The sequence below is a fragment of the Balaenoptera physalus genome (genome assembly GCF_965194825.1).
Source record: "Balaenoptera physalus genome assembly, chromosome: 4".
NCBI lineage: Eukaryota > Metazoa > Chordata > Mammalia > Artiodactyla > Balaenopteridae > Balaenoptera > Balaenoptera physalus.
The window spans coordinates 131,473,517-131,545,605 of NC_138891.1; the positions used below are offsets into that span (position 1 = coordinate 131,473,517).

At 35.8% G+C, this 72,089-nt stretch overlaps 1 protein-coding gene across 1 annotated transcript; it reads right to left on the reverse strand.

Moving 5' to 3' along the window:
* Positions 1-39,471: 39,471 nt before the first annotated feature.
* Positions 39,472-49,426, reverse strand: KRTAP24-1 (keratin associated protein 24-1). Its single transcript, XM_082459472.1, is given in 3 exon segments — positions 39,472-44,123; positions 44,127-44,203; positions 44,206-49,426. Coding segments are annotated over 3 exon segments (744 nt in total). The 5' UTR covers positions 44,597-49,426; the 3' UTR covers positions 39,472-43,847.
* Positions 49,427-72,089: the final 22,663 nt, after the last annotated feature.

Here is a 72,089-nt window from a genome sequence, read left to right on the forward strand (position 1 = left end):
AAATTGTGGGACAGTGGTTCTCCTGGGGATTGTAACGTAGATGTGCTGATATGTGTATGAGTGGGGTTATAAAGGAAAGACTTTCAGATTCTGTAGATTCTATGTTGTTTGAATTCTGTACATGAGAATATGTCCATGTAGTACAAAAAAATAAATAAAGTTTTGCATGTAACATTTATCTAAATATAAATATGGTTCTTACGGTTCCCTTGAGATTCAGATTCCATTTAAATAACATGTATTGATCATCTAACACATGCTAGAAACATTACATATACTATTGTAATTGAGTTAGTCTATTCTTTAATTTGGAGATGGTAAACCCCCTTTGGCATTTAAAAAAAAAAAAAAAAATCCCTGGTGGTACAAGTTTCATAAAGGAAGGGGCATTCTCCTTACAAAGCAATTCAGAGCTGACTCTCTGAGGTTGTGATGGGAACACCCAGAGTAGAAGAGAATAGACTTACAGTGAATAGACGTCTTCAGTGAATAGACTTATTCCTACAGTGAAAAGATCAGAAGAATAAGGCAGCAGTCCAACTGGATTTTGACATCCCCAAGCTCTACTCTCACAGACCATTTTCTCACTTTACATCTTGTCACACTTAACTCATCTACATATTTGTTATGTTCTGTGGCCACACTCTACCATCCTTGACTCTAGGTTTGAAATCCCAATTACAATGATTCCTTTGTGTCAGGCACTGGTCACCATGGAAAATGTTAAATCAGTCAACAAAGTTCGATTCTGGAAAACCTCTCAAGTCTATTTTCCATCTAAGGAGAAAATTTCCTGCTATAAACAGCCCCAGTAATTAACAGCTTGACTCAAATGTCATTTTAAGTCCTTCATTTGTTTATCCCCTCATTAATTCATCAAATATTGATTACCCAGTGGCTACAAGACCGATGTTGTTCTAAGAACTGAAGATTAACTAGGCAGAAGGCACAGTCCCTGCCTCAAGGAACTTATGGTCTAATTAGGAGAGAACACTTGCTGCAAGCATGACTCCCATTTAGAACCACCATTTCCGTTGATTGTAAAATCATAGGATTTATGACATGTTGTCCCAAACACAAATGCCTGCTGGGACCAGGATGGGGACCAAAAAAAAATGAAGCAGGGCAGGTAAGGACAGTGCATGCCCCCCTAATGCAGCAAAAGCTGCCCAAATCCAGCTGATGTTCGCCACAAGGGAGTGCACCCTTGTGTTATGAGAACTTTCCATTCTTAACAAGAAGACAGAAGTCTGGGCTTTTAAATGAAATTCTCCAATTTTTAACATTGCCAACCGTGTGATTGCTGAACAAAACATGTGGAACAACTTTGGTACAAGGTTTGTCAGTTTCTAACCACGTTTCAAGACACCATGGCCTCCAGGTATCAATTGCTATCAAGAAAGCTGACCCCACCCATGTTTCAGTTTCTTTGTCAACACCAGGAGTGCAGAACCTGCTGGCTGCCTCTGTGGAATGTTTTAAGAATTAATGGCCCTGTGAAGGACTTAGATCTCCTTAGATAAAAGTACTATACAAATAAACATTGTGATCACCAGTATTATGTTTCACCCTGAAGAGTTGCACTAGTTGTCCCAAACTATGGTAATTCAGTTCTGCATGTTACACAAACATAGTAGAGGAGAAAGTACTTAGAGCTATTTAGTATCCACCTCTAGATTTTCCCTTGAATAACACACATTTTTTTTTTTTTTTTCCTTTTTGTAAACTACCTAGAGCATTTGAAAGGCTCCCGAGGAAAATATAAATCTGCTTTCAAAATCAGTCTTTGGGGGTTTCCCAGGTGGTGCAGTGGTTAAGAATCCACCTGCCAATGCAGGGGACAGGGGTTCAAGCCCTAGTCTGGGAAGATCCCACATGCCGTGGAGCAACTAAGCCTGTGGGCCACAATTACTGAGCCTATGCTCTAGAGCCCGTGAGCCACAACTACTGAGCCCTCGTGCCACAACTACTGAAGCCTACGTGCCTAGAGCCCGTGCTCTGCAGCAAGAGAAGCCACCACAGTGAGAAGCCTGCGCACCGCAATGAAGAGTAGGCCCCGGTCGCCTCAACTAGAAAAAGCCTGCACACAGCAACGAAGACCTCACGCAGCCAAAAATAAATAAATAAATAAATAAATAAAACTAATTAATTAAAAAAATCAGTCTTCATCTTAAATGGTAAGCTCAATAGTTTACGAGCTGCTCATATTATTTGTTCCCATGTTAAAGAAACTGTGAGGACTTAACCCCAAAGTGCTAACCTCAAGAGAGATTTTTAAATCATGAAACACTTTAGAATAATTAGCTAGGATGTATAAACTAGTGAGCACTAACCACTTGTGGGAAGGAGTTTGAGACATTTGTCTTAAAAAAAGAAATGATCAAGTCATTTGTTATCAATTTGGCCCCTATGATGACAGGGGCATTTAAAAAACAGAATGTTTCAAATGTTTATTCAAGTCACAAGGAAGATTGATCTGTCTGCATTCCATTGCATTTGTCAAGAGAGATTATGACCTGACTTTTGCAAATCAGTGCCATTGATAAAATGGAGGAAGAAATCAATATGAAAAATATTCTTCATGTTTATGCCATCAAACATCAAAAGTTCATGGTTTTACCTTTCAAAACGAGCTTGCAAATGTGACTAGAAGTCCACAGTGGTACGCTGGGGGTGAGCATGGGGAGGAGGAGACAGGATATTTGTATGCTGGGAAATGACAGGAAGTATCTTCCGGAATTGTCAGCTTTCTCAGAGACTTGGGAAAAATCAAATTAAGTGACTTAACTAGTGATTTCAAATACCAGTTAATATATTGCAACAAATAGATGACATGATAGAAAATGAAAAATATTCCATTAATTAAAACATATTAACACATGAGATTTTTAAGAGATTTCATGACAGCAACTGAGGGCTTACATATGAATTCATCTTCAGTCTTTCAAAGGCATGACTTTGTATTTTTATGTTATCACTAGAGAAGCTGAGAAGCACTGATTTAGGGGGAAAAGGAGGACAATTTAAAGTAGAATATTGAGCTTTGTGAATGTGTGTGTGTGTGTGTGTGTGTGTGTGTGTGTGTGCTTTCCTAAAGAAGTTGGTGGAGCAGGGCATGGAAATTGCAGGGAGACTAATAATGTTCTCAGATAGAAACCTTTTGATGTTGCAGCGCCCTCTGAGACCCATGTTTGTAGGACTTCCAATAACTTCAAACTGTTTTGCCGTTTTAGCTAATATTATAAGAATCTGAAGACACTGCATTTAAACCTGGAAGGAAAAAAAAAAAAAAAAAGAATGCTCACCAATGATTTATTTATGAAGTTCAGATTTTCAGAACCCAACTAGTCAGAGCAGGTGGCAAATAGAGGCTTTGCTCATTTCACACTGCTCAACGTCCAAAGCTCAGTGGAGTCACGGCTTTTGAAAAGCGGCACAATTATTTTGTGGACTCAAAGCCTCAACTCCAGAAAAGATTCACAGTCTCTAACGCATACACACCTAAAACACGTCTGAATTACAAAGAATCTGTGCCACTCTATTTCTAAAGAAACCAAGCAGAGAGCCAGTTTTGACCAACGAGATGACAAGTACCATAGAATATTTGGGATATGTAAATAAAGTACAAAATTTTCCTGAAACTTAAGACAATGTTTTCTCCCCAGGTAGCTGCATAAGAGGGTGAACTAAGAATGCCACCTGCCATATCAGTAAACAAAGGAGGTTGCAGCCATCAAGCCACCACATTACAGCCGCCTCTCAAGGTGAGCCCTGAGGCAACTCATGATGGAAACAAAGAATGCCTGTCATCTAGCAGTCAACTGCTGCAGCCACCCCGAAGGTGCACCCTGAGGAGACTCAGGATGAGAAAGCACAGGATACTGGCCACAAATAGCTGAGGTGCATATCAAAGGAATTATTTCCATGAGCCCAGACATGCATCTTCCCATACATAGAAAAGTGCTAATTTCATTAACTTGAGACTACAGGTTTTCTTTTACTAACAGTAACCTTTGGACGTTTTGACTACCTGCTTTTGTGGCAAAAGCTCCTATATATCCTAGCTTTCCCTTCCTCTTCGGAGCAGTCTCTCCGAAGTATCTGAGATGCTGTGTCCCAGGCTTAAGTCCTCAGATTTGTCCATCGAATAAAAAATAACTGTCAACTTTTAGGGTGTGCATTTTGACAAGAGCACAGTAACTTTTATGAAACTGCTGGTATGGAAAATGAGAATCTCTGCCAGTGATGTACCCCTCAGCTGAAGTGATCTAGACCCTGGTTGAATTCACCTCAAGGTGCTCCATAATGACTCCAGTAAATATGAGTAGTATCTCTGACATGATCAGTAATACAAGTGAGTAAAGGAGGCTTCCAAGTTTTTATATAAATGAAGATGACTGTAGATTTGTTTTGAGGCTGACAATACTTTTAATTTTTAAAATCTCTAACTGACCAAATAAAAAGATAGTTACATGATCTATACAAACAAGATTTTCTGATCATGTGACCCACAGCTGACCTTAACATAGCTACTTTTTCATTTGGGCCCTGATGCTGTCTCTGCCAAGAATATAAGAACTAAATTATGAAGCCCCTATTGCATGGCAAACACTTTCCAAAAAACACTTTTGTTCAACTAATTACCACATCTATACTGAGAGGTAAATAGTATAATGATCACTTGAAAGGTGGGAAAACTGAGACTAAGGTTAAGTAGCCTAAGATAAAACTGTAGGAAAGAGGTGACTTCAATAGAGTCTTTTGACTCCTAACTCAGAGTCGTCTTTTTCTGTGTCTCTTCAATGAAATGGAACTCAGATCTATGGTACTTAAAATACGAGTTCAGGAACAAATCTCTCTCATTCGCAGTCCAGCATCACTTTGTTCAATCAAAACTGCAACTAATAGTTGTATTTAGTATATCATTTTGTACAACACCTACTATATGAGTGCTTAATAAATGCACCTGGTTATAAAAATTTATCATATGAAAGTATAAAATACATAGTTTATGCGTCACTTTATGTAAATTGTAGGGGTTGAAATATCCTCACATACAAATACCTAGCAGCTAACTGTTGGTGCTTAAGTATTCTCTCGAATGAAGGAAAATGAGATGTTACTATGAAGAAATTTTCACAGATGATTGCATACTATTTGAGAGAACTAATGCTTATTTTCTGTGCTCCCAATTAAGCATAATTTATCAAAGCTCCCTTAACTACAAAGATAAATACTGAAACTAACTTCCTTAATTATAACTAGTTGATTCTAAAAAAATCTTAGTTTACGTGCATATGCATACGTCTTTACTTAATATATATAAAATTTGTGCCAAGGAGTGTACGCTTATTATCTATCTTGTTGCACCTAATGAAACAATAATAACAATAATAATAATAAATGTATATAGTCAGAAGGGAGATGTCAGTTATGAAAGAACATTTTTCAAGATCACATACTAAACATGTGTTCACAAAATAGCTTCAGAGAAAATATAATGGTGGTTAAATATTCATAATCTCTTCCTGTCTACTCTAATTCCTTTCATTTTTTTCTGTAATTAAGTAGTGATGTTTACCCTGCTTAATTATTACAAAGCTTTTTCTAAATGGAAGCACTTACTTTTAAGCCACATTAAGAAGAGGTATTTTCATACTTACTATGTATTATGCAACAAATCATTAAATGTATTTTATTCCTCACCCTATTTTTTGTTCAGAACAGTAATTCATTTTCCAAACCATAACATATAAAGATGACTTTGAAGGCAAGAAAACCTAAAGGAAAATTTACAATTAAAGATTGTTATAAAAATTAATATATGTATTTTGTTTAAGTAGAATCATCAAATTTGTTATAGAGCACTGTAATGTCAATAGGAGACACTCTCAGTGAGTGTTTAAATGCTTGATAGGTATCCTACTAAGAGTTTATTCACTTGCTTTATTCTCTTAACTGCTACCTGCAGAGAAGACAAATTCATATTTTCCTTTAAGTGATTCTAGAGTCACTGGCAAAAATGTGCAAATTCACAGTTTTTTACACATTCATCTATAACAGCTCTTAATCCTGCTAGATCCTTCCAAATATGGAAAAAGTATATACATATTACCTTATGTAAATAATTTTAAACTAAAACAAGTAGACTTCAATAGTGAATTACTTAATTACGATTTTCAATTTGCTACACTTGTCCTCCACAAGTAGACTATTGCATTCGATAGAAGTATAGTGAACATTTATTGTCCTTTGTACTTTTAGGTAAAATTAAAAGTACGTAAGTAAATAAACAACATTTACTTACTTATTGAACTCATCCTTGCTCAAAAATGTGCTGTTTGCCGGCCTATTTAAAATACCGTGCTTCTTTGGGTAACCCCAAATATTTGCTTGTAAGTAAACCTATAAATTTGGGTTGGAAAATATGTGTCATCGTGGTGGCACTTTTTCTTCCTATACTCATAGTTTATTGCCAAATGATTTTACTTACTGACCCCAGATTTGGCCTTAGAATTCTTTTCAAAATAATTCTCTGGGAAGCAGTTGCTATTGTGTTCTAAAATCTAATTGCCATCACTGATCTAAACTGCACAAAGCTAAGATGGCTGAGACCTGCCTTTCACAGACAGCAAGGCCAACCACAGGATAAGTTACAGGAAGTGCCTGAGTCGTGCTCTTTGATGGGGAGCACTTGCAGACTGTGAAGCAAGTCTAAGTGGATACCAAATGAGGGATTAATTAGGGTATGTCCAAGAGTTCCAGAGGTTAGCCTTGAAATGCAAATTGAATTACATTTAACGAAGAAATAAAGCGATTTATTTTTTAATTTTAACACTGCCCTCAGCATCCTCAACACCGCCATCCCCACAAGTCCTGGGTACCAGTATTTCTCGTCACAATTGTTGTTTATGTAAAAAAGCCTATTCTCTTTTTAGCATACTGACCATTTTGCATTCATGAATTATCAAAAATATTACCAAGGAATAGCTATCATTTACCTCTAGTTATTTGGATGGTTTTTATCTTTAACCTATGTCTAGTCTGATCTATTTCCTCATATTTGTATTTTAGAAGATATTGTGCTTAGTGTACAGAGAACCACAACTCTCACCTCCCAGGGTTAAAGGATCCATCTGTTCACAGAAAGTTCTCTCTTCAAACACAGGGCAGGGACTGGCCCACGCAGACTAAACCGATCTTAAGGAACAGTGTGTTTATAAGTTTAGGTCACCTGGTCCTGTTTCCTTTGCCATATTTAAGCATACTAAAACCAAATAAAGAAGAAGGCAAGAGCATGGATCCATTTTTAATTAATAGTTGCTAAAAATTAAGTTAGCCAAGTTATGCTTCTATCAGCTTGTTTCCAGAGCCCATTATGATAAATCACATCTTTAAAATCATAAATTACACTCTGAAGTTGTGTAAGAAGTAAAGTAGGATAGTTGGATTCTAAAAATGATTCTAACTTATCATCTATGACTATTTTACTTGGTTTCTCATAATACCCACTTTAAAAATTAAAATAAAACTTCAGTTTGCCCCTTGCTAAAACATTTCATTTTGAAGGATTAGGGGGTGTATGGACATCAGTTCATGAGCGAGGGCACTTTGTTTTTCTACTTAACACTGAAGTCTCCCACAGGAATGTCTCTTTTTTCCTTTTTTTAAGCCAGGTACTTAATTATGTCCTCTTAATTATTTATCCTTGTCGATTCATTTCAAAACAACATAGCTGCAAGGATGTTTCCTTGATTTGAGAGCATGATTAAATAGAGTCAATTCATGAGTCACCAGCCTGTCGAGTGGCCTTTCACATCCTGACACCTAATTAATGTCAAACAACTGTTTCTGATCTGGAATGTGATTTTGGTGCATTGAATCAACCAACTTTGCTCCAGGGAAACAAATGCACAACGTTACTGAAAAACGAATCAGCCTTCTGGTCCTTTGCATGGGTGTGTTTTTCTGAGCACATTCATTTTGCCAGGTCAGAGGCCAAAGTTAATAACCGGGTGTTGTGGAAAGAGCATACATCTGCAAAACAAGCCTGAGCTCTTGCCTTATTTCTCATTTAATAAAAACTTACTATGTTCCAAGCTCTGTCTGGATTGAGCACTGATGGCACAAGGTGACCTGGAGGAAACACATGAGCATCCACTTAGTGTTTCAAATGAGATTATTTTATATCCTTTATTATCTCAGTAAACCTATGATGTAATGGGATGCCCTGGTTTACACTGGATCCCAGTTATACTGACATTTTCATGTCCAGCAGTGGGAAAATTGCCTTTTTAAATTTACTAGGATGGGAGTCGTGTTTTAAATATTAAAAAATGTTTTCCTGAAAGTGGAGTCTTGAATTTACCTTTGAGAGTAGACTGCTCCTTTGTTTTGGAGGTGGGAGGAGGCAATAAAACTTTAATGGGAATTTAAGTTTACGTAAAAACTCTATTGTCAAGTTGAGATTCCAGAAACAGAGGAGTGAAACTGCTCAGCATAATAATGAAAAAGTTATCTTTTTAACGCATGAGGTTGTGTTTTCCAACACTGTGTTTCTTCTGTGGAAAACTGTTTTGTTTATGTCTACATTGTTGAAGATCTAACTTGGAATAGAAGATGAATGCTCAGGGTGAACACCTGTGGGAAGCAGAACTGGAAGATTCCTGGAGGGCAGGCCATGTGGATTCTGGGACCTGCTATTTTGTTTATTGCTTTGCGATTCCTATGTGATATCCAGACACACACATTCACACACACCCTGTTCTTACTTGTTTAGAGGGGATATGAAATACTACGTATGTATGTCTGTACTTAGAGGTGTGTGTGTGTATGTGTGTGTGTGTGAGTATTATGGGCCTGCTTCTTTTTGAAGGAAGTTGACTAGAGATTATGGAGAAAAGCTGAACTCCATTCTGAAGCTACCCAAGGATGGAGAGATATTTGGTACGCACTAGAATTTCTAGAGTCCAATAGGGCTCCCAGATCATTAAAATTTAGGCTTGAAAGAGATATATGACTGCCTAATGCGTTATGAAACCTTATAAATGTAGAAATTAAGTTTTAGAGGCAAGAACATAGCTAGTAAGTGACACAGAAATAATGTTCTTATTTCAAATCCCAATTGTTAATTCTGATTTGGGTTATGATGGGCTAGCTTGCAGCAGAACAATCTTCCCATTAAAAACAACTTGATCAACTGGGTAAAGAAAAAAAAAAAAATCAGTTTAAAGATATCTGAGAGCTACCGAGACAGCCAGGACTTGATTGGCCGATATTCCAGAGAGAAGACGTCTTCATTAGAGTGAGCCAAATATTCTACATCGTGTTTCCCTCAAGATATTTGTCAGTTCATAAGAGGAGTGGAAAGGCTGAGAAGTACAAGCTGAAGCTAGTACTAAAAGGTGAAAATACTGAGTAGAGCTTTTGATAGTCTTTGGGATTGGAGACTCCAAATGGTATTCAGTGCTACTAAACTGCCAGTGATTGGGAACCCAAGATCCTGGAGGGAAGCAAAGCACAGAAAAGTGAGCCTAATAGTTGACCATCCATTAAGAAGTGGCTCAGGCCAAGGAATGGAGAAGCTTAGCAAAACAGCTGCTCCTAAGGGGTTGAAAAGCTATGCAGAGATGTTGAGAGTTCTCAACACTGGATAGCTAAAAGTTGAATTTCAGTGTGGACAGTTCCTGGTAAACAAGCCAGGCTTTCAGTTGGTACCCCTAAAGGATTACATTCTGGAAGATAGAACATACATATATCAGACCCTAGAAAGACTACAACCAACCTGAAATCAGCTAGAACACTGAGAGTACTAACGTTATCAAGTGTCCATTTACCTGCCTACCAGAAACTAAAAGAGGTCATCTAGAGAAAATAACATCAATGCAAGGCCTCTGCAAAGTCTCGTATTCAATTACAAATACCACAGATCCAAGAAATGTGACCAAAAAAAGAGACAATGGAAAGATCCACCGGTGGTCCAGATAGTGACATGAAAACTGGACAATTACATTGCAAAAATGTAGTAGGCCATTCTCTCATATGAATTTAGGTGTAAAAATGTTAAACCAAATATTAACAAATTAAATTTTGCAATGTTTTAAAAAGATAACATATCATAGAAAAAAATGTGTTTATTCTAGAAAGAAAAATATTGTTTAACATTAAAAAATAATCCCCTAAATTATCCATATGCAGAAAAAAAAGAGGCAGCCTAGGATATTCTTAATAGATATGGTAAAAGCATGCTACTAGACTCAGTCTTCATTTATAAACAAACAAACATTGCAAACTGTAAATAAAAAGGGATTTTCTTAATTTGATAGAGTGTATCTACAAAAGTAGCTACAACAAACCTTTTTTTCAGTAATGACATATAGAAATCCTTCTCCCTCAAGACTGAGAATGGATCAAAGAAATTAGAGTCAGCTCTGTTATTTAATTTTGTACTTGAGGTCCTATCCACAACAATAATTCAAGGAGAAAAAAGAAGTATGAGAACTGAGCAGAAATAAATAACACAAATTTTATTCAAAGTAATATGACTATATGCAAAGGTAATCCAAAAATCCTATAGATAAACTATTGCAATGAATATACATGAACTCAGCAAGGTCACTGAATACAAGGAATAGAAAATCAATGTATTTCTTTATACCAGAAATGAAGTTTTAAGAAATTAATACAGAAATAGAGTTCACAGTTGCATTTAAACAAATATCTGGCTATAAATTAAAGTAAAGAAGATTTGAATAAATGGCGGTGTTCACCACATGTGTTGATTGGAAGATGCAATACTTTTAAAAAGCCAGTTCTTCCTAAATGATTTATAGATACAGTACCATCTCAATCAAAATCTCATCAATATTTTTAAAGAAATTACCAAGCTGATTCTAAAATTTGTAATGGAAATGCAAAGGCAAAAACTAAATAAGACAGCATAAAGAAGAACGAAGCCACAGAACTTACAAAATAAGATACCAATACCTTTTAAAGAGTTATAGTACTTAGAGTAGTGTGGGCATTGTTGCAAAAGTAGATAAACTGACCAGTGGAAAAGTAAAGAATACAGAAATAGACTTGAATGTGTGGACATTTGATTTATGACAAATATTTTACTGTAGAGTAGTGGAGAAAGAATAATCTTTCAGTAAATTGTTAATACAATTGGATATTCATAAGGAAAAAAATTGGAACTTGACTGCCAACAGCACACAATGCACAGAAGTAAAGCACAAATATGCTCTAGGTTTAGGTGCAGAAGTTAAAACATTAAAACTTCTAGAATACAAGAGACAGAATACATTCATGACTTTAGAGGTAAGCAACAATTCTTAAGCAGATCCGAGTAAGCACTAACATCAAGAAAGAAAATGAAAAATGGACCATATTATAAATAAGAACTCAAAAAATACTAGTAAATTGGTGAAAGTACAAACCTCAGAGCATAGGAGAAGGTATTTGCAATATATTCAAAAGCATATGTGAAATATATATATATATATATATGATATAGTGGGAGATAATTTGAAGAATCAGAAAAATTTTTTTTTTAAATTTTTATGGAGTATAGTTGATTTACAATGTTGTGTTAGTTTCAGGTGTGCAGCAAAGTGAATCAGTTATACATATATATATATTCACTCTTTTTTAGATTCTTTTCCCATATAGGCCATTACAGAATATTGAGTAGAGTTCCCTGTGCTATACACTAGGTCCTTATTAGTTATCTATTGTTTTTATAATTATTATTGGGGTATAGTTGTTTAAAAATGTTGTGTTAGTTTCTATTGTACAGTGAAGTGGAGTTCCCTGTGCTATACAGCGGGTTCTCATTAGTTATCTGTTTTATACATATTAGTGTGTATATGTCAGTCCCAATTTCCCATTTCATCCCACCCTCCCCTTTCCCCCCTTGGTGTCCATACGTTTGTTCTCTACATCTGTGTCTCTATTTCTGCCTTGCAAACTGGTTCATCTGTACCACTTTTCTAGATTCCATATATATGGGTTAATATTTAATATTTGTTTTTCTCTTTCTGACTTACTTCCCTCAGTATGACAGTCTCTAGGTCCATCCACATCTCTACAAATGACCCAATTTCATTCCTTTTTATGGCTGAGTAATATTCCATTGTATATATGTATCACATCTTTATCCATTCGTCTGTCGATGGACATTTAGGTTGCTTCCCTGACCTGGCTATTGTAAATAGTGCTGCAATGAACATTGGGGTGCATGTGTCTTTTTGAATTATGGTTTTCTCAGGGTGTATGCCCAGTAGTGGGATTGCTGGGTCATATGGTAGTTCTATTTTTAGTTTTTTAAGGAACTGCCATACTGTTCTGCATAGTGGCTGTATCAATTTACATTCCCACCAACGGTGCAGGAGGGTTCCCTTTTCTCCACACCCTCTCCAGCATTTATTGTTTGCAGATTTTCTGATGATGTACATTCTAACTGGTGTGAGGTGATACCTCATTGTAGTTTTGATTTGCATTTCTCTAATAATTAGTGATGTTGAGCAGCTTTTCATGTGCTTCTTGGCCATTTGTATGTCTTCTTTGGAGAAATGTCTATTTAGGTCTTCTGCCCATTTTTTGATTGAGTTTTTTTCTTTTTGATATTGAGCTGCATGAGCTGTTTATATATTTTGGAGAGTAATCCTTTGCCTGCTGATTCTTTTGCAAATATTTTCTCCTTTTCTGAGGGTTGTCTTTTTGTCTCATTTATAGTTTCCTTTACTGTGCAAAAGCTTTTAAGTTTCATTAGGTCCCATTTTTTTTTTCTGTTTTTATTTCCATTACTCTAGGGGGTGGGCCACAAAAGATCTTGCTGTGACTTATGTTAAAGAGAAGAATCAGCAAAATCTTGAACAGACACTTTGCAAAAGAGAATGTATAAAATGGCCAATATACATAAGAAAAAGCTACTCAACCTCGTTAATGTGCACAGAAATGCAAAGTAAAAATCACACACCTATACCACTTCATGCATACACAGAAGGATGGCTAAAATTAAAAGAAGAAAATCAAGTATTGCTGAGCATGTTATGTGGACAAGTAGAAATTTCATATACTGCTGGGCACGTGTAAATTAACACTGCAAAAGCATATTACAGTATCTACTAAAGCATGCCTGATATCTCAGAAATTCTACTCATAAATGTATACCACACAGAGGTGTGGACGTATATGCACCTAAAAATTTGTACAGTAATGTTCATAACAGCACTATTTGCCATAGTCAAAAATATTAAGACAATGTAAATGCCCACAAAACTAGAAACACAAATAAATTCGTTGTACAATCAGTGGTATACTACTCAGCAATGAAAAAATCAAACCAGATGCATGAATCTTGCAAACATAATTTTGAGCAAAAGATAGTTAGACATGGAAGAGTTCATACTTTATATAAAGCTCAAAAATAGGCAAAACTAATTCAGGGCTGTGTTGCCTTTGAGAAGGACAGGTAGTTAGTGACTGGAGGAATCTCTGGGTTGCTAACAATGTCCCGTTTGCTAATACAAGTGCTGGTTGCACAAGTGTGTCCACTTTTTGAAGATTCATCAATCTGCAATGTTAAGATTCTTCATTTTCTCTTTTTATATAGTGCTTAAGTAAAGATATTTACTAAAAAAAATTAAACCACAATGTGGTGAGTGCTATAATGCCTTCCAAGAAGAGGGCAATCAATACATTCTTGTCAAATGGAAACCTACACAAGGAACACAGACACACTGGGTCCTGTGGGATTAACTCGGCACTACGTGTCTGGGAGACACTCAGCTAATGCCTTAGATAGGACTGTGGCGCCGATAAATAGGTATTTTCCAGGCTCTAAGAAAAAAGGACTGTAAGTGAAAAGAACAGCATGCCCTTAGAAATTTTCCAAGGCTAAAAACTCTGAAAATGTAGCAACTTTCTGCAAATGCTGAATTAATTGCTAAAGTTTTGCTACTTGAAGTCCTTTATTCCATTTTGACCAGACTATGAAAGAGAAATGCAGTGAAAGAATATCTGCTCTTCATGGGGCTGATTACCCATTCCCTCCCTCCCACTGCTTACCTATTAGGCATGTGGTTGCTCATTAGCCCCAGCTAGAGGGCTCCGGAAAAGAAAGGGGGAAAAGTCAAATAAGTTAATTAGGCAGCCATGGCCAGAGGTTTAGCAGGAGAAGGGGGTTGAAACTAATGGCTAAAATGAGTCTGTTAGATTTAATGAAACTTAATGTTGGCTTCCTCATGACTATATGGAGAAATGAGAATTCACTTTAATTTGCTTTTTAATGGTGTCCCATCTGATACAAGCTCTTTTGCACTTAATGCAACAACTAAAAGTTTTAATATATAGAAGATGCTCAGGAAAATAGCACCCATTTAACCTTTCAGTATTGATTCTCCGAATAAACACAAAATATGAAAACAAAAACTACCTTAAGAAGTCCATTTTTTTAACAACCAACTCTGTGCTGTTACAAAAGGGCAATGGAAAAACGACAGGTGCTTTCTGAGATGTATGTAGCAAATGACATTACAGTTTTTTTTAAACTAAATGTTACTGATTTTTATTTTCAAATTACAGGACAGGTAACAGTTTCGAAATAACAATATCTTCACTCATTAGATTTGTTCACTGGATCATTCAACTTTAAGCAATGCCTTCCAGAATAGAGAAGATTTCATTAGATTGCAATATGGTTCAAGGATACCCCAAAATATATTTACTACATTTGAAAGCAAATTTATTGGCAAGAGACTTACTCAGCACTGAATATTTTATTTTAATAAATCTTCAGAAAACAACCATATAATTAAATAGTGCACCTCTCATGCCAACTTGGTCTGCTAACTCATCTTCAGTGAATGTACTTTTCACTGACCATTTGGGGCCTCTGGCATGTTGCAACCCACATATGAATAGGTAAAACATGGTGAAATGGTTAAACAGCAACTTTCCAATGAGGCACAATTGGGAAATATTCACAATAGAAAGGTGGCAGAGGAGGGACGAGAGGGTGTATGAGTGAGCTAAGAGAAAGTAACAACAGAAAAAAATAGCACCATTAAATAAAAGTCATCCATTTCTAGAATCTAACAATATCTGTAAGAAGCCTGTAGGAAAAAGTCATATTGTGGTTGACACATTTGCAAAGCATGCACAAAAATAGATAGTATCCATACGTATCTATGAAGTAGTAAACTGTCATAGTAACATGATGTTTATGTATAGCTGATGGGAAGTCTGAAGTCAGAGCTTTAAGCAAATTATGACTTAGACCTGAGTCTGAAATATCATTCAGTCTCTGAACCTAGGAGGTTACTGGTTTATTTTGATTCGTTACCAGCAAGTTTCCAAGTGTTCTGTATAGCTTATCAATGGACAGTCATAAAAAAGTGAGGCTTAATTATTTGCTTAATTATTTCTTGCAAAATGAATTTTCAGGTATGGGATGCATGGTTAATGAATACCACTATTATCTAGGTGTGGAGCTATTTGATCTAACAGAGCAATCATTACATTGATTTCTACCTTAGTAATAAGAACAGAGTGGCACAGGGAGAACATGTTGTATATACCTCATCTGTAATTACTCCAGTGATGCTATGCTTCCAAAACTACTTTATTATTGCATTACAGATAGGAAGGGTATAGTTTTAGTTGACCTGCTCTCAAGTGATCCACCCTAGCTGCATTTGTCAAGGTTATCCAGAGAAACAACCAGCAGTAGATAGTATAGATATAATCTATATATAGATATATAGAGAGAGCTTTCTTTTGAGGAATTGGTGGCTTACATGATAGTGGGGGCTGGCAAGTCCAAAATCTACAGAACAGGCAGGCAAGCTGGAGACCCAGGGAAAAGTTGATGCTGCAGCTCAAGTCCGAAACAGTCTGGATGAAGAATTCCCTCTTCCTCAGGAGACCTTCGTCTTTCTTCTCTTCTGGTCTTCAACTGATTGGATGAGGCTCACCCACATTAAGGAGAGTAATCTGCTTACTCAAAGTCCACTGATTGAAATGTTAATCTCATCTAAAACGTATGTTCACAGAGACATTTAGACTGGTGTTTGACCAAATAACTTGGTACCATGGCCTAGCCAAGTTGACACATAAAATTAACCATCACACTAGCATTCATCCTTCTCAGTAAGAAGAATCTGATTTGGTCAGATATCACTTTCCAATATGGATCACTTCCCTGGGAAAAGTATTTTTCCTAGTTTTTTTTAAAGTGTTAGAGGCTGTTGGCATCTTTCTCACTCAGTATATATTATTTATCTTTGTTTCTTGCACTGATCCCTGTTACCTTTGATTGTGGGCAAAGAATTAGGTATGGTTTTACTAGATGCTCATGAATCATGACCAATCATGCAGAGAGAATTGCTGAAGGCTGCTTTTCTTAGAAATACTCCAAGTAAGGCAGGCACCTAGAGTTCCAGCAATTCCTCTTCATCATACACCTAAAATATGTGTGTTGATTTACAAGCTATCAGCAATGCATATGCTCTAAAGAGAAATTTTGGATATTATCACTCCCCTTTAAATGTCCTTATTTCTCTCCTAGGTATACAATGACATTCCACATTGTTTTAATTTTCATTTATTTGAAAACAAGTGAAAAAAAATCTCTGCAAGTGTTTGTATCCTTTTCACCTTGAGCAAATTTTTTATTCATATGATTTATCCATTCATCTGCTGAAATCTCACAGTTTTCCTTATACATTTGAGTAAGCTTTTTATGTAGTGAAAATATTAACCTCTTTATGCCTTTACTATATCAAATATAAGCATTTCATGTTTAGATATTTTCCTTTTATTTTAGTAATATTTATTTTAATCACATGGACATATAAAATTGCTTATTTTCAAATCTCTCACTTTTTCTTGAATGATTTCTTCTGTTATTTCAAAACATTCCTTTACACATCTAATAAATATTTTCTTTTATTTTTGGTTACTGTGATTATACTTTAAAAAAAATTAAGTTTTAAGACTCTTTGGTCTATTTTAGAGAATGGTATCTAGTATGGATCTAACAGTTGTTTTTTTTTTTCTCCAGTTACTTCAAGGCAGTTTACTAAATACTTTTTTTATACATTTTTGTAAAAATTTATTTAATTTATTTAAAAAAACATATAAGTATATGCATGTACAAATATAAGTATATATGTGTGTATGTGTGGGTGTCTATCAACTTACATATATGTATATATAGATAGATATGTACTATAATCTACCTATATCTATTTGTCTATCTGTCTATTGAGAAAAAGAGAGAAGGAAAGATATTTCTAGTTGTCTACTCAATGCCAGTTTTCAAGGTGTATGTTAAGGTTGGAAGCATACTAATTTTTAAACTTATGTAATTCCTATTTTGTTCTGGGAAACAATATGTTTAGTTATAAATAGTCATCTCCCCATACTTCCTTGCAATAAGAATAGAAATGTCACCAAGTTCTGGCCGGCAAGATGTAAATAGAAGGCAAGGGATAGGGAACCTGAAACTGCAATTTAAATTGGACTGTACTTGGCTGGCATCTCTCTGGCTGTTTAACCTTCTCCTTTTCCCCTTCATCCTGTCTAGAATACAGATCTGGTATCTGGAGGTAGAATTGCTTTTCCTACAGGGGTAGGAAAGCCACATATTGAAGCTGGTGGAACAGACAGCTGGAAGCACCTGAGTTTTTAATGACATCTTGAAGCAGTTTTACCAGCTCTGGCTTGCCTATCTCTCTTCCATCCTTGGGATGTGAGGTGTTAACTGCTAGTTCAACCTGAAGTCATGTTTCTGTTATCTGTAGCTGAATGCAGGCCTAATGAATGCATTTAGCTCTATTTAGGATTTGTAGCTTTCTCTATACTGAAAATGACAAATTAGTCAAACTTCTAAAACGTAATCAGTTTTGTTTTTAAAAATACCATAAAATAATATAATATTTTATAAAGATGCTTTAGTTTTAAAGATAAAGGGCATTTAAATAAAACCATGCATAATTTAAAGCCTGATATAGAAAATTTATTGACCCAAACAATGGGCCTATAATATGATTAAGCTATGGCCTTGACACAAAGAGTTCATGTTCTAGTGGGTTAAACAAGCGTTTATGAGTAATTAGGATGACCTCTGAGAAGTGTAGTAGATGTAAGTTTACCAAAGTTCAACCCAAGGTCTCCTCAAAATCTGTTTTTCCGTATTTCTTGTTTCATTATAGGCAGACCATTAACTCATCCAAGATTCATATTTCAGAGTCTTCTTTCTTCCTTTCCTTCACAATCGATCCAATTTCTAGACTGCTCTGATTTGTGTCTGTCTCCATTTATAATACCAGAGTTTGTATGTGGCAAACCATAAGGTTTATTGCACTACCCTAAAGCTGGTTTGCCTACCATTTGTCTTTCTCTACTCCTTTCTATTTTTGTGCCTGCTACCAAAGTCATCTTTCTAAAAGTTTTTGACGATGTCAGTTTTCAGCTTAAAAATATTTTTAAGTTTCACATCATCTACCAGATACAACCTAACTCTTTAACGTGGCCAGTCAGACCCATCACCCAACCTGTGTACTCACAAGTTCCAGCCACCAAGGACAGCTGGAAGTTTTCTAAAAGTGTCTTGTTCTTTCTGGCCCTCTCCCTATGCCATAGAAAGCCTTCTATTCCTTTCTCTGTCTAAATTATAACTTCCCAACTACTCAAGATAACATGCTTTGTGAAAGCTTTCCTTATCTTCCCTGGTGATGTTAGTTGCTTTGCCTTCTCCTGGCTCACAGGGTTTTCTTCCTTTATTCCCTCCCTCTCTCCCTCTCTAGCCACTCTCTTCCCCCTCCTCCTTCTTCCCTCTCTCTTTGCTTGCCCGTTCCATTCTTCCCTTCTTGCTTCCTTTCTTTCTTTTTCTCCCCTCTCATTTCTTTAATTATATTTACTCATTATACTGTAATATTTGTTATTATATTTGTACTTCCAAAAAGTCTGTATTACCTGCAGCAGGAGAATCTGTGTTACAAGGGTGCTTTTCTACTGCAGAGGATAGGATCTCATTTCATAACATAAGGAATTACTCTTAAAAGTCTCTTAAATCCTCCATAAAATATTATTATTATTAAGAATAGTAATAAGTAATATCTATAGTAGCATCATTATGTGACAGGCTTTATGTACAAGTAACTACTCAATAGGCATTGGTTTGAGTGTATACAACTTGGACAGTGACATGTATTTATAAGTATGTAATGTATATGGTAATACACCTTATATAGTAGAACATTCAAAAATGGATAGTTTTTTCAATTTTTATACTTATTTTGCGGAAGTCTGAGTGTTGAATCTCTGTAAATTAAATACACATATGTGGTAACTCAATTGTATTCTATTTCCTTTATTGTTGAAAACGTGATTAAAATTTATTCTTTAATTTTCCTGAAAATGAGTTTAGTGCACAAAATTAGGGTACATCAAATAAAGCTATTCAGGCCTCACCAACATTTCCCTAATAGGTCCCCACCTCCAACGGCTCAAAACCAGGCCTAGATCTCCACATTCTGAACATCTGAAAATTGTGCCCTTTCTAATCTCTGGGTAATCACAATGGGGCAGAAAACCTTCTCCTTTTTAGTTATCAGCTCCTTCATCCCCATTTTGCAGCTTCATACAGGCCTTGATCAAACAATAGATTTTTTCTACCCACGGTCTCCTGGATCTAACTCTTGGAAACAGAAACACTTGCTTATGAGCTATTTTCAGGGCTGTCCTGCTCAAACTCAGAAGGCTAATAACTGCCCCCTGGTGGTAAAATTTATATAACTTTAGGAAAGCAAAGGCTTGGCTACCTTCCTTGGGAGGTGAAAAATAACTTTTTATTCCTTCCTAAAGAGATCATGGTCACAAAAACAAAGTATAATGCAATTTCTCAGTAGGTCACCCTGATATTTTAACCTTTATTTTACTCTCTCTGTTCTATATTTCAACTTTAAATTCTGATTCAGTTATTCTGATTACCTGCTCAAACAGCTCTTGGGCCAAGCCATTCAGCTGGAACAGGTTTAGTAGCAAATATGCTTGGGGAAAGGGCAATTCTAAAGGCATGTCGGACAGATTGGGTACAAAACTTTATGATCAAATCCTTTTTTTCCTGAATCACAAACTCCCAAGTGATACAGAATTAAAAAGTATGGACAAAAGTTAATTAGGTGTTTCCAATAAAACCCAAGCTGCGTTCAGTGTCCTGCCATCTAAAACTTCCAGGGACCACCTGAAACATCTTTTAAATGGCATCTATCTTCCCTTCTCAGGTGATGCATTAGTTGGGAACAGTATAGTGTCAAGTAGCGGTTCTCAACCAGAGTCATTTGGCCATGGCTAGAGACATTTTTTTAAATTTATTTTATTGAAGGATAGTTGGAGACATTTTTTTATTTTCATATCTTGCATGGGGTAAGGGGTTGCTAGAGTCCCTGGTATCTAGTCGGCAGAGGCCAGGACGGTTGCTAAGCATCTTACAACACACAGGAAATCCCCTCCCATAAACAAATGAGTGAGTCTGAAATACCATTAGTTCCAGGTTTGAGAGAACTTGGTAGACAAGATCAGAGGTCCTGGAGTCAATCAGACTTGCTTCATAACCTAAATCTGCTATTAGATTCTCTAAAGCCTAAGAGTCTTCACATATAAAAGAATAATGACTTCTTATCTTAGAGTAGTGTGATAGCTAAACAAGATAATCCATACAAAGCCCTTATCATGGTGTTCCCAGAATAAGCATTCAACATATGTTATTATCATCCTTATTTTTATTACAATTTCCAATTCAAGAGGAATAAGAACTTTTCAAGTTAAAATAAGAGAAAAATATATTTAGGAATATTAATAAAGATATAAGCTCTATACACAAAAAGTTTGTATGCAGTTATAACCATCCTGCATGAGAAGCGAGATCTTTCTTGCATTGCCACTCATGGGTACAATTATTTGCTTCAGAACTCTCACAATGGAAAATAGCCCTCCAAGTACTTCTTTCTTTCTTTCTTTTTTTTAACATATGGCTACTTATTTATTTATTTTAATTTTTTATTGGAGTATAGTTGCTTTACAATGTTGTATTAGTTTCTGCTGTACAGCAAAGTGAATCTGTTATACACGTACATATATCCACTCATTTCTAAGTTATACCAAAGCAGTGGCTCAATGTATTTGAAAACTAGTCACTTTAAAGTAGGTACCCAGTATCAGCAAACATTGTTCCTCTTTGGGTCAAGAGTCATTATTCTTTCTTTTTTTTTTTGCCATTTCCATTTTATCTTATTAATTTTTTAAATAGATCTTTACTGGACTATAACTGTTTCACAATACTGTGTTAGTTTCTGTTGCACAACAAAGCGAAGCAGCCATATGCATACACGATGTCCCCATATCCCCTCTCTCTTGAGCTTCCCTCCCATCCTCCCTATCCCACCCCTCTAGGTGATCGCAAAGCATGGAGCCAATTCCCCTGTGCTATGCTGCTGCTTCCCACCAGCCAACTATTTTACTTACATTCAGTAGTGAATTATGTCAATGCTACTCTCACTTGGCCCCAGCTTCGCCTTCCCACCCCATATCCGCAAGTCCATTTCCTATGTCTACCTCTTTATTCCTGCCCTGCAACTAGGTTCATCAGTACCATTTTTTTTTTTTTTTTTTTTAGATTCCATATATATGCGTTAGCATACGGTAATTGTTTTTCTCTTTCTGACTTAACTTCACTCTGTATGACAGACTCTAGGTCCATCCACCTCACTACAGATAACTCAGTTTGGTTTCTTTTTATGGCTGAATAATATTCCATTGTATATAAGTGCCACATCTTCTTTATCCATTCATCTGTCGATAGACATTCAGGTTGGTTCCATGTCCTGGCTATTGTAAATAGTGCTGCGCTGAACATTGTGGTACATGTCTCTGTTTGAATTATGGTTTTCTCAGGGTATATGCCCAGTAGTGGGATTGCTGGGTCATATGGTAATTCTATTTTTAGTTTTTTAAGGAACACCACATTAACAAATTAAGGAATAAAAACCATATGATCATCTCAATAGATGCAGAAAAATCTTTTGACAAAATTCAATACCAATTTTCGATAAAAACTCTCCAGAATATGGGCATAAAGGGAACCTACCTCAACATAATAAAGGCCATATATGACAAACCCACAGCAAGCATCATACTTAATGGTGAAAAACTGAAAGCATTTCCACTAAGATCCGGAACAAGACAAGGATGTCCACTCTTGCCACTCTTATTCAACATAGTTTTGGAAGTCCTAGCCACAGCAATCAGAGAAGAAAAAGAAATAAAAGGAATACAAATTGGAAAAGAAGAAGTAAAACTGTCACTGTTTGCAGATGACAAGATACTATACGTAGAAAATCCTAAAGATGCCACCAGAAAACTACTAGAACTAATCAATGAATTTGGTAAGGTTGCAGGATACAAAATTAATGCACAGAAATCTCTGGCATTCCTATACACCAGGAACGAAAAATCAGAAAGAGAAATTAAGGAAGCACTTCCATTTACCACTGCAACAAAAATAATAAAATACCTAGGAATAAACCTGCCTAAGGAGGCGAAAGACTTGTACTCAGAAAACTATAAAACACTGATGAAAGAAATCAAAGATGACATAAACAGATGGAGAAATATACCATGTTCTTGGATTGGAAGAATCAATATTGTGAAAATGACTATACTACCCAAAGCAATCTACAGATTCAATGCAACCTCTATCAAACTACGAATGGCATTCTTCACAGAATTAGAACAAAAAATCTCATGATTCGTATGGAAACACAAAAGACCCTGAATAGCCAAAGCAATCTTGAGAAAGAAAAACGGAGTTGGAGGAATCAGCCTCCCTGACTTCAAACTATACCACATAGCTACAGTAATCAAGACAGTATGCTACTGGTGCAAAAACTGAAATATAGATCAATGGAATGCCCAGAGATAAACCCACGCACATATAGTCACCTAATTTGTGACAAAGGAGGCAAGAACATACAGTGGAGAAATGATAGCCTCTTCAATAAGTGGTGCTGGGAAAACTGGACAGCTACATGTAAAAGAATGAAATTAGAACACTACCTAACACCGTACACAAAAATAAACTCAAAATGGATTAAAGACTTAAATGTAAGACCAGACATTGTAAAACTCTTAGAGGAAAACATAGGAAAAACACTCTTTGACATAAACCACAGCAAGATATTTTTTGACCCACCTCCTAGAGTAACAGAAGTAAAAACAAAAATAAACAAATGGGACTTAAATAAACTTAAGAGTTAGTACTTTTGAAGCTGTTCGGAACAACTTTCTCCATTGCCACAGTAGACATTGTCTCTTTTGAGGTATCTTATGTCTGTGCCAAGCTTATAATCCTTAGGTACTCATCAGTGGCTAAGGGTCCTTTCCTCAATACTGGGCCATCTTTTGTCAAGGGCACCCAGGCATATCACAAAGCCTATCAAGAAGTAGTTCCTTTAATGTCTTTTTTTTTTTTTTTCCTAGTCCTCATTTCTTACAAGAAACTTCTTGTGTGCTTTAAAGAAAGTTCCTCTTCACAGTAAGAAAAAATCACTCAGAGAGAGTTCTGTGTCTACACCCCTTTAAAAAAATCTCTCTCCTCTGGAACTTCATTCTAATAAAAACTTCCAAATAAAACAATAACTCTAGAGATAATGTTTGATTAAACATAATAATTTACATTCTCAATAACCAAAGAACTTTATATTTTCACTATGAACTACTAATAAGGTATTAGAAACTTGCTTTGTGTTTGTATAGCTAAAGTTCTTATTCTGGTGATTTATAGAATACAAAGGCACAAACTTCCCTTAAAGCATATTACAGTGTCTGTGTCTGAGGATAGGAAATAGATTACTGTTTCTCTCCTCTCTCTCTACCCTTCCCCAACCCCACCCAATGTCAGAATCTGATTAGCTAGAAGATCTTATTGGGTACAGCATTCATTTAGAACACACTCTTATAGATTTTTTGTGTTGTCTTCACTGTTGACAGGGTGGCAGCAATATCCTACTTCGTATTAGTTTATAACTCCTGCAGGTGGAAGTCATGAGATCAGAGAATTCTTCATTGGAATGAGCCTTGTAGATGAAAGAACACTGAATTAGAATGTGTCTTGTAGGCTATTGAGTTCTAAATTTAGATATAAGGAAAGTGAAGGAAAAGAAATGAGGTGACATAAACAGGCCCCACAGCAAGTTGGTGATAAGTTGAGATAACTCCATCCCAAGTCTCAGACCCAAGCAGAGAGGAGAGAGGTATGACTAACTGAGGAAACACACACACACACAAAAAAAAAAAAAAAAAAAAAAAAGAAAGAAGGAAAAAAAAGAAAACTATACTATAAACTGGCTTACTTAAGAAAGAGGTCTAATACACACTACCATATATATAATAGATAAATAACAAGGTCCTACTGTATAACACAGGGAACTATAGTCAATATATTATAATAACCGATATTGGAAAAAATCTACAAAAGAATATCTATCTATGAAACTGAATCACTTTTCTTTATACCTGAAACATTGTAAATCAACTATAGTTCAATTAAAAACAAGAGGTCTAAGAGATGGACCTTGAACAAAGAAGTACAGAGACTGAATCACAAACACATACCTTCTGGGTTATTGACCTAAGTACTTACTTGCTCATTTAAGTTTAAAAAAAGACCTTAAAGGTTATATCCTCTACTCTCTGTCATCCAGTGGTTGGATGTTCTCTACTACATAAAGAAAGAATATTCAGCCACTATATTGAATCACTCTGGGAAAGATACATTTGGTCAAATATCTAAAAGTCACCAACCCCCCACCTTCTATCTGCTGGCGGAGTTTTCATTTTCAAATGATCTCTTCCCCAGATCTAGTAGATTAATTAGAGATGTCTTCAATATGTAATATAAATACAGAAACTGATCAAAGGTGCTAGAAAGAAAAACAGGACATGCATTTACCTAGTGAATATGCTTAAATATATTTTTATTTAAAAGTAGCAAGTTTCCATTTATCTTCTGCAGTTGTCATCTTCATAAGATTTAGATGCGTCAATAATGTTTAAGTGTCATTCTATTTCTCTGTTGTCTTAAGTCATAAATACAATTTACAAATATTTTATGTAGAGTTATGCATTAAATGCCCATCAATTTCAAGAACATAAATAATTATTTGTTTTAGTTTTTAGAAGGTAACATTGGAAAATATAATTCTCTATCCTCTGATATAATTGGGGATCTTATGTTTTAAAATACTAAAACAGTATATATATATATGTATATATATACTATACATATAATACAATGTATATATAGTATATATGTACATATATATGTGTGTGTATATAATATATATACATAGTACATTGACTGGCTTCCTAGTCCTTTCCCCTCTTAAGTTCAAGTTCTTTCTTAATTAACTAACACTTTGCAACAATTTGACATTCATTATTCAGAGAGTGGTGGTCAAGTTGCCTGCTTCATTGGTTTAGCTTTGGGGTGCAAGCCTGGGAAAAAGATCTATGAGAATAATGAATTACCTGTTACCACTTTACTGTGGTGAGGGGCAAGAATGGGGAACATATTTTTAAATTTTAAGTATTCAAATGATTACAAATAAATGGTAAATATGAATAAGTGGTTTAAAGTCATCTTTTTAAAACCAAGTATCTTGCTTGCCTGAAAGAAAATATTTCCAGGTTCACGTCATCTGAGTAAAGCAGATTTTTGACACATAGTACTAAGCAAATTATTCTTAAGTCTGTCCAAATGTGCCATTGAATCATACTTGTTCAGGCATAAATTGTTTTTTTCACCATGAGTTAAAAAATCAAATGTGGAAATTGATGGCAGATTTCTAACATAAAGAGCTTATGTAAAGCTAAGATTTTTGGAAAGAGATATAAAAGTATGTGGTTAATTTATTTCATTTACAGGTATTATTCACTGTTTTAAAGCAACTGAGACTATCCCATTCTTCAGTATTCCTTACCAATGGCACCTGTCATGGCTGAATGAATACTGGTCTTCTTATTGCTTTGGTATCTTGTCCTGATCATATCTCTAAACATTACTAGTATATCCAGTTGAACCCAATGGAGAGAGTTCCCATATCCTAAATAACTAAGTCCTCAACTATACTTTATTGCTGAGGAATATATGAAGGCAGCACAAGTGAAAAATAATAATAAAATAAGTTAAACTCCAAACTCACATTTAGAATCCTTATGGCCTAGGTTGTTGACTGAATATCCAGAGGCTATGAGAACTCCTCTGACCTGGGTCAGCCTGGTGTAAAAAACCCAGAGAACAGGTAGACACCCAAGTCTTCTTAGGTCCCTTTTCTCTAAGTCTTCATTCTATCCTTGGTCTATAAAACTTCATCACACTGCCACTGAAAAGAATATGACATTAAGCAATTAATTTCAACTTCCTTATTTACAAAATTGTGATCATGGTACAAACCTCATAGGATTATGTTGTGGAATTAATTAGATATTAAATAAGATATGACAGCATACAGTACTTAATTTATGGTGGTTCTAGTATTTGCCATAAGCAGATATTTACTAAGTATTTATCTCTTTATTTATTTTAATTTTAGTTACCTAAATTTTCTAACTTGGATTAACATTTTTCTCTTTTTCACTCCAGTACTTTCACTCCAGTTCCTTTACCACAGCATGTATCACTTTCTTTTATTGGAATAATCTATACAAGTGTCTTGATCTTTCTAATTCTGACTCAGAATACATATATATGGCCCATATCTGATTTAGTTATATATCCTGATAATACTTTTAGATGTGCTTTGAAGATAGTGCAAATTCAAAAAAAGTTTGAAAATTTAATCTCTAATGAAATTTTCTTATTTCTATGTTTGTTACTTAGTCTTTCTAGTTAAAGATTAAATTTGATGATAATTGTCACAACTCATCAACAAGTATTTTTGAAGGTACAAAATACAGATATTGGTTACTATGAAGATTAAACAAGTGAAAAAAATAATCCCTAATCTCAAGGATGTTTTAGTAGTGATGGGGATTGAGGGCCTGCAAAGAACGAGAACACAAGGCAGAATGATATAAGTGCAGATAAAAACCCAGGCAAAAGTAACTACTGATTTTTAAAAACCTAATTTGCCTTGGACGTTCAATTTCTAACTCTTATAGGAACACTTCCTGGGGTATTATTAACTATACTTTACATTAAACAAAAATGAAAGCAAAAACAAAAACAAACAAAAAACACCTAAAGCTTAGAGAGGTCAGGGAACATGCTGAAACTCACATCAATAACAGGACCAGTATTTTGACCTGGATATTTCTTATTTCAATGCCTCCATAACCACCCATTGTCTTTTTGATAAGGGAGCATATAGAAAGAATTTATTCTGATTGTCTTTGGACAGATATGTCCAACAGATGGCATTTAAAAGATGCCATTGAAATAACTTGGAGTGAGGACAAGTAGAAAGGAAAAACCATTCTGAAAAAGCTCCACGAATACACAGAGCAGAGAGATGTGACAATGGAAGATATGTTTTCATGATGTTCTAACTTGTTTTCTATTTTAATTCAAATTCTAGACACCTCACAAAAACTCTCAAGGAATTTCTAACAGTGATACTTAGGGAAAAGACAGTATATTCTATAAGATTCTTAGGAAAGGACCATGACGCAGGGCAAAGAATTCCTGAAAGGTTCATACCCCCCCAAATAAGTGGTTTTCTGTGCTTTGCATAGAATAAAACATGCATGTCAGTTGGCTCTGGCTGCTCCTAGAAAGCCAAGATCAGATCCAAATAATCTTTTCGCCTCCATAGACTCTTGTGCAAGGTAGATCCTTAACAGATATATGTTGAATGAATTATCAAACCCAAAGAATAGTTTTTCTGTGTTTGTGTGTGTGTGTGTGTGTGTGTGTGTATGTGTGTGTTAAAAAAGGTCTGCATCTCTGTCTATAAAATATCTGAGAGAAGGTTAGCATTTTGGAGGCTTTCATATCATAAAAGTTTGATTTTTTAAAATAATTTTTATTGGAGTATAGTTGATTTACAATGTTGTGTTAGTTTCAGGTGTACAGCAAAGTGAATTAGTTATACATGTACATGTATCCACTCTTTTTTAGATTATTTTCCCATATAGGTCATTACAGACTATTGAGTAGAGTTCCCTGTGCTATACAGTAGGTTCTTATTGGTGATCTATTTTACATATAGTAATATGTATATCTAATCCTAATCTCCCAATTTATTCTTCCCTCCCCATTCCCCCCTGGTAACCATAAGTTTCTTTTCTACATCTGTAACTCTATTTCTGTTTTGTAAATAAGTTCATTGTACCATTTAAAAAAAAAAATAAAACAAAGGTGAAAAAAGAAATTGTATCTTACAAAGGCAAATGAAATAGACTTATTTAACAACTAAAAAAAAAAACACAAAAGTTTGACTTTTGTCTATATTATTTTTATGTCTATATTGAACTAACAGAATGACCGTAATACTGTTTTCTTATTGTCTACTGTGACCATTGGGTGTCATAGGGAGAGATGATCTGAAATATATTATCGGTTATAATATCCTTTTTCTTTTTCACCTCACATACTACTGGGCCTGATACAACGTATACATATCATATATATATACATATAAAACAAATATTTGTTAATTGAATCAACAAAGAGCCAGGGACAGATGAAAGTAAGGCTTTGAGATGTCAGGAAGAAGTTGTCTAAAGCAAATTTTTTTTCCTGAATTCCGAAGTGAGCATGCAAACAACAGATAATTTCTCATGTTTTGCAGCCTCAGGTTTAATCTGAGCATTACTGGGCATATAGAGTAAGTCTCCTCATTTCCCTCCTCTGCATCTGATGCTCACCTACTTCTTCCATCTTCCAATTATTCCTTTGCGATCGTGCTTAAGACACAACCATGAAAAACTTTTAGGTACGTTATGGAATTATTTATTGAGTTTTAAAAAGATAATTCTACCCTATTAGCTTCTGCAGTGAAAACTTGAGAGTCTATAGTCTCTTTAAAAGGCAAATAATTTAGCAGGGAAAAGACTGATCAATCTCCTTCCTGTCACTTGACAGAAAAAAAAAAACTTTGAATAATTTATTACCAAAGTTTCATAGCAGTATATCAATACACAGATTAAATAAATGGCTTTTTGTAGCTATAGTTGCCCTTCTCATTAGAAATAAGTAACAAAGAACTTTTAAACTTGGCCTAAAACTAGTGTTGTCCCAGATACTTTAACTTCTTAAATAAAGTTAGGTGTCTACTGGCTCTGCTTTAGATACTCTGTCTTAGGTATTGAACATAGGCAGAGGGGGAAAAGTATTATTAGCGATTAAATGACCCCAGAGATCTCAGGCAATGAAGATCTAGGATAGCCAGAATATAGGAAGCATTTTGAGATATTAGATATTGGGTCAGGTATGTCAATGAAGGCATTGTCCACTTTAGGACAGGATACGTAATAGTCTATCTGCTCTGCTTACTGCATGTGCTTAGTAAAGATAGAGGGATGAAAAGTTGAGTGGGTGAATGAATTAAATTTTAGATGATAGGTTTTTCTTCAGAAAGATCACTGTCATGGCAGTTCTACATAGATTTAACACAGACTAACACGATTCACAACTTCTTTCAGGTTTTATTTAATACTTTATAAGAATGGTGTTAGAATCCCTATTCACAATTTGAACATTTAAGAGACAATATATTTTTTTAAAGATCACGTTCCTGGGGCCTTGGGCAGAATGTGACCTATTTGCACAATCAGTGGAAGCTTGCAGTGGCTCAAGGAAATTTCTTAATGAAATCAACTCCCTCATCAACTAAAAGTGTAAAAGGAGAATTAACAGATCAACTTAAATTCAATTCCATGGACAGATGGAATTTTTATTTAAAATTATTCCTTAAAATGTTTTTATTATATACATAATTCAAGAAAGCATTTGCACTGAAATAAATTCACACCCACTGATAAAGACAGATAAATTAATATCCCTACCTTCCCATCTCCCACTACACTTACTTCTCTTCAAATCCCTCACTTCCCAGAAGTAAACAGTCTTTTGGTTTGCTGTGTATCCTTCCAGAACTTTTTCTGTGCATTTTCATATATTTATGAATATTTTACAAATTATAAATATTTGGGGTTTTCTTCTCTACCTCCTCCTTTTTCACATGCAATGTGTATTGTCTACACTCTTCTACCACTTTTTAAAAATTAACAGTATCTCCTGAAGATCATTCCTTGTCAATATGCATGGACCTCACACATTCTCATCATGGAAGTCTGTTATTGTATAGTATGGCTGTATTTTAAATTAATTAGTGTATGTCTTTATTCTTTTATGGAGTAGTGGGTTGACAAATTATCTTTTCTAGTTTATGGTATATTATCATCTCTGCAACCCCTCCCTAGTTGAGTTTTGATGTATCTTCCTCCTGTCCTGATTTCCAAGATTGTCCTGGGCTAGTGTTGCTGGATCTTTTCTGTCATGGGGGAAGTGATGATCCTTCCAGGACATTTAGAAATAAGAACAGTGAACACATAAATCAATGTTCCCTGACCTTTCCCTCTCTCTGTTTTTGGCACCAAAAATTCTGCTCTAAGTTGTCATTTTCCTAGTTATGGACAGAATCATCTTATTCTGAAGGTGTTTCTCAGAGTTTCTACATAACTTCTTCAATGGCATCCCCATCCCTTTATTTTCCTAGTTACATCCACATGGTTGGTTTTGAGAGAGTTAACAACACATATTTGTTATCTATCTTCTCTCATCTTGCTCTCTTAATTCCACCATCAATGATAAATTAGCTGCCTTATTATTTGCCTAAAAGGCACTGTTGAATGAAAACCCTTAAAAATGTATTCTGTAAACATGTTCTTATATTCATCAATAGTAGTAATAACAATAATAATAGTAATAGTAATAATAATAATAGCTAACATTTATTAAGTGGCTACTTTATGTCTGCTACATTTATAACTTCTTTAAGACATGTATATTGACTCATTAAGCCTTTTCAACCATTCAGTGGAGTGTATATGATTGTAATCCCTGTTTTATAGATAAAGAAATTGTCCACTGAGAGGCTAAATGAATTGTCCATGGCCATATGGTAGAAGATCTACAATCCAAGCCCAGCCATTTCAGTTCCAGAGACCATGCTTTAACCACTACTCTATACTACACCAAGGTGTAAGGGCTCTGATTCAAAGGGTCTGAATTTTCAAAATTTTAACAGCTAATGTCAAATTGTCCTTAAAATGGCTCTCTATAAATTTAGCTCCTAGTAAAACCTAACAAGTGGTACTTTTAATCTTTTATTTTTGTCTATCCAATTTAGAAAAAAAGTGTTCAGGATTTAAAATTTGTGTTTCTGCTGGCAAATCTTCAGCTATTCAAATATATTGAATTCTTTAGAGGATTAGCCTGAATTGTTGAATGTTTGACTTGAAAGATAATATAGAGATATACTCTAGCCTCTTACTTTATTAATGAAAAACCTGAGTGTCTGAGAGTTTATATGACTTCCATCAATTCCCACTGAGAGTTGGTTACAAGGTTTGAGGGGAGCTCAGATGTCTGTCTCTCTTTTTTTATGCTATTTCTGCTAATCCGCACTGCCTGCTATAACAGCTTCCCTTGGTAATCACACTTACTTATAGGATCCCATGTTAATTACCATATAGCTGTACCAAGACACTGCACTAGGCTTCCAATATTGTACTAAAGCACAAAGAAGACACCTGGAAGGCAGGTTCTAGGGTAATAGTACTGTTTTCTAACCTTTAGTGCAATCTTCCTAAAGCATAAAATACTAAGAGAATGGAGAATGGAGGACAACCCTATACATAGAATCAGCCCACATGTTTCTGTCTATCCCTTAAATGTGTTTAACATTTGTGTGTGCTACAGGCTCCGTGATTACAAAATCAGTCATAGATTATCTGTAGCATTAACGACAGAGAAGATTCATAAAACTGTGGAACTGGAATGGATCTCTGAATTTATTTAGGGTTAGGCTTATAACTCCATATGACAGATGAGTCTTTGAGGTCTAGAGATGTCAAATGACTTGTCAAAAGTTACACTGCTAGTTAGTATCAGACCACAATTTGAATTTAAGTTTTCTAATTATAAATTTCCATCCAACTAAAATTACTCCCTTCAACTCACTCAACAAAGGTTTATTAAAGTATTATTCATTGCCGAACATTGACCTAGGCACTGAAGATTTGATGGCACTGAAGCCCCTCAACTCATTCAGATGTGGTCAATGTCTCGACAGAATTGATTATCTGGTGGGATAAGGTGATGTGGAAAATGACTTTCACTCAGCTCTTGCTGTTTACTTCCGTGTTGCAGGAGTTCCTTTAAGGTAACCCTCTTGGCCTCCCTTTGCCCATCAGGCAGGTAGAGGGAGATTTTCTCATCTGATTGGTGAGTTTAGATAGGAATCTGGCATGCCTTGTTCAGTACCTTCTCTCCTTCCTGTCAGGGGACTTATGTTCTTCCCTGCTCCTCTCCTAAATGTAATGAAACCACCAGTTCAATCACTGCTTATTTCTGGAATGAATATTAGGATGCCACTTACCTTCAGATAGAAGCCCCTTTCTCCAAGAGTAATTATTTTAGTAGTAAAAGTGATAGTTTACTCTCATTTGCTGACCCTTTTTTCTTAGTTTTCTAACAGAAGTTGCTAAGGGACAGGGATGCTATATTTTGGGTCATCATTAAACCCAAACAAATAAATTCAGATCAACTTCCATGACAGCAAAAGTCTGAGGCCCTATCGAAACATGTAGGAGAGGTTCAGAAGATATGGAAGTTGCACTTATAACTAATTTTAGGTCATTCTATTGCTGCCTATGATTTATTTGTTTGTTTTTAATAATGGGTCAGTCTTGCATTAGAATCAGTCCTCTTTTACATTAAAATAGTATTATGAGTCAATAGAGAAGGATTTTTTAATAATATACATCTATCCTGAAACTCACCAAAGAAATTCTTTGCTGACATAGGTATGGGGTGCTGATCCAGAGCGTGAGACTTTGCAGCAGAGTTACAACAAAGGCCTAAAGTATTTTCTTCTTTAGGAAAAAAACCAAAATCTTCTGCCAGACATACACTATTACATGCACTTATGATTTTATAGATGAAATCTAAAATGACTAATATACAGGAGAGACACAGAGGTCATGTAGACGGGTGCAGAGTCAGTCTGTGATGATTACAAAGCTCTTGTCTCTTAGTTTTAAATGTACCGTTCTATACTTTGTTTTGGAATGCTCTGGCTGAGAATCTGAAAACCACACTTCTCCTCTGTCAACTGTTCCGTGCCAAGTTCTGTCGATATTGGGCACTAGAGGGCAACTGGAAAGTTGGAGGAGGAAGAGGCATGCTTCTCCCTGATTTGGTTTTCTGTTCCTGTTAACATCACCCTGGCAATGGCAATTGTTCCAGTCTCCCCATTGAGCCCCACCTCCCCGTTCCTCCAGAGAGACAAGCACTGCTGAGCAGCAGTGCTCCCTCCTCAGCGGTCTCGTTCCCAACTCCACAGGGCTCTCCAAGCTCTACCAGGGACCAGTGCCCCCTTCAGAGGTCTGAGTCTCACTCACCTGGATCTACTAGGCTCTAACAACTACAACCTCTCTTGGTCCCCCAGTGCTACGTCGGGAGCTGCTTGCTCTTGTTACTAACCCTGTCAGCTTGACATTTCTCTTTGCCTCTTCTGTCCTCTAACACTTGTTTAACCACTTCTCTGTATTAAATTGGCATGGTTTCTGCTTTTCTGCATGGACCCCCAAGCAGCTGCCAAAATGCCAGTCACACCTTGTACATTCAGGACAAGTTGAACTCCCAAAGGGTCAATCCTCAACCTTTCTAGGTCCACAGTTTTGGAAGATGAAAATAAATTCAATATCCAAGTAAAATCTAGAACATGTCAGCATTCCCCTTCATGGGATCAGTTAATCCTGTGAACAGAGTGGTGCTTGGTATCACTTCTAGAAGGAAAATGCTTAAAAAACAACTTGACAAGCATACCCACCACATGATGTTTGTAACTGCAGTCAGAGCCAGGGAAAAAAGCAGAGATCTCAGTAACTGACCTGGTTGCTGAGAGATTAGCTTACAGTAATCATGCACTCTTAAAAATTGTTTCTCAGATACATTATTTTACAAACTAATATTGCCTCCAGAGCTGAATAAATCTACAGAGAGAGAGAGAGAAAGAGAGAGGAAAAACCCTACAGTCAGCTCACCAAATCTACAGGTTCCATATCCATGGATTCAATCAACGGAGGACTGAAAATATTAAAAAAAAAAAAAAAATCCAGAAAGTTCTAAAAAGCAAAACTTGAATTTGTCTCATTCCAGCAACTGACAACTACTTACATAGCATTTATATTGCATTTACAACTCATTTCATAGCATTTACTTTGTAATGGTAAGCTATATATAGTAAATTATTATAAGCAATCAAGAGATGATTTAAAGTATACAGGAAGAAGTTCATAGATTATATGCAAATACTATTACATTTTATATAAGGGACTTCAGCATTCTTGGATTTTGCTATCCACGGGGGTCCTGGAACCAATCCCCTGGAGATACTGAGGAATGATTGTACTTGGTCCTGCTTTACATGGAAATATCATGACTTGGAGTGATTTTAGCAACCAAAACTAGGCAGGAGTTTTAGAACCTAAGTAAAAATTCTTCACATTGCTTTTTAGCCTGTAAAAGATTGCACTATTTGAAGGTAATCTACTCCTGGAGACTTCCTCTGCTATCTTCCCCTATCTGCCCCTGCAATCAGGTTATATTCTGGTGCCTGGTTAAAATAAATGTTTCATTTTTGGAATTCTTTGAGTTTCTAAGTAAGCTGATTGCATCCATCAGTATGCCCGTCTTTTCTTTGTATTTTCCTTTTATTTTTTGCTTTTAAAGATAAACAGATGACATCTCTGGATCTTCACATGAGGAAGGAATATATGAATTAGTAATCCTTTTCACCAACTGTTGGAAGGAGTCCAGATCCCAGCCCAAGTGAAACCGAGTTAATATGTTGCTTGAAAAAATATGTCAGACTTTTGTTATTTTACTCTTTTAAAAGGTTAATAAGTTATAGAGATTAAATGGCCAACATTAGCTTGTACCTTATTATTACCTTATTATAACATTAATGTCTTCAGTTGTGAAATACAATCCATCAGACATCAGGGGCTGGTGTCTAGTGAAAAGTTTAACAAGCTGGCCTGAGGGCCAGGCAGGTTTTACTAGTGTACTTAGGTGTACATGTTTTACGCAAAGGGTGGAGTCTCAGTTAAAATGACTGCACTTTGCAGCTTCTTCTCAGAAAATTAACTCAGAGGAAATTCAGATCTTTTATGGACACTTCTTTTTTTTTCCTTCCCTTCAAACATAAACGAGCATTAGCCAAAATGCAGTGTCTTGCGGTAATATGTAAGTTAGGTATAAAGCTTTTATTACTAACTCTTGGCAATTTAATAATTAGGGTGTACCAGAGCTAAGTGCATCTCTTGTGATTAAATGGCTTATTGGCCACATGTAATTAAAAGCTGCCTGTATCATTAGAAGATATTGGCTGGGCTTGGGTGGATCCCAATAAGCACTTTGGGAGGGGAACATAGGGAATGAAGGCATAGTCAAACACCATAAAATATTTTAACACAGGTTTTATCTAGAATGTTTGAATCACCCTATTTTAGAGGTGTAAGGGTGCATTAAATTCAACCTTCTCATTTTACTGGTTAGGGAAATTGGGGTCCAGAGAGAATATGTGTTTATATTAGTCACACAACTATATGGTGGCAAAATCAGGAGTACAGAATGGTCTTCTGACTCCACGGCAAGTTCCCTTGTATGATCATGCACTACTACCCTTGTTCCTAACCATCTGTCTGCCCTCGCTTCAGTGACAGGCCACACTGTAATTATTCCCATGAACATGCATGCTTTCCCAGAGGTCATCAGATAACCATCCAAATGGCCTTTAGGTTTTGTTTGTTTATTTGTTTGTTGTTAAATTTTTATTTTATGTTGGAGCATAATTGATTAACAATGTTGTGTTAGTTTCAAGTGTACAGCAAAGTGAGTCAGTTTATACATATACAGTATCTATTCTTTTTCAAATTCCTTTCCCATTTAGGTTATTACAGAATACTGAGCAGAGTTCCCTGTGCTATACGGTAGGACCTTGTTGGTTATCTATTTTAAATAGAGTAGTATGTACTCTAATTTTCATACAGGAGAGTTGAAGGACTATTCACTTAAAAAATTCATTGGTTTTGCATATTAAAGACATGGGCATAAATGGCTTTTCTAGAATTGTTTTTTGGTTCCATGTTCTCTTGCAGGATGGCAAAATGGTTAGAGGCCTCTAAGGAATGAGACACAGGGACAGACCTCCACGTGATCAGACACAGACGTTTTAAAATCAACACATTGCCTCTAAAAGTCTTGTTCATTGACATTCCCTCCTGTTTGGGCAGTGATCACAAAAACCATGATCTTAGCAGCTTATTTGAGAACATGTTGCATTGACATTTCTAACATTTCTTACAAGGAAATAATGGCAAATATCTGCAAATTTTCAGGTGTAGAATAAATTTACTAAACAGGTGTTGATGGCATGAAATGTTGTTTTGCAACCACTGGAAACAAGAGATCTTCAGGGCTTGGGGCTCTGGAGTTGAGGTATGCTTATGCTCTTGATAGAACATGGATTACATTGGAATCAAAAGAATGAAATAGTGTCCTGTATTTAGATTAGAGATGAAGGATTAGGGCTGCTTTTGTGTTTGGTTTAACTGTCATCACCTAAAAATCCTAAATAACATAAAATCCTTGTTTCAGTGTGTGCTTCCCAGGAGTACTTCTCCCAGGAATTGTATATATGAGTTTCTCTTCCATCGTTTACCTGTGGTTGAGGCTTCGCCTTCAATGCACCTTCACCTTCAGGTTGTTTAGGATCTTTTCAGACTAATGAGTTCATGCTTCTTCAGGAATAAACAGAAACGACTTCCTTAAAAGCCACCACAACTCTTTCTGTCAAATAGACCTGTCAGACCAGGTCAGTGGAATACTTGTGTTTTATATTATGTTTTTATTAATATTTTATAACAGCATTAGATTTTGCCTGAAAACAACAAGAAATGTAGATGTTCTATGCCTCAGGCTGGATTGTACTATTATGTTTAACATCTCCATTACCTATATTTCAAGAGAGACAAGAAAAAAAGGAAAAAAATATTCTAGCTAAATTCTTTCTATCAAGTTTTCTAAGTTATGGAGATGCCATATTTATTTTTATTAGCATGTCCAAGTGTTAGACAGATAATTAAAGCAGAGCAAGTGGTAAATACGTATTTTCAAAAGCACTAGAACTATGACTTCGAGATATATACGCAAGATTAAGAACCACGATAAAAAGAAATATATGTATATGTACATACACGTAACAAGCACACATATTTATTCACAATTACTCATAAAGTTGGCATAGTTATTGCCTTTATCTAGTTCCAGGATAATTGTTAAAGAAGCCATTAGCTTTAGTAGAAAATCAAACTTTATTTGGGACCCACATTTATAAATTTGCAGGAGATGGATTTCTGGGAGTCAGATGTTGTCCACCATGGCAAGGAGGTCCAGAGCAGGAGGAGATTGGTTTCCAGTTTGAGGGTCTCTCTAGTTTATTGGGATACCCAGGTTAATGATTCTCATATTGGGGTAGGAAGGGTTTTTTTTTGGGGGGGGAAGAAAAGATTATACTATCCTCTTCCATTTCCTTCTCTTTCTTTCCCTATTCTTTCCCATTTCTTCTTTTTTCCACCCTCCCCCCACCATTTCTACCCCGCCCCGCTCCCTCTCCCTCCTTCTCTCTCTCTCTCTTCTCTACTGACTCCCCTCTAATCCTCCCTCCTCTCTCCATCCCTGTCTCCCTCACCCTCTTCTTTCATTGTTGATGGAGGTAATATATGCTGTGTGTTCCAAGCCAGAAATAAGAGCTTTATTGACTCAAGTTAAGTCTTCTTTTTTTTATTATGTAATTTGAAATGATCACTTTTTCAAAAATATTTATTTATTTATTTATTTATGGCTATGTTGGGTCTTAGTTGCAGCACACAGGATCTTTCATCCTTCATTGCAGTGTACGCTCTTCTCTCTAGTTGCAGCGCTCAGGTTCTCTAGTTGGGGCATGTGGGCTCCAGAGCACGTGGGCTCCATAGTTGTGGCACGCGGGCTTAGTTGCCCTATGGCACATGGCACGTGGGATCTTAGTTCCCTGACCAGGGATCAAACCCGCATCCTCTGCATTTGAAGGCGGATTCTTAATAACTGGACCACCAGGGAAGTCCCAAGTTAAGTCTTTTTCTTTGAAAAAATTGTTTATTCTCAGCCTACGGTATTATTTCCCTCAAATTTATACAAGATCAGGAGCACAAGTTCTAAGTTCTATATGGTTCTATCCAAAGATTTTACTTCTGTCTGGGATCAAAGTTTTAAATATTTTTCTTCTGTAGGTATAACACCATTTGATTCATTTCCATATACTGTCTCACTCTGTGTTGCAGAATGTAGATTCTATACAGAATATAGCCTGTAGTGTTGGTGAATTTGAGCATCTTTTTTCTTCTTAACATGATAATGTTGCTGCCATTTGTTGTGCACCATTCCCAGGCACTGTGTCAGGGCGTTTTATATACTATCTCACTTAATTCTCAGAAAGTCCCTCATTTTATAGAGGCTCAAAGGATTAAGGCGCAGCTTAAGCTATACAACTTCTGAGTGGCAGATTCAAGATTAAAATTCAAGTTCTTCTTCAAATCACTCTGCTACACTCATGATATGTGAATCATGGTGTCACACACAGTAAATAGCACTTAGTATCTCTCTTTGAGTCTGTAGGCTGAAAAGTGACTCATGATTCACATAACACCCAGTTCTTGTAGTACAAAGAAGAGATACAATGTGTTCCCCGATCCAAGAGAACAGAGTTCAAAAAAGTCTACTGCTTATTAAAGATGACTGAGAACACATGCAGATTGATAAGAAAGAGCAGATTCTGTGTTAGTATAATTTGTAATCCCCTGTTCTCAGTGTCCACACCCCAGATGAGAAATGTTTCACAGTAAAAAGTAATGATGACAATAGTAATTATTTTTATCATAATTACTTTTGAAAGAAAGGATTCTGGACTTAAAATCTTTATTCTTTCTTTTTGAAAAGAATAATTCTGGATTTAGAATATTCTTTAGATAAAGAAACTTTAACATCATTCTTTTAAATAACAGTATCTAAATGTAAATTTGGAAGTCACATATATATTTGTTAATTAAGAGAATTACTTGTTTTTTTGAATTTTTGAAATTTATCTTTTTTATTTTTTTATACAGCAGGTTCTTATTAGTTATCCATTTTATACATATTAGTGTATACATGTCAATCCCAATCTCCCAATTCATCACACCACCAACCCCCCCGCCACTTTCCCCCCTTGGTGTCGATACCTTTGTTCTCTACATCTGTGTCTCTATTTCTGCCCTGCAAATTACTTTGTATTTTTGAATAATATTCCCTTTAAGTGTGTGAGAACCTGGAATGAGGGCAGTCAACAATAGTATCATCTACAGTTTTCAGGACTCCAGACAACAAGGCACAGAAAACAAAGGTATGATCTGAGCTTCTGTTTACTTTTGATCTGTCAGTGACCTGATTATAGATCCACAGCTCTGTGATTTACTAAATCTCAACTGTCAGTCACATTAAAATAACAGACAAAAAGAACAAGCACAGGGAGTGTAGAGAGTAGTTGAAGAAATAATTTCATTAGGTCTGAGACAACATCTGATCAAGGATTCACTTTCCTTCTGATTCACTTCTGAAGTGAATCTCAGAACTGTGATTTTAGCAGGCACTGGTGTAGGTGGAAATTTTAGCATGGAGAGTGCAGTGTTGGTGCTTATGAATAATTATAGAGTTACATGGTTTTGAAATAGTCTTTCGTGATATTGGGAATGACAATATCGTTAATTGAACTGTCAGTTGAGCTCGCTATTCATCAAGGGCCTCCTGGAAGATTGGATCCATTTTCCTAAAGTGAGTCATAGGTAGCACAGTAGCTCTATACTGAGAACTCTGATAGGCATTTTGACCAGAATTCAAAGAAAAAGATACAATTAAGAAACTCAGTGGACAAAGTTTTAAAAATCTATCAATGTTTGCATTGGGCTTAGAAATTATGGAGATTTATTTCTTATCCATCAGAAAATAAGATACATGAAAGAAAGATTCCAAAAGATACTGGCTAAAAATTATAGTTTTAAGATAGCAGACAGAAACAAACATGAAGATCATACAGTTATGAATAGAGCATACCTTTGATAGCATACCAATTGTAGTAGCTTTATTAACTCATCAAAACTTTATTATAAAGCAAATTGTTAGTCATCTAAATATAAACTTTTAAGAATATGAATTAAAACAGAAACTTTAATCGGCCTTTAAGTAGATTGTGTGTTAAGTAAATTTTGGGGTAGTTTTGTTTGATTTATAGCCCTTAGGATAATAGATGTACATGTGAATTTGTTGTATTCCTTTCTCTGCTTTGTATAAAGGAAGGAGATAAGATAAGCATAAAGACTTGAATGCTTATATTTAGATTGATAAAATTTTTACAGCTGTAAAAATTAATATTCTAAACCTATACCTAATTTTTTAATAAAAAAATAAATGATCTTCTTTTATTTGAGAGGCAGAAAGTGTTGGTCAGCTATGCAGTGAAAAGTAAGGGAAAAGAAGTGATTCATTTGGTATTTATAAGTACAAATATAAAAAGACCTCTGCTGGGTTCTACAAATTAGCTGCCATTGGAGTTATGGACACACTGCATAATTTATTAATCATATTTTGTGGCTAACTGAAATTGAACAGGACAGACATGTGAATCTTCACATTCTATGATGTTCTAGAAGGCAATGTGCTACAGAGGACTGATGACTGTTTTGCTTTGCTATTCAACATTTTTATTGAATAGCAGCATAGAAGAGGTTGTTGATTATACACTCTACAAAGTCAGAGGGTGGGATCAACTTTATTTCTCAGTACTGTCTTATTATTTTGCTTTTAATTTTTTAAATTACTTACGGAATCAAAGCAGAACTGTTTAGTCGAAAAATCACTCTGAGAATCACCAACTACCATTCCTAAAACTCCTGTAAGGCTAGCACAACTTAGATTGTGTTTTTCTAGCATTTTTATTCTATTCATATGTATATAGATAGATTGATAACGTGGAGAAATGTTTGTTGATACATGTGTGGTTATATGTGAAATATGTCACACTTTATGTGGACCTATTAAGTAGAAAAGTACAGAGATTTCTCATTTGCCCCCTAACTACCCCGCACACACTCATGCTTTATTTTTAATGCCTTTATGAGATCCATATCAGGAGCTTTTGACTTTGCTGTAGTCCATATTTACAAATCTTTTATTTTATAACTATTGCTTATTTGTTTATCTTTAATTAAGGAAGTCTTTCCTCTCCAATATGTTTAATCTAATTTTCTGTATTTTCTCCCAATTTTTTCTCATGGGGGAGCTTATGTTTGCTTTTCTTGGGGCAAAGTAAACTATACCTTTTTTTCAAATTTATCTCTTACCCCCATTCTGTTTTTCCCCTTTCATTGCATTCTCATATCCTAGTCTCCTCACAGTTCAGGCATTATTCCAATGCCAGTTCTTCCACCAAATATGCTTTCATTCTTCCATTTAGAGTCCTTCCTCTGATTTATTTTATATTGTACTTAAAATGGTTGAGGCAGTATTATGTTTGTTTCAGTATATGACTTCTCTGAATAGTTCTTGAGAGCAGGATCTATAAATCTTGATATCCCCAAAGAGTCTCATTCAACACCTCAAAGAATAGGTTTTCTATTAAAGTTTGTAAAGAGAAAGAATGTGTGCTTAGTCTAGACAACTGAATACTCAGCTGGGACATAGTAATTATTTTCAAATACTTGAACACCTGTCCTATGTTAAAGGACTTAAACTGGTCCTACATGGTTAATGGATGGTTGCTAAGGACAATTAGATTTTTCTCAATATAAAGAAGAAATTTTCAACAAATAGAATTCTCTGAAAATAGAATGAATTCACAAAGGAGTGATTTGACTGTCCCCAAACATGTTTGCACAGGAGCAATACATTAATATTCTTTCTATAAGCCTTTTCTATACATACTAGGCCTCCTGCATGAATAAATAAAATGGTAGCCCCATTCGTACACTTCATGAGTTTTAATCTTATTCATTGACTATTGATATTGATGGTCCTTCCCCATCTTTCCACTCTCCAGTTACACCCATCTCCAGGGGCCATTTTATTTGACTTTAAATATAATTTGCTTTTTATATACAAAAAAATCTTAGGATGGATTTTTTTTTTTCTTTGTCACCAAGATGGATGATTTTATTTTCAATTTTTAGAAAACGTTTTAGGAGTTAAATCACTTCTCAGAGTTCAAGATTAAATTTATTCCAAAGTCCAAATCTTATCAACAAAATTAAATACACATATTTTCAGGGAAATATACATACATTTAATATTTTAGATAATTTTTGTTAAATTGATTTATTTTATAATTTCTCCCCAAATTTCCCTATGTAAATATCAATCACAGACACTCTAAGAGAAATACCACTTAAGGTGTTAAAAATAGAACAACACAAAACAAATAAAAGTACTGGGAATTCATAGTCTATTTTCTTTATATTTTTAATTAAGCTACAAACTAAGCAGCAGGAAACTACTGTTTCAAAAATATTATGCATTTTTCCCAGAACACTGACAAAACTTTAGTGAATATGAAATAAAGCAAAATGAAAATCATTATTTCCCAATAGAAATTTGCTTATTAACTATGTACCAGGACTGTTTTGGCAATCAGAAAGCAATAACGCAACAGGGGAGAATTTTAGCAGAATCGTGAACATAGATTATTACTACTCATGAAGCATCTATAAGAGTATTTTGTCATTCTTTCAACAATGTTTGTGTTTCTGCTACTTCTGAGGCTCTCTCCTAGGCATTGAGAACAAAAGCCAAGTGCCAGCCAATCCAATGTGTTATGTCTTCTTTGGAAGAGAATATTTGCTGAAAGTCTTCTGATTTTGAACTCTAGTTGGACATTTCTGCTTGCACATCCTTATATTCAGGCAGTAGGGGAAGCATGAAATAGCTCAACTCAGAATGTTTAAGATGATGTTATCTCATAGCTTATTAGCAAGATGCTAGTTAGGCAATCGGCAAAACTATTGATAAAAAGCAGAACAATCTTGAAAGAATGTACTGGAATCACCAGTCAGACCAAGGAGACTTTATCAGGAAAGATTGGGGATAGTTGCATTGGCAGATAAGTGACAGTGACAGCCCAAATAAGAAAGCTGTATTGCATTGTATTTCATATGGAATCTCTTCAGTGAGTCTGTCATATTCAATGTCAGAAACAATAATGCTACCTTCAGGATCTGCCTTCAACACAAAGCGCATTAAGAAAGCAACAGAAATAAAGCGAGCAAGTGATAATGGTTATTGTTAACAAGTCCTGGAGTTATATTTACGGTTAATGGAACATGATTCTTAAGATATATGAAGTAATTCAGCAGAATATTTGAGAGGGTGACAGCGCAGGAGAATCTGCCCCGTTGAACAATTTCTAACAGCTATAAATGCAGTAAGTTGATCAATAGCAATTCAGAGATCTGCAGCCACTACATAAATACCTCGCAGGAGGAAAGGTACTTGGTATACAGCTCAGAGACCGGAAGTTTCTTGAAAAATAGCTTAGTGGTTGGCAGCTCCTGGGCCAGTAATACAGGTATTGGCAATTCCTTATTAAATAGCTTTGGGATTGGCAGCTGTTGGTAATATAACATGATGGTGGGAAGCCACTGTGTATGAAGCCAAGATTTTTGTAGCTTCTATACCCCAAACTACCCAGTCTGTAGCTGTTTAGGGGTCAGAAACTCTTGGATAAACAGTTAAGTTGCCCAAAGCGTTTGAAGCCATTGCTGAGGCTTTGGAAGGCTTTGGATGTACATAGCTGGGTGTGCAGCAATCGGATACACACCCCTTGGTCTGAGTGCACGGGTTGCAGCTGGGGCTGGGTCCCGTGTTGGTAGTTTCACAGGCACTGCATATTATGCCCACTGTTGGAGAGCTGGAGGGCACAGATGAGTTTGATTGGTCACAACTTGTGGTGCAGCTCTTGGTCTCACAGTTGGGAGAGTCACAGCTTGGTGCTTCATCATGGGTTTCTTGGCAGTTATCCAGGAGCCAGAGATTTCCTTGGTAGCTACTAGGTAAGGCAAGCCCAAAGGTAGGGCTTACATCACTGGAGCAAAGAGCAACAGAAATATAACAGTGAGTTCTGTAGGATGTGCCACTGCAATTCCCAGGATAGCCCAGAAGAGACATGGAGCCTGAGTGCATGCTCAGTGATGGCCGTGAGGGTATGGTGAGCCTGTGGCTTGATGACCTTTTATATCTTCCCTGGTGATTTTCTGCATCCTCTCCAGACTGTCTTCCTTCTCACTGCCTGGGATAATAATTACATAGCAACATTTCATTAGTGTGTTGTTTAGCTACAGCTGCTGATGCCTTCACACTCATATAAAAATAAGTTTATTTTGATTCTTCAAAGTATCTATAATCACCATTTTGACCATCACCCATCACTCATCATCTGTAGACCATAGTTTTGGTGAATTGTGATTTCAGTGTTAATAGGTAAACTCTCATCTGTCGATCAGTGGTAAACAAGAGATCATGTGTCTATGGGCTTCTGCAGCATGGTTGTCAAAATGTTAATAAGAATCCACGTAAAACAAAGAACCTGGACTTTTCCACTCCTTTGACTACTGCAAAATATTGCAGGACTTGATCCTATACTCTAAAATAAGCTGAATACTTTGACTGTCTCCACACTGTTGCTCAAAAGAGAGGGTAAGGCATTTAAATATTAAGAGAAAGAATTGCTTCCCCCAAATATGTGCTATCCTCTTAACTGTGCCAGGCCATGTACTGGTGACAATTTCTCATCTGTTTGGAAAATTCCATCTGTAAGACTCACAGCATTCCCAGTAAGACTTAGTAACCTACACAAGGCCAAAAATGAACTTGTTCCCAGGGGTCAGTGGTTGCTAAGTAACCAAGCCTTCTATGAGATTCCTTTCTTAAAGAGTTTCTACAATATGTAATATCAAAGACTGTCAGTTTCTCAAGACTGTACCTTCCTGATTGACTAAAATTACACATTATACATTCCATTGTCTCTGTTGTGAAACTCAGCTGCTGTCAGATGTATAATATTTTTCTACATTTCTGCCCAAACAAGTTTTATTCATTCCTGATTTGCTTTTTTTTCTTCACATGGACTTCATTCCTCTGTTGAAGAATATAGTTATTTTTAGTCTATGCCCACCAAAGGGAATGGTTATGTTCAAAATTTTTATTTGAATAACCTGTATAGTTTTTATAGGCACTGTACATATTAAAAAACACTTTTCACTCCTTATGGTGAAGGCTGAAGGAAATTTTTTTAAAGAATTTAATTTAAACTAAAGAACTGGCATTTTGTTCTTAAAAACACAAACTATAATTCACACTTACAGCCTCCATTGAACTGGAAATGGCAATGCATTTACTAACAGTGAGGAGTTCAGACAGAGGACAGTAGCAGCTTCTTCAGGTAGGATAAGCTATAGGGTTAGTTTTTAAAATACATTGTCTTCACAGAAGACAATTTGATTTCCCTTCCTTCTTTCTGCTTCTCAGCTAGATTTTTAAAATGCACACCAATTTAAAGTGACAGTATTCTCCAAATTTTTTTTTTAATCTGAGTTTTCTCAGAGTTCCTCTCAGTATTTATTCAATAAAGGGATGAATTTATTCTCTGAGTAACTTTTTATTAAACAGTGTTTGTGAAGTGTGTCCCAGGTGAAAAAGGTCAGGATCAGGGAGCCATATTTTAAGCAAATTGCTCAGCTATAGACTGTCCTGGAGTTTTGCACAGAAATTTTCAGTCCTGAGGCAGGCATATAGGAACTAAAATACATAAGGCAGTTGATGGCCTCCATATAAACGCTGGAGAGGGGGTAGAGAAAAAGGAAACCTCTGCACTGTTGGAGGGAATGTAAATTGGAGTGGCCACTACTGAGAATAGCAAAGAGGTTCCTTAAAAAACTAAAAATACAGTTACTATATGATTGAGCAATCCCAGTCCTGGACATATATCTGGAGAAAATTCTAATTTGAAAAGATACATTCACCCCAATATCCATAGCAGCACTATTTACAATAGCCGAGACATGGAAGCAACCTAAATGTCCATTGATGGATGAACGGATAAAGAAGATGTGGTTTATATATACAATGGGATATTACTCAGTAATAAAAAAAAAATGAAATAATGCCACTTGCAGCAACATGGATGGACCTAGTGATTATCATACTAAGTGAAGTAAGCCAGACAGAGAAAGACAAATATCATGATATCACTTAGGTGTGGGATCTAAAAAAGATACAAATGAATTTATTTACAAAACAGAAATAAACCCACAGACAAAGAAAACAAATTTATCATTACCAAAGGGAAAGGGGTGGGAGGGATAAACTAGAAGTTTGGGATTAACATATACACACTACTACATATAAAATAGGTAAACAACAAGGACTTCCTGCTGTATAGCACAGGGAACTATACTCAATATCTTGTAATAACCTATTATGGAAAAGAATCTGAAAAAAAATATGTAAAAAAAAATAAAGTCTCCTTGGCTTGAAAAAATACACAAGGCAGTTGGTGGCCAACTTTCCACGAAATTACTGGCTTCAAGTGATATATAGAAGAGTCCAGGGGTTGATGGAGGTGTATTGCTGCATCCCTTTATCATACCATGGTTACCTCTAGTCCTATTTTAGGCTTTCTTATAGCAAACTTGAGGGAAAACAAACAAAAAACAGAATGAGTAGTCAGTCAGTTGTAAAACCCACATACTCCCTTTCCAACTTTGCATTAAATGGCAGAGCATTTTAAATTAATATCATTCACTCTAGTGTGAAGTCTAACAAATAATGTAGAACATCACATAGTGTAATCAGTGTTCACAGCATAAGAGTTTACAACATATTTAAATTTATTTTGGTACAATAATATTCTAAACAATCAAACACTGAGGTTTGCAAAGGCAGAGTTAGCTCAAACCTTCTCATTTGCTTTTATGTTTTACCTTCTTATCCACTCATCACACTGATAGATAACCATCACTCCTTATTCACCCATCACCTTCTGTGAATGATACCTCTACAGAACTATGTCCTGCTTTCGTCCCCATCTTGGCAAGAGATGGAGCAGACAACATCAGTAACACAGCAAATATCAAGTTCATATCAGTGGTCGTTTTTAGCAGAAAGTAAGGACCATTGTTATTTGGGTGACATTGTCCTGGAAGGCTTTGGAGAAGCATATGCATTACTCTGTTTTTACTTAACTACTAAATAATCTTTCCTTCCATTAATTCCCTTATTCATAAATATTTTCTATGTGTGGCAAGCTGAATAAAATACAATGCCCACTTCCTAACCACCAGAACCTGTGAATATTACCTAATATGACAAAAGAGATTTTGTAGATGTGGTTAAGCTGAGTGTCTTGAGATGGATTGTCTTAGTGAGCCTGATGTGATCACAGGAGTTCTTATAAGAAGGAGGCAGTAGATTAGAGAGAGAGAAAGCAATGTGATGACAAGAGCTGGAGTGATTCTGCCATAAGGAAGGGAATGCCAGCAAACTCTAGAAGCTGGAAGAAGCAGGAGATGGATTTTCTTCCAGAGACTTTAGGAGGAATCAGCCCTGTTGATGCCTCGACTTTAGTTCAGTGAAACTGATTTTGGACTTCTGGCCTCCAGAATTGTAAGAGAATATTATGTCAGAAAAATACAGGTATCGGGTTGGCCAGGAAGTTCATTAGGGTTTTTCCATAACATCTTACAGAAAAACCCGAACTTTTTGGCCAGCCCAATAACTCTAATAGATAGTCTTTATGTAGTTTGAGGAGTTTGTGCTCTGTATCCAAGGCAAGTTTAAGATGCAAGGAATGAACTTTCTACCCATCAGATAATTCAGAGAAATTCCCATGCCTTCTGAAAAAGAAGAAACAAACTCCATTTATCTAATGAGGTAGCAGATTTTTTACAACTCATTAAAAAAGAGTAATGGAACTGTTTCCCAATTTTTCCAAGGTTAAAAATCCTTTATGGTAAACACAGAAGATCAAAGAAAGCTACATTTTCCAGTAAATGGCCCTTAAACAAAATAATGGAGGTCACCTTCTAGCTTTTCAGGTCATGATAAAATTTTATCTCCCTTTTCCCCACCACATATATATATAACTGTGTTCTAATTCCACTTGCCGGAGCATTCTTAAATGATGCAAAAGTGATCCCGTGATCTGAAAAAGCAAAATGTATGCAAACCCATACTTACATAGCAATTAAATTGTAAATATTGAGTCAAAATTATTCTTAAATTTAGCAGTGGTAAACTAAAATGGTGTAACCCAGCTACATTTACATTGTTGGCTTCATAAATCTGAACGGTAGATGAACAAAAGTTAAAAAAATAGGAAACAGGAGTAAGGGAAGATAAAGCATTTTGGGTTTTTTTTTTTTTTGCTTTCAAGGGTCTTGAAACATATTTAGTAGACAAGACTAATACATACGGAAAAGAGGATGGGAGACAGAATACTGCCAAGTGTTCAGTGTGTGGTCCAGATAGTTATATTTTCTTTTGTTTTTATTTCTTTATTGAAGTATAGTAGATTTAGAATATCATGTTAGTTTCAGGTGTACAGCAAAGTGACTCAGTTATACATACATATGCATATATATCCTTTTTCAGATTCTTCTCCAGTGTAGGTTATTACAGATATTGAATATAGTTTCTGTGCTATACAGTAAATCCTTGTTGTTTACTTATTTTATATACAGTAGTGTGTATTTGTTAATCCCATACTCCTAATCTATCCCTCCTTCCCACCTTTCCCCTTCGGTAACAAAAATTTCATTTTCTATGTCTGTAAGTCTGCTTTTGTTTTGTAAATAAGTTCATTTGTAATGTTTTTTAGATTCCACATATAAGTGATATCATAGGGTATTTGTCTTTTTCTTTCTATGTTACTTCACTTAACATGATATTCTCTAGGTCCATCCAAGTTGCTGCAAATGGCAATATTTCATTCTCTTTATCACTGAGTACTATTTCATTATATATATATATATGTATATATATATATATAAATTTATATATATAAATTAAATATATATATAAATTTATATATATTTATATAAATATATTTATATAAATATATTTATATATATGTAATTCAATATGGAGGAATTAAATAAGTTGAAGGTATTTCCTACCATCTACATGGGAAGTAAGGCTCCTAGAGAAGACAAAAGTGTATATACCATTAAAATCAATCAACCCAGAGAGAAGGACGGTCTGTGAGGCAGAAGAGAAATGTGTTTTTTTCTTAAATTTTTTTTTAACTTTTTTTTTTTTGGCTGCACTGGGTCTTCGTTGTTGCAGTGAGTGGGGACTACTCTCATTGCAGTGCGCAGGCTTCTTATTGTGGTGGCTTCTCTTTTTGTGGAGCATGGGCTCTAGGCTCAGAGGCTTCAGTAGCTGCAGCACATGGACTCAGTAGTTTTGGCACGTGGGCTCAGTAGTTGTGGCTCGGGGGCTTTAGAGCACAGGCTCAGTAGTTGTGGTGCATGGGCTTAGTTGCCCTGTGGCATGTGGGATCTTCCCAGGCCAGGGATCAAACCTGTGTCCCCTGCATTGGCAGGTGGATTCTTAACCACTGGACCATCAGAGAAGTCCAAGACATTGTTTTATTTGCAGTTTAGATTTGGCAGTTCTAGAGTTGAAGATCATGGTCACCAAATTATTGACAACTTCCAAGTGGCTTCCAGATTAGTCATTACTTAAACAAAGAAGACTATAGGTAATATGGAAGATAAAGAGAAGTCTTTGGAATCCAACTTAAGTGGGTCTTTGAGCAGGTAGCTTGCCCTGTTTGAGCTTTCCTATCTGTAAAAGTAGGGAGAATAATATTTTTATAGGTATGTTCATAGGAGATTATCAAATAGCTAGTGGTGTGTTGGCACATTGAAGGGGATCAGCATGGTGATATGAGAAGTTGCTTGTCAGAAGAACCCGTTCCCACTGGGTATGTGAAAGTACTGAATTACTTAGTTACATATGTACATGAAAGAGGGAAATAAGTTCAAAGTAATAGCGATGTTCTCCATGCAAGGATCCGTGAAGGGGTGGGAGGGAGTACTTCTTAAGTTTGACTCAAGTGGAAAAAACAATCCTGCACTTTCCATTGTTCAGAACTAAAATTTATGTAACTCATTTGTGATTAATCTCATAAGGTAGGGTGGACATTGTGACTTGCCCTGTTCAATGATATATTAGAAGACGTACCTAGACTTGGTGGTTGCTTCTCTTTTTATCTTCCTACATATCAAACTTACTGGATTTGCCAGATGGAAAATCTCATACTAGTCTCTGTTTTTAATACTCAGCTGAGAATCTAATTGTGTGATGCTGTTCTCTGTATATTTGTTCTGACAGGTGATTTAATGCAAGCATCTTAGAATATATTTTAAAGAGTTTTACCCTGACCACTTGATATTTTTCATATTTAAAAGTTGAGTTTGATTTCCAAAGACTTGAGGAAATGTATGTAATATTTCTACATGGTAACATTGATGACATATACTTGCTTTTATTGTAAAAGTGGCATACATTTGTAATAGTGACATTCAACTAAAAGTATAAACATATCAAAAGCCATCAGCTTGTGCACTAGCATACCAGAATTGATAGATGTCTTCACCTGAGTTAATTTACTAAGACACTTTGTTCTTCAGGCAGTTAAAGTGAGCAAGAATTAAGAAAAATTATAATATCACATGAAGAAAAATATCTGAAAAGTTCTTACTTGGACACCATGGAATGAATGATCTCTGTGCCTTATTTCAGATTCTCCCCCAAAGATATGAGTTAATCTTTACAGACATCTATTTCCTGGAGTCAGTAGTCTAACAGAAGCAGAAATATCTCTTGTCAAGCTCTTTCACAGATGGTCAAAGACGATGTTGGGAATGAATGGAGGACAGTAAAGATTCCAAGCGGCCACCTGGCATCTGAGAGTATCATTGATGATTCTTTTGGTGGATGCTTTCCTATTGTACAACAGTCCCAGTTTCTTTGGGGAACATGGCTTGAGGGAGCCATGGTGACATCAGTTGCCATGAAGTCACTTCCTCTCTGCAGAATCCTTTTTTCCCATCCATGCCCATTGTCCCTGTATTGCTAATTGATAAAAGGCTGATTGTATTTTTTCTGAGGAAAGATATTGAAAAATGCTTATAGAGCTTTTCAAGTAAGAATGAGGAGATCTCATACAGCCATATAAGCATGCACAAAGGCAAGAAAGGAAAAAAGGAGCAAGGATGGTGGTGCAAGCACACTTACAATTTTTTTAAATATAATATTTATTTATTTTTAAACATCACAAAAACACGGTATTTGTTGCAGGTGGCATGTAAGGTTTCTCTCTTCTGAATTTCACTTTTTTTGTTTCAGGTAGTGGAAGAAAAAAAAATGGTTGACATCTCACATGAGGAATTTTCAAAGTCAATGTACTACATTCTCCCTCAAAGAAAGTGTCAGATCCCATTGGTGTGAGGCCTATTAATGGTAGAAAATAGCAGAAGAGATTGGAATCTTCAAGAGTTGAGAGTTTGAGAATCTTCTTGACAATTTTCACATTTTCTCTAAGAACTTTAAACCCTCCAGATAAATAAAATACTCAAACTCTTATATGCTTCCAGAGAAGACTCCTTCTCTTACATTGATAAGCCCCAAGTAAAATATTTTGTTGTTGTTGTTTTTAGTTTTTTGAATTCCTCATGTTTTAGTTTAAGATTCTCTTCACTTCTTTAGTTCTTTGTAAAGTTCAAAAACAAATGATAGAGATTGGTTCAAGATGGCAGAGTAGAAAGATGTGCACTCATTCCCTCTTGCTAGATCACTGGAATCACAACTAACTGCTGAACAATCATTGACAGGAAGACCCTGGAACTCACCAGAAAAGATACCCCACATTCAAAAACAAAGGAGGAGCTGCAATGAGACAGTAGGAGGGGCACATTCAATAAAATCAAATCCTATAGCCGCTGGGTACATGACTCACAAACTGGAGAAAATTATACCACAGAAGTCCACTCACTGGCATGAGGTTCTGAGCCCCAAATCAGGCTTCGCAACCTGGGGGTTTGGCAATGGGAGGAGGAATTCCCAGAGAGTCAGACTTTGAAGCCTAGTGGGATTTGATTGCAGGACTTTGACAGGACTGGGGGAAACAGAGACTCCACTCTTGGAGGGCACACACAAAGTAGTGTGTGCATAAGGACCCAGGGGCAAGGAGAAGTGACCCCATAGGATACTGAACCAGACCTACCTGCTAGTGTTAGAGGGTCTCCTGCAGAGGTGGGGGGGAGCTGTGGCTCTCTGTGGGGACAAGAACACTAGCAGCAGAAGTTCTAAGAAGGACTCTTTGGCATGAGCCCTCCCAGAGTCCACCACTAGCCCCATCAAAGAGCCTGTAGCCTCCAGTGCTGGGTCACCTCAGATCAAACAACCAACAGGGAGGGAGCTCAGACTCACCCATCAGCAGAAAAGCAGATTAAAGTTTTACTGAGCTTCCCACCAGAGCAACACCCAGCTCTATTCACCACCTAGAAGAATTAAAGAACAAACAAACAGAGATGAACAATACAATAACTGAAATGAAAAATGCACTAGAAGGAATCAATAGCAGAATAACTGAGGCAGAAGAATGGATAAGTGACCTGGAAGACAGAATGGTGGAATTCACTGCTGGGGAACTGAATAAAGAAAAAAGAATGAAAAAAAAATGAAGAGCGCCTAAGAGACCTCTGGGACAACATTAAATGCACCAACATTCACATTACAAGGGCCCCAGAAGGAGAAGAGAGAGAGAAAGGACGCAAGAAAATATTTGAAGAGATTATAATTGAAAACTTCCCTAACATGGGAAAGGAAATAGCCACCCAAGTCCAGGAAGTGCAGAGAGTCCCAGGCAGGATAAACCCAAGGAGAAACACGCCAAGACACATAGTAATCAAATTGACAAAAATCAAAGACAAATTATTAAAAGCAACAAGGGAAAAATGACAAATAACATACAAGGGAACTCCCATAAGGTTAATAGCTGATTTCTCAGCAGAAACTCTACAAGCCAGAAGGGAGTGGCATGATATACTTAAAGTGATGAAAGGGAAGAACCTACAACCAAGATTACTCTACCCGGCAAGGATCTCATTGTTTCAATGGAGAAATCAAAAGCTTTACAGACAAGCAAAAGCTAAGAAATTCAGCACCACAAAACCAGCTCTACAACAAATGCTAAAAGAACTTCTCTAAGTGAGAAACACAAGAGAAGAAGAGGACCTACAAAAATAAACTCCAAAAAATTAAAAAATGGTAATAGGAACATACATATAGATAATTACCTTATATGTGAATGAATCAAAGATCCAAACAAAGGACACAGGCTCGCTGAATGGATACAAAAACAAGATTCATATTTATGCTGTCCACAGGAGACCTATTTCAGACCTAGGGACACATAAAGACTGAAAGTGAGGGAATGGAAAAAAAGATATTCCATGCAAATGGAAATCAAAAGAAAGCTGGAGTAGCAATACTAATATCAGATAAAATAGACTTTAAAATAAAGAATGTTACAAGAGACAAAGAAGGACATGACATAATGGTCAGGGGATCAATACAAGAAGAAGATATAACAATTATAAATATATATGCACCCAACATAGGAGCACCTCAATACATAAGGTAAATGCTAACAGCTATAAAAGAGGAAATCGACAGTAACACAATAATAGTGGGAGACTTTAACATCTCACTTACACCAATGGACAGATCATCCAGACAGAAAATTAATAAGGAAACACAAGCTTTAAATGACACAATAGTCCTGATAGATTTAATTGATATTTATAGAACATTCCATCTGAAAACAGCAGACTACACTTTCTTCTCAAGTGCACATAGAACATTCTCCAGGACAGATCACGCCTTGTGTCACAAATCGAACTTCGGTAAATTTAAGAAAATTGAAATCATATGAAGCAACTTTTCCAAACACAATGTTATGAGATTAGAAATAAATTACAGGGAATAAAACATAAAAAACACAAACACATGGAGGCTTAACAATACATTGCTAAATAACCAAGAGATCACTGAAGAAATCAAAGAGGAAATCAAAAATACCTAGAGACAAATGACAAGGAAAACACGATGATCCAAAACCTATTGGATGTAGGAAAAACAGTTCTAAGAAGGAAGTTTATAGCAATACAATCCTACCTTAAGAAACAAGAAAAATCTCAAATAAACAATCTAACTTTACACCTAAAGGAACTAGAGAAAGAAGAACGAACAAAACCTAAAGTTAGTAGAAGGAAAGAAATCATAAAGTTCAGAGAAGAAATAAATGAAGTAGAAACAAGAAAACAATAGCAAAGATCAATAAAACTAAAAGCTGTTTCTGTGAGAAGATATATAAAATTGATAAACCTTTAGGCAGACTCATCAGGAAAAAGAGGGAGAGGGCACAAATCAATAAAATTAGAAATTAAAAAAAATGAAATGAAAATCAAAAAAATTAGAAATGAGAAGTTACAACAGACACCACAAAAATACAAAGCATCATAAGAGACTACTACAATCAACTCTATGTCAATCAAATGGACAACCTGGAAGAAATGGGCAAATTCTTAGAAAGGTATAACCTTAAGACTGAACCAGGAAGAAAGAAAAAATATGAACAGACCAATCACAAGTAATGAAATTGAAACTGTGATTAAAAATCTTCAAAGAAACAAAAGCCCAGGACCAGATGGCTTTGCAGGTGAATTCTATCAAATATTTAGAGAAGAGCTAACACCCATCCTTCTCAAACTCTTACAAAAAATTTCAGAGTAAGGAACACTCCTAAACTCATTTTACTAGGCTACCATCACCCTGATACCAAAACCAGATAAAGATAATACAAGAAAAGAAAATTATAGACCAATATCACTGATGAATTTAGATGCAAAAATCCTCAACAAAATACTAGAAAACAGAATGCAACAGCACATTAAAAGGATCATACACCATGATCAAGTGGGATTTATCCCAGGGATGCAAGGATTCTTCAATATATGCAAATCAGTCAATATGATACACCATATTAACAAATTGAAGAATAAAAACCATATGATCATCTTAATAGATTCAGAAAAAGTCTCTGACAAAATTCAACACCCATATAAAATAAAAACTTTCCAAAAAGTGGGCATAGAGAGAACCTACCTCAACATAATAAAGGTCATATATGACAAACCCACAGCAAACATCATTCTCAATGGTGAAAATCTGAAATCATTTCCTCTAAAATCCAGAACAAGACAAAGGTCCCCACTCTCATCACTATTATTCATCATAGTTTTGGAAGTCCTAGCTATCAGAGAAGCAAAAGAAGTAAAAAGAATACAAATTGGAAAAGAAGAAGTAAAACTGTCACTGTTTGCAGATGACATGATACTATACACAGAGAATCCTATAAAGATGCCACCAGAAATCTACAAGAGCTAATCAATGAATTTGGCAAAGTTGCAGGATACAAAATTAATGCACAGAAATCTCTTGCATTCCTACACACTAACAATGAAAGATCAGAAAGAGGAATTAAGGAAACAATCCCATTCACCATTGCAACAAAAATAATAAAATACCTAGGAATAAACCTACCTAGGAGGTAAAAGACCTGTAGTCAGAAAACTGTAAGAGACGGATGAAAGAAATCAAAGATGACACAAACAGATGGAAAGATATACCATGTTCTTGGATTGGAAGAATCAATATTGTGACAATGGCTATACTACCCAAAGCAATCTACAGATTCAATGCAATCCCTATCATATTACCAATGGCATTTTTTACAGAACTAGAACAAAAAATCTGAAAATTTGTATGGAGACACAAAAGACCCCAAATAGCCAAAGCAATATTGAGGGAAAAAAATGGAACTGGAAGAATCAGACTCCCTGACTTCAGACTATACTACCAAGCTACAGTAATCAAGACAATATGGTACTGGCCCAAAAACAGAAATATAGATCAATGGAACAGGATAGAAAGCCCAGAGATAAACCCACACACCTATGGTCAACTAATCTATGACAAAGGAGGCAAGGATATACAATAGAGAAAAGACAATCTCTTCAATAAATGGTACCGGGAAAACTGGACAGCTGCATGTAAAAGAATGAAATTAGAACAATCCCTAACACCATACATAAAAATAAACTCAAAATGGATTAAAGACCTAAATGTAAGACCAGACACTATAAAACTCTTAAGGGAAAACATAGGAAGAACACTCTTTGACATAAATCACAGCAAGATCTTTTTTAACCCACCTCCTAGTGTAATGGAAATAAAAACAAAAATAATCAAATGTGACCTAATGAAATTTAAAAGCTTTTGCACAGTAAAGGAAAGTATAAACTAGATGAAAAGACAACCCTTGGAATGGGAGAAAAGATTTGCAAACGAATCAATGGACAAAGGATTAATCTCCAAAATATATAAACAGCTCATTCAGCTCAATATTAAAAAAACAAACAACCTAGTCAAAAATGGGCAGAAGACCTAAATAGACATTTCTTCAAAGAAGACATACAGATGGCCAAGAGGAACATGAAAAGCTGCTCAACATCACTAATTATTAGAGAAATGCATATCAAAACTACAATGAGCTATCAGCTCACACCATTTAGAATGGGCATCATCAGAAAATCTTCAAACAGCAAATGCTGGAGAGGGTGTGGAGAATAGGGAACCCTCTTGCATTGTTGGTGGGAATGTTAATTGACACAGCCATTATGGAGAACAGTATGGATGTTCCTAAAAAACTAAAAATAGAATTACCATATGACCCAGCAATCCCACTACTGGGCATATACCCAGAGAAAACCATAATGCAAAAAGACCCATGCACCCCAATGTTCATTGCAGCACTATTTACAATAGCCAGGTCTTGGAAGCAACCTAAATGCCCACTGACAGATGAATGATAAAGAAGATGTGGTACATATATACAATGGAATATTACTCAGCCCTAAAAAGGAACTAAATTGGGTCATTTGTAGAGACATGGATGGACCTAGCTACTGTCATACAGAGTGAAGTAAGTCAGAACGAGAAAAACAAATATCGTATATTAATGCATATATGTGGAATCTAGAAAAATGGTACAGATGAACCTGTTTGCAAGGCAGAAATAGAGACACAGATGTAGAGAACAATCGTATGGACACCAGGGGGGGAAAGTGAGGGGTAGGGGTGGTGGTGTGATGAACTGGGAGACTGGGATTGACATATATACACTAATATGTATAAAAGAGATAACTAATAAGAACCACCTGTATAAAAAAATAAAAGAAAAATTCAAAAATAAAAGAAAACAAATGATAACCAACTAGTCTGTAAAATCTCTTCCTCAGCACATAGGCATGCTACGTATGAGTTTTATAGAGAAAACAAAATCTTTCTTTTGGTCCATGGTGAAAATAGATTTCTCTTCATAGAACTTCTATTAAAATGTATCTGATAACTGGACACCATTGAGGCTCGGCTAGTTATTGAGCTAAATATGATCTCATCAATAACCATCAGTAATTAAAATGTAAGTTAGATGCAGGACATGTAACTGAGAGAAGCCTGGAATCATCAATTATTTATCATATCTTTATGCCAAATTCAGGAGAGGCCCAATATACATACCTAGCTGACATGTGTCCTAATTCATTATTGTGATTTCATCTGTAATTCCTCCTAATACAGAGACTTTCTTTACGTTTATTACATGTCCATGTAGTTGCCTGGCTCAGTAGCCTGAGACAAAAACAAACACAAACAAAAACCTGATGAGAAGTTATATCTTTTGGTAGAGATGATTGCTTGAGGATATGATAAAATTAACACAAAATAATAAAAAATACATCTGAGAGCTTGTGATATTTCATTCTCACATAGTTTTGAGTTCAAATTTTGACTCTCTCACTTATTAGTAACAAGAGCTTAGGCAAGAAGTTTAATCTCACTGAATCTGTTCCTTCATCACTAAGACAGGTAAGACCTCTCAAGTTGTGAGAAAGATTAGGGTTAATATCTATAAAATGTCTGTCACTTGAAATGTAGAATAAATGATATATCTTTTTTTCTATAATTTTTCTTCAGGAACTGGTATACAGAAGACCTGAAATATTTGAAAATCAAGTAAATTATTGTAAAATGGGACATAAGTTCTAAAACATACAGATGTGGATTTGAATTTCAACTATTCCCTGAAGTAATTTAAAAACATAATAATAATTTTGGTACAGGAGAGTGGTGATGAGCATTAACGTGGTAATTTAAAGAAGCAACAGACGTGGTAGTTTGCCTTATTCCTCATCCAATAGTAAATACTTATGTCAGCAGTGATTGATCAAAATCAAGCCCTAGTGCCTAGTTATAAACATCAAATAGTTTTGGCAAAGGGTCATATTAGTGAGATATGGCAGTTTTAAGTTGAGATGAATTTTAAGTTACGATGAGTTTTAAGTTGAGAAAAACTGGAATTTAAAAAATTGTAATTTTAGGAAATAGGTCTATAGTCCTGTAATCACAGTGCAAGTTAAAAACAACACAGAACACAAACAGATTTGGTAAACTGAAGCAAGAGCATCGAATATCTGAATTCTGCAAAAAAAGTTAATTTTTTCCATTATAAGTTGGAACTTAGATATAATGTGGCAATAGGTGAGGATTTTCTTTCTCTACCCAAATTTATCTCAAATGAATCCTTGTTCCAGAGACTACTAGAAGACTTACCAATTATATGTTCCCCTCTTCTCCCTGGACACATGATTGTTTTGGATCTAACAGCCTTTCTTGTGGTTATATAAGGCCAAGGGACTGAGTTCTATGCATAGCTAAAATGGAATGCAACTCCTATGGCCATCTTGGAAGTCACATCCTAAAGAGTAAGGTCTCTGTCAGCTAATTTCTAAATGACTGCATGAAGGAAGGTTTCCCTGCTGACCTCTTCCCCTGCCCAGTATTGTTGGAAAAGCAAGGATGTGTTTAGACCATTACATATTTGGGGTCTTATTTGTTACACCAAAAACCTACTCTAAATAGTAGAGTCCTTCTGAGGCTAAATTTACTATTACCTGAAGGATCCTAATATGAAACCCCAAATGTAGCCATATACTGCATTGACACTGTGAGAGTCACCAAGTCACATTGCTCCATATACTTTAGTATTTTTTCATAGATGCTTTCTAATGAATCATTTTTTTTAACCTGTGGACAATTTCAATATTCTCCATAATTAATCCAGAATACAAAAATTGTCAATGTTGCATAAAACAGTTGACATAACCCAGAGGAATAACTAGACATAAAATAAGGTACATATAATAACACATGAAAAGCATAATCTGTATGCCAAGCCATACTTTAATTAGCAAGTAAATAGAGGAAATTCATTACATCCAGGTCAAGAACAACAAACTTTTTTTTTTAATGAAAGTAATTGATAAGAACTTCTAAAGCCAAGAAAAGTCTTGTTAAGGAGATTTAGTATAGAATCACAAGAGATAACATAACCCAAGTAGAATAAGAAGAACCATTGATATGAAGCTGAATGAGCTCTCAAAGATAGTAGGCATGAAGTGTTCCCAGCTATTCATGTTGATCTTTAATAAGGATACTGACAGTCTATCAAGGAAGAGGACTATGGTTAAAATCACTGTATGTATAGTTTATGGGTCTGTAGTAGACAGGCATGTATCTAAGAGGTTGGCATCTATAGGGCAGGTATCTCAAGGGTTGACAATCATAGGAAAGGTAGTTCCTGGGTTGACGGCCATAGGTCAGATAGGTCAGGGGTTGGAGGCCATAGGTCGGGTAGCTCAGTGGTTGAGAGCCAAAGGACTGGTAACTTAGAAGATGGCAGCTCAAAGGTTGCCTACAAGATGCTGGCTGACAGGAATTGGAAACATGGGCTGTGATAGGAAAAAAGCTAGTTTCTTGATGGGATCTGGACACATCAGAAACAATTGGAGAACATCCAGGAGGGCTACAGGCACTGCTCTCACAGCTGGTTGGTAGGCAGATCATGGGTTTGCCCCAAGGCTCATGGCAGTTGTCATGGAGTGTGTTGCTGCCAGACTGCTATGAGGAGAGGAGGGGGCATCTCCACAACTCACCTCAGCGGAGCAGAGAGCACTGCGTGAGGCAACAGGAATATGGCAGGAATTCCCAAGGAAGTGAGAGCTGTAGTTTCTGGAGCACCCATTGTTGTGAGACATAGTGGAGTTAGAAGATCAGGCCTTACTTAAATTGCAAAGAACAGGTTGCTGAAGTGTGGTTGTTTGTTGGACCTATTGTTTATCTTGGCTGCTGGGTGTTTTTTCCTTCTATAGCCCATCCTCCTGCTCATATTTCAGAACCATTTCTATGGAATCTCATTAGAGTATTTTTTAATGTCTACCAAGCAGTCCTCCCACGAACTTATAAAATATGTTTTACCTATATCACATCCTTCAGATTCCTTATCATTCCAAAATCAATCTGTCTTCCTTGCCCAATCTCTCTTGTAGTATAGGTCAATTGCTTCTTTAGGAATCGTATTTGCTCATAAGTCTTGACAATTCCTTGAAGTTGCTGTTAAAACCCCACAAATGGAGCTGCATAATGGGGAAAAATCATTTATGGCCACTTTTTTTTTCATAAAATGAAAATATATACATCTAAATGCTTAATAAGATTAATAATGTATTTTTAGAAGTGATACATGTTGAAAATTCTTCATTTGGGAATTGAAACTTACTTTGCATTCTTTGGAGACACAATCTAAATTCAAAATCTAATTCATTTTTCTGAGAAACTTGGCATGAATGTCATATTCAGGTGTATCTTTCCCAGTGAAGAATGGTGACCAGGGAAGCTTCGACTCTCTTTGTTAAGATCCACACCTAAAGAGACTATATGTCACTGTTCTTTCATTATCATAAAATTGAAGGTGTTAGCACACATATTTTTATAGTTGTTATACAAAAAAAAAGCACATATATCTCTTGGATGTTTAAGTGAATTTCAGCATATTATTGCACATATAGAGTGTTTATATTTGTAACCTCTTTCCATATTACTATTTTTCAGTGACTATCTTCCACATATATATAATTCATGTTTTTGAAATAATTAATATTTTGGAAATAATTCATAGTTTCTTATTACTTAACTATGAAAGAGAATCTAAATTATGATTGAGTTGTTTTCTAAAGCTTTATTCATCTATTGATTATTTGGAATCAGAATGTATTTATATGTGGAAAGAAAATGGAAATTTCTACACTAGTCTGCTAAAAAGAAAAATGTTTCACTAATAATAAATAACTCAATCCAGACCACGTTACTTAGATAAGTGGACTTTTATGAGTTCCTTGAAGAGTTTCATTTAGGGAGACTACTTATATCATTGTGTCTCTGGAAACATGTTTTGGTGGGAAAGTAATAGATCTTTCTTGCTCTGAGTTGTATTCTTGCTCTGAGTTGTCAATACGGGGATCGTCATTCTGAATGGCGAAGCAACAAGAGCTGGCATGTGTAGTCGGAGTGAACAGAGCCAGACTCGTGACCGACACTATCTAGTTATAATAGTGTAGCATGTAACTTTCCTGAGCTTTACTTTTCTCAAATGCAAAATGGACCTATTAAACACCATCTCACTAGTATCTTTCAGGATTTAATGAAAAAAAAAGGAGTATGTGAAAGACCCCGAGCATTGTCCACCTCACACAACCTGAATGAAGTGGGTTTGAAGTTACTCTGACTGAGTCGTGAGGCACAGCAGTCATGGTCAAGGTGGATTTGACTGAGGCAACTTCTTAGATTGCTGACCAATGCTGGCTTTTTAAGCTACAGCTTGTGGAGAAGGCACACTTTTTCCTTAAGAAGAGAGGCATTCCTCAGTCAAGAACACACAAATAGCTGAACTTTCCTACTAGAAGCTCTAAAATCTCTGATGGCTCATTTATGCGAATTTAGTAATTAGATGAGTCATTTCCCCATTTACGACATGAAGAAACTTCCACACTGGCATTGAGTACACAGTTACTCCTGTGTAGGTATATTCAAAGTCACATTTATATGGAATCCCTATAATATTGGTGGCACTATAAACATATTTTATGATCTTTGGATAAACTGAAAATGGAGTAAGTCAGGCTGTAATTCTCTCTGCTGAGTAAGGGAGTATCTGCCATAACTAACATCATACCCCACCTTCCTTGCGTTTATGTTTAAGGAATTTTTTTTTTTTTTTAAAGATAAGCCAACTGACCATTTAATCTATAAATGGGTACCACAGGGAACATATCTTTTCTAATTCTGGAACATGATGTTCTTTAATGATATGTGACCCTCAAACCAGTTAAGTTCCCAGATACACACAAAAGTTTGAGTGTTTCCATGATGAATGCCGCATCGTGGATTTATCCTTTAAATATATCAACAGCCAACAATGGAATTGTGCTGTTGGGTTATTGGATTGAGGATATTCTGAATTATTATTCTCCACCATCAAATACCCCTGGCACAACTAATTGGACTTCATTGTATATAAGGAAAATCTTTTCTTTTTGTTATTCAGTTAGTGCACAAGTCTATATTTAGTGAGGTAAATAGCGCTGACTTATCTCCAATATAATATATTTACAAGTTCCTAATGTAGATAAAATGTCACAAGTAACAAAGAAATCAGAAATATTGTTATCTCTCCCCTGAGGCCAAATATAACAAAATAAAACAAAACAAAAAACACTATTCATAATCTATTCAACTGCCTTCTAAAATGGATTTACGTACAAGGAGGTCAATTTGTTATTTTGAGCACATTGATTAGCCTAGATGTGTAAGTTTGGGAATAAGATTCGGAGGGGGTGGAACTTGTTTTCATTGGAGATTAAAATTTTGTAGTTCTCAGAATCAATTCAAATAAGAATGAAATGGGGAAACGAGAGCAGAGGAACTGGTATGGGAAGGGGATATGATGTATATAACGTTAAATGACCCACCATTTGACCTATTTTCCCATTAATATTATTCATTTATTTCTTTTGGAAAGTAGAGAAAGGCTGTGTATAGTTTCTGGGTGGATAATTAGTGAACTAGTGACAACAGAAGCAGTAAGCAGCAGGGCTACAATCCCCAGGGAATTGTAGAAATAGCAGGATGGTACAGGATTTTCATAGGTTATGGAAATGGCAAGGATTAGAGTCAATTATAGCCACATGTGAGAGATGACAAAATTCTGTACTTTACTATGGCTCTATCTGTATTTCATGTTATGAATTTGTAAAGGTAAGAGAGACCCTGATAAATCACCCTGTTTGTTCATTTTATTCAGTATTTTTTCTCTGTGTTTCATTCTGGATAGTTTCTACTGCCATGTCTTGAAATATATTAATGGTTTCTTTGATAGTGTCTAATCTGTTAATGTATTTTCTACCTCAGGTATTATAGTTTTCATCTCCATTTTATTTCTATCTTTCATTTCTCTATTTAATAAGAACGATCTTTCCTCTAGCTTCTGAAATATATGGAATACAGGTATACCACCCATTTTTAATGTCCTTGTCTAAAAATTCTAGCATCTGGATCATGTGTGGGTTAGTTTTGATTGATTGATTTTTCTCCTTTACTATAGGTCTTATTTTACTGCTTCTTTGAATGCCTGGTAATTTTTGATTGCATGCCAGATATTACGATTTCACTTTCTGTGAGTTGCATATTTTTGTATTATTATAAATACACTTGAGCTTTGTTCTGGGCCAGAGTTAAGTTATATGGAAACAATTTCATCTTTTTGGATCTTGCTTTTAAGCATGTGGGACTAAAGCATGGTTTAATGTAAGGCTACTTTTGTCCTAGCACCACGGGAAAACCCCTCTGAGATCTTCACCAGTTTTCTACTATGTCTGGTATGAGGACAAACTATTCACAGCCCTCTGTGAGCTCTGAATATTTCTCCATTAGTTCTTTCAGGTGGAAGAGTTTGGCAATTTAGTGCAGTTTTCTCACGTGCATGTACTGTTGAGTAAGATTCTGAGTAAGGCTTTGGTGGACCTGGTGCCGATCTCTGGAAATCTCTTTCTGTTCAACTCTCTCCTCTCTATCATTCATTCTTTCCTCATGCACTTCTTTGCCTATCTTCCAGTGTCCTGAAAATCCATGTTTCAAATATGTTGCCCAGTACTATGATTACTTCAAGTGGAAGAATAAATCCTGTCCCTGTTATTACATCTTGGTTGGTAGCAAAAGTCCAAACCACCTCTTTTGAACCTCTGCTTTCATATAGATAAACATCTAATAAACACACTAAAAAAAAAAATCAGTTTACCTTCTTTTTGAATATATTTACATATAGATCTCATACTTGTAACCTATTATAGTTATATTCTATTTCTGTAAAAATCTTATTTATGTCTAACAATCACCATTCCTGTTTAATCTTAAGCCATTCTTTTCCCACATATGGTCATTTTGAGCATAAAGAACAATTTCTCAGGATACCTTTCATGAAAAAAAAAACTAACTCAGGTTCCCCTTTAGACTAAGGTCCCACTTCTTTAACTTTTATCCACGGAATGGAGATTATACACACACACACACACATACACACACACACACATATTCACTCTTAAGCAGTTTCTTTTCTTTTGTTTTTCAAGTAAAACAAGTAGCAATACTCTGTCAAGTGTCCCTTGAATCTGAAAGGAATGTAGCTTTTCAGCTAACAAATATTTAATTCCCTGTTAATACAAAACAGAATGATATTGCCATTGTAAGTATCTATATATGCATTATGTGATCATTTATGTTCTTGAAATTTTTTTCTCTTCTTTTTCATAACAGTTTCTATTTAATATATCAAACATGATATAATATCAGGCATCAAAAACTGGTAAGCAGTTTGATATAAGCATAAGTTTATTCTTAGGAGTACCTTGATGAAGCTTACCTAAGCAACACCTTTCTAAGACCAAATACCCAATGAGTCTGCAAAGTTAAAACATAACATGCTCATGTGGAATGTACATATATCCCCCAAAGGTAATATACAAGATGGACCTGGTGCATTTTCTCATGCCAGGAAGTAAAAAATTCTCAAAAACAAAGGTAAAAACTAAACAATTATGAGGATATGTCAAAGAGACACAGGAGCCAACTGAAAGAACTCTTAATAATCAATACTGGAACAATTCAAACAACAAACTAAATAATATAATATTAGATTATATTCCAAAGTATAAAATACATAGCCATGTGTCCACACTGATATAAATAAATCATTACAAATAGGGAAGAGTTAAGAAATCTCCTATGTGGAGGGATTCCAAATAATGTATGTAAATGTTTCTCCCTTGAAGAAGTGGAGCATTACGTCCACTTAAGTAAGAACTACACACAGTGACTTCCTTTCAAAGAGCACAGTTATGGACAAAGAGGAAAAACAAATACTTTACAGCAGAGCATCCTGACAAACACTCCCTCTGCCAAGCAATCAAGGCTGATATCAATAATGATGTCATGTTGATTGTATGTACTCTTGATACGGAACTTGACTTCTGTGGTGTTTCTCCTTAAAACCCATAAACCCAGTCTAATCCTGAGAAAAGTATCAGGCAAATTCAAATTGAGGACATTCTACAACGTTCTGAGCAGTCCTCCTCAGAATTCTCAAAGGAATCAAAAACAAGAAAAATTTGAGAAACCATCACAGCCAAGAGTAGCCTAAGGAGACATGATGACTAAATATAATGTGACATCCTGAATGAGAACGAGGAACATAAAAAGGATTTTAGGTAAAACTAAGGAAGTCTGAACAGAGTATGGATTTTAGATCATAATGATAAGTTCATTAATTGTGACAAATGCAAATACCATTGCAAGTTGTTATTAAACTTGGTGTGGGAAACTAGGTGTGGAGTATATAGAACTCTCTGTATCACCTTTATAACTTTTCTGTAAATCTAAAACAATTCTAAAATAAAATATCTATTTAAAATGCAAACTACAAGCTAAATTATTTACTACTCAAAAATTAAAGAGATTTGTTTATTTCATGTCTTCATCAGTTTATACCACAGGCTATTGGGATTTAACTTCTTTTGTCAAATAAGCTACTATTTAATAACTTACATATTGGTACCATTCAGGTATCATTCTAAAACACTTCATCCTATATATCTCTTTTAATTTTTGTAGCAGTTTTCTGAGGCAGGAAGATTTGATTTCCTCATCAAAAGATAAATTTTAAAATCACTCAAGGGACTTCCTGGTGGTCCAGTGGTTAAGAATACACCTTCCAATGCAAGGAATGTGGATTTGAGCCCTGGTTGGGGAACTAAGATCCCGCATGCCATGAGACAACTAAGCCCATGCACTCTAGAGCCCGCGTGCTACAACTAGAGAGCCTGTGTGCCACACCGAAGATCTCACGTGCCAAAACTAAAGACCTGACACAGCCAGATAAATAAATCAATAAATAAAATATTTTTAAAAATCTACACAATGTATCCATGTCACAGAATTATTAAGAAAAGGAGCTGAGTCTATAAGCCAGCTCTTGTGACATCTCCCCCATCATGAAAATGTTTGTTTTGTTTTTCCTTTGATTATGGTCAAAGACAAAAAAAAAATATGTTACTATACCATTTTTGGATGCTAAATAGCACCATTTTAGTCTGAAAAATCAATAATTATAATATACTTTCCTAAGTGAATCCCCCATATATAATCTACCAACCCTCTACTAATAAGAACAGGACAATTGATTATGGCTTTTCTTATAGTTTTTTTCTCAGGAAATGAAGCAAATCCAATGGTCTCCATGGTGAAAATCCTTTTTATTAAGCTTCCAACATACCACCATACAGTATCCAAGCAAAGAAGAATTTAACACTTGTGACAATTTAGTGGCTCTATGTGTGATGAATAGACAGTAGATGTAAATGCACCATTGGTAGATATACCTCAATGTCTTCATAAGTTTTGGAAGCTATCACTTCAAAAAACACATGGTTTTCTGCTTTTTAGCTGATTATAGAAAACCAATACATTACTGGAAAGCCTAAATGAGACTCTTGTGACATTATTCTGTACCAATTCATGTGACTAATTTACCAGTACTACTGAAAAAACACTGAGAACAATTGAACCATCTATACACAGTATGTTTACTCCTCTGTCAAATTGTATTTCTACTTAAACTCCCAGAGTGCACACTTTTCAGTAATTGGTACAGTTAATATTTTTAAAATATCATTTTGAAAAAAACTTTAGCATATTCTTCTCAGTTGCAGAAGAGTTGATGGAATTCCAACACACACTGATTCATTATGAGTGACTTACACATACATTTTACTCAACAATCACTGACCACTCTTCCACACCTACACGGCTCCCACCATGTGTACTTAGCAGGTTTTATGTTTTTAATTATAGTGGCTACTTGAAGACTAAACAACAAGATTGCACAAGTTTAATTACCTGACATCCTTGAGAGCCATGATAAGGTAGAATAAACTCCAAGTACTGTCCTCCGCACTGGTAGCCTGGGAGTCACCACTGAATGACGTTTACTCCCTTCTAGTCCTATGCCCATGAGAGCCTCAGAATCAGGGCCTAAGAGTGGTTTTAATCAGAATAGTTTATAAATGATAAAATTAAAAAAAAACAAACCTTAGGATACCAACATCCAGAAGGATCCAAAGAAACTGTTACAACATGGTACTTGGCACAATTTTGAAATTTAATAAATACTTGCTTAACGAATCAATGAAGAAGTCAAAAATCATTCAGGTTACATTTGCCATTCTTTATCAAGTGGACAGAGCTCTCTCATTAATTAAAAATACCATAAATTCACTATAATAAACTAATGAATGTTAACAAAAGTCTTATTTACAGCACCTGAAAAAACATATTTACTAGGAGTTAAAGCAACTATTTTCTCACATTCTGGAAGACACGTGAACAAAAACAAGTTAAAGACTGTGCTGTCCAGGAACATCTTGAAACAACTAGTATAAAAAAAAATTATCTATCTATCTATCTATCTATCTATCTATCTATCATCTATCTCTACCTATTTTCCTATCTATCTGTCTTTGGAACATTTCTGTAAGAAGTGATAGATGGTGGATGGAGAGACATTTTTAGCAAGAAATCCCAATCCTAATATTGATTGTGCTTAACCAAACTTACTGGAAGATAAATAATACCAGGTGCTCCAGAGCGGACACAAGCATCAGAAATTACCAGATTCATAGATCAGAGGTCTAAAGAGACTGGACAATAAGCCTAGTGGTTGAACACTGCTATGTACCTAGTCAATGACTGCAACAACAGGAGTCATAGACCAAAGGAACACCACAACCAGACATATACTTGAAGAGCTAGCAGACAAAGAAGAGGTAGGTGAGGCAGTGGCAGCTGTTAACCTTGGGCAATTTGGGCATCGGGTGTAGGTTGGTGGGTGGCCTGTACTGGACACACAGGAAGCAGCAGGAGCAAAGTCAGTTTCTGCAGGTCTAGAAACATGGCAGTCAGTGGAAAGCTATCAAGAGATTTCACAGTTGCTGGGCCCGCATTTGGCTGGTTGGCAGCTGGTTGGCTCACCACAGGGCTCTGGGCAGTAGTCCAGGAGCCAGGTTGACAGCTACTGATTAAGCAGAGGGCACCTCCACAGATCACTCTTCCAGAGCAGAGAACAACAGATAAGAAAAAAGGAGTACAGCAATGACTCCCAAAAGAGCAGTGTTATCATTTCCAGAGTGGCAGTTATTGAAAGACATGAAGTTAACAGACTGAGTTTCAGAAGAGTTATAGAAATTTCCTCAAATGTGATTGTCTCCTTCTAAGTAAATTTTCTATGTACCCCTACTGCTTTCCAGGAGTTCCATATACATACTCATTTCTTGTCTTGCTCCGATTTTTTACTTGATAGCATTTTATTAGTAGTTGTTCAGATGTCAGTGAAAATACCCTCTAACCTCCTCATAAAGTTTTACTTGTATTTTCAAACACTCCTGTCCCAGATATTACCCTCATTCTGATTACTTCCAGCAAAGTGTGAGGGTTATAAATAGCTGACGTGTAATTCGTTCTCCTGGATATGGTGGAAGAAGGGAGGGAGAGCATAGTAAGTGTTCTTATCCATAAACTGTGGGTACAAACAACAAAGAATAGGCTAGTGGCTCCCGAAGCAAGAATGACTTCTCATCCTTGAAGTTTTCACAATTCTGGTTGTCAGCAAAATGAGAAAAATATACACAATGTGGGGGCTTCCCTGGTGACGCAGTGGTTGAGAATCTGCCTGCCAGTACAGGGGACACGGGTTCAGGCCCTGGTCTGGGAGGATCCCACATGCCGCGGAGCAGCTGGGCCCGTGAGCCACAATTGCTGAGCCTGCGCGCCTGGAGCCTGTGCTCCGCAACAAGAGAGGCCGTGATAGTGAGAGGCCCATGCACTGCGATGAAGAGTGGCCCCTGCTCGCCACAACTAGAGAAAGCCCTCGCACAGAAACGAAGACCCAACACAGCCATAAATAAATAAATAAATAATTTTAAAAATATATATATAAATATACACAATGTGATGGGATTTTGTAAATTAAACTCTCTAAAATAAACTGTTGCACTTATTCTAAAATTATATCCAGATTATATACACATGTAAATCCCCCCATTTAAAAAATCTGGCATGTAAAATTCAAATTAATTGGAATACTCACTGCCTGAGGTAAAGATTTTTCCAAAACCATGAAAGATTTTGCAAATATTTTCATAGATCCCCATGACAACTGGTGAATTCGTGAAGATTTGTTTGGAGGCTGCTCATCTTTCTGCTTTACTCCTGTTTAGTTTATTATTTCATAAAAATATTCTAACTTACATCACACTATATAATTTTTTTAAATAAATTTATTTATTTTATTTATTTATTTTTAGCTGTGTTGGGTCTTCGTTGCTGTGTGTGGGCTTTCTCTAGTTGTGGTGAGCAGGGGCTTCTCTTCATTGCGGTGCATGGGTTTCTCATTACAGTGGCTTCTCTTGTTGCAGAGCACGGGCTCTAGGTGCGCGGGCTCAGTAGTTGTGGCTCGCGGGCTCTAGAGCGCAGGTTCAGTAGTTGTGGTGCAAGGGCTTAGTTGCTCCGCAGCATGTGGGATCTTCCCGGACAAGGACTTGAACCAGTGTCCCCTGCATTGGCAGGTGGATTCTTAACCACTGCACCACCAGGGAAGTCCCCACACTATATTTTAAAGGCTTTTGATACATGTTTCCAAATTCACACTTCTAATAAAATGAGTATCTGATTCACCAAAACCTCAGTACCTTTGGAATTGCTACCATTATTTATTTTTGCCAATTTGATATGTGAAATAACATTTTATTATTAATCTAATATGCATTTTTAGATGACTGGTGAGATTTCCTATTTTGGTATATTTAATTATTTGTTCACCTTCCTAGTTTTTCGATCTTGATTGTTAATTTTACTATCATTTGTTAAGCATATTTCATAACATGAGATCTTATTCTAAGAACCCAGAAAAACATAAGCATCTAGAAAGGATAGTTTAGATTGTTTATTGCCAAACAAAACTTTGCTTTGAAAATATGGTGAGCTTTTAGGGAAAAAAATAAAGCAGATTCTTGGACTTATCAGTTAGAGGCTTATATTCAGAGAGTTGTAATTGGACCTAAGAACCTGATTTACCTTGCAGATGTCTCTACAAAGCCTGGTCAGGGATCCACTGGACAAGAAAATCCCCTAGGCATCCACCAATTCTCAAAGTCACTGATTAGCTGTGCTTACATAAAATAAAAACAATCTCATTGCATTCCAGAGGTTCTTAAGACAGAAACTCTTTTCCATTGAAAAGCGTCCATTGCCAGTGAAAGCTTTCATGCAACTTTCGGCAAATTTTATCTTTTTCGGAAAATACTCCCCAACACCAAACACATATCAAATTTCTTTGACATTTGGTGGATAGTTTGCAGAGTAACACATCAGATTTAAGCTTTATTTGAGTTTTGCTTCCAGATGCCAAAGCATTCATGTGGTAACTAAACTTCCTGTTTAGACAGAGAAGATTCAGTAGTAAAGGCACCCAAGCAAATAAATTGTGGTCAGCACCTAGAATAGTGTCCTTCATATAATAACAACTCAAAGATATTTATTGAATACATGATGTTGAATGAATGCATTTGGAGATACAATTTGAAGCAAAGATATGAAGTTGTATTTCATCAAGATAGTTTCAGATTCTATCTCTGGGCAACCTTTTTTTTCCCTTTCAAGCCCCCCCATCTTTGTCTTTCTTCTTTTCCACCCTCTCCCCACACCACTAGAAAGAAAACAGAAGTGCTGTGTGTACTGCACTGCTTCAACCTAATAATAAATAAAGTAAGAGAGACTAGGGTTTTCTACAAGAAACAAGACATCAAGTATGCTTTAAAATATAGCAGTCTTTTCACCCTGCAATTGAGAAAGTTCTGTAATCAATTCATAAATTTGTATTATAGATATATCTTGCAGGCCATCATCACCTCCAGAGATGCAGCTCATGCTGACTTGGCGATACCAGATATTTATCAACCAATAAGAATTCCATAAAGATAATGGAAAG